Source organism: Haliaeetus leucocephalus, unplaced genomic scaffold (genome assembly GCF_000737465.1).
Source record: "Haliaeetus leucocephalus isolate CR32 unplaced genomic scaffold, Haliaeetus_leucocephalus-4.0 Scaffold317, whole genome shotgun sequence".
Taxonomy (NCBI): Eukaryota; Metazoa; Chordata; class Aves; order Accipitriformes; family Accipitridae; genus Haliaeetus; species Haliaeetus leucocephalus.
Window position 1 is genome coordinate 1,859,199 of NW_010972753.1, and position 72,089 is coordinate 1,931,287.

The 72,089-nt window shown below is 40.0% G+C and overlaps 2 protein-coding genes across 3 annotated transcripts in view; one reads left to right on the top strand and one right to left on the bottom strand.

Annotated features, from left to right (window-relative positions):
• The window catches only part of SMPX (small muscle protein, X-linked), an 8,825-nt gene extending 8,349 nt beyond the window's left edge, over positions 1-476 (bottom strand). Inside the window, exon 1 of the mRNA XM_010571271.1 lies at positions 438-476. Coding sequence (XP_010569573.1) covers positions 438-476 — 39 coding nt within the window. The remainder of the gene's footprint in view (positions 1-437) is intronic.
• Positions 477-14,662: 14,186 nt separating this feature from the next.
• On the top strand, positions 14,663-47,707 carry MBTPS2 (membrane-bound transcription factor peptidase, site 2). 2 transcript variants are annotated; one of them, XM_010571272.1, is made up of 11 exons: positions 14,663-14,825; positions 19,971-20,119; positions 21,845-21,983; positions 25,934-26,037; positions 28,488-28,615; positions 32,450-32,568; positions 33,529-33,709; positions 36,170-36,264; positions 38,224-38,419; positions 44,684-44,759; positions 46,127-47,707. In XM_010571272.1, exons 1-11 carry the CDS (start codon positions 14,751-14,753, stop codon positions 46,347-46,349), a joined length of 1,485 nt encoding a protein of 494 aa, XP_010569574.1. In that variant the 5' UTR covers positions 14,663-14,750; the 3' UTR covers positions 46,350-47,707. The 2 variants fall into 2 exon arrangements, with proteins under 2 accessions (XP_010569574.1, XP_010569575.1); XM_010571273.1 differs by lacking the exon at positions 46,127-47,707 and adding an exon at positions 38,552-38,616 and having other exon boundaries at positions 44,684-44,762.
• The last annotated feature ends 24,382 nt before the right edge of the window (positions 47,708-72,089 follow it).

The following is a 72,089-nucleotide window of genomic DNA, read 5'->3' on the forward strand; positions in this document are numbered from 1 at the left end:
AAGCAGTGCAGACATGAAAATCTTCAATACTTATGCCATCTTTTTAGCCTGGAATTCTTCCAGCATTATATTAACTCTGTGGAAAATCTAATAGTTGCAAGAGTTACTTTTACTCATAATGCTGATCAGTTATGCAGATCTATCACCGTGTTTTGCTTAGCTGATCCACCAACAGACATAACCTAACACTGGAAAGACCATGCAAGCAAGCAAGCAAGCAACATATCTGATCCAGTTTTTTATCAGCTCAGATCATAAGATGCTCTTCAGGTCAAACTTTTTCAGTGCTTTCATATCTACCAAGCTTTTCACTCTAAAAGAATAAACCCCAGTTATCACTTCTGTGGTGTTTTATATGAGCAAAATGCAGTTTGCCAAGCAGTGGAGGTTGAGATTTATTATTTTATTATATTAGAAACATAAATACTGTCTCTTACCTGAATGGCTTTGACATGTGACGCTGGCTGTTTTGACATTTTTAAGACAGAGGCTTATCCCTGCAAGCAAAATGGGAAAGTGTTACAGGCTCTGACATTCTGATAGCTCAGGGAGATAAGCTAGAACTTAACCCGCGCTGCCTCTTGACAGGCATCCATTTCATCTGCCCAGCTCCTGTTTCCATCTCAGTTTCAGAGTTGCTTAGTTATTCCTTCTGAGTATCATAAGCAGACAGAACACCTGAGCTCCTCCAATTAATCTTTCATAGCCACAAATGGAGCTATCTCTTTCACATTAAAAACAATAATGAGTAGAGATAAGGAATCTCTCAAACCTTAACGGCGTTGTATAATGAGTAAGAATTAAGGGAAGCATTTGAGGATAAACAATGTATGATTATCTCTGTCACAGTATGTACGCGGGATTTATTAAAATTCTCAGTTTAAACCTTCTTTCAAATAAAGCATAACTTGCCATAAAACATTGATAAATGCAGACAAAAGCATCTTCTGAATTACAAATCCTTGCAAATCTTTAATGCCTATAGACTGAAAATGATCAAGATGGTCAAACTCTAACGTTCTTTTTGACAATTGCTAGGGCACAAAGTAGCCTCTCTTCGAAGCTGTAGAACATATAGATTCATCAGTTTTCTTTAGCAGTAAGACTAAAAGGAAGAGTTTTCCATATAATTTTATGCAGGCGGAGAAATATGGACTGACATAGTACCAATATACAGTAACAAAGGGAAATACACCCAAGTCAAAAGATTCTACAAAGGTTTAAAAAAAAAAGCGAGACATTTTATTATCAGATTAATTGAAATATCATCTCAGCCTTTTATTCTTTCACTGAGAATTAAGATTTTAACTGGACTAGACCTTCATCAGAGTCTGGTCATTTAACCATTATAATACAAAATAAGAGTAATACTAAAAGGTGAGAAATGAGTTCAGCAGAGAACTCATTGATCCCAAACAAACTACAGCATATTTTTGCTACTATATTTAACCTGAGACTGGAAGGAAAATATTGAGAAAAGTAATAAATGACATAGGAGGGAATAGGAGAAATATACTGAGAAATCAAAAGTGGGTCCAAGCCTCTGGTACTCCAAAGAGTATAACTGCCACGTGGAGGCGGTACCAAAGAAAAGAATAGATGAGTTGTAGGTTGGTTTCAGCCTGGAATATCAGCCTGAAATTGTATCGCTGGAGCTGCCTGGAAGACTTGCTCTTGCATATCCTCACATCGGCTTTAAATCTGTGTATAATGCTGAGCAGAACTTAAAGTAAAAATGACCTGCCATTAGAGGTCTCCCTCTGATCGCATGCTCAGCTGTAAAGAGTGCTGTCCAAACCAACACGGCGTTAAGTCGGAGGACGTCATCTTCATAGGTTGCTTCAGGTTTAAACTGCTTCCACTAAATTAATCAATCAGAAAAAAATCCCGCTGTGCAAAATAAAAACAGCGTGCCTCCAGTGAGTTTTATATCGTTGTTTCACATTTACATTTATAATCTTAAAATCAGAGGTAGTTTTAAAAACTTTAGAATTCACTTTTGGGGATGAAATCTTGCCCACTGAAGTTCATGACAAAATTTGCACAGATTTCAAAAAGCCAAAAGGATTTACTGCACTCCCTCTCTTCCCTTTTTGAAAATCTTTACTATGCATAGAAATAACTGTGCTGTTAACCAGTGGTTGTATTCCAAACATAAACACAAAACAATCGCCCAGTTTATTGGAAAGATGGGACCCATAATATGGAAAAGTTTAATTAATTTTTCTTATCATTTTCTCCTCTTTCTAATCAGAATGAAAAATGGAAACAAAAGCACGGGGAATTAACATAAAGCATTTTAAACCACTGTGGATCTACTTTCTAAACACTGCCACAAAGAAATTCATGCTAAGATGTACTTCTCCATCTTGGGTGCCTGTGCATTGCAAAAACACCAATACCCATTTCTCGGGCCACCTAGAGCTAAAGAGGCAAGGATTTACATCGAATCTCAACTTTAAAACAAGCACAGCAACAGTGCTCCTCAGCGAGGTGCTCCGGGTTCACGAGAAGTCTGCGGTCAAAACGACTGCAATCAGACACCGGTTCCTAAAGACGGACGCATGATACAATTGTGTAGGACTGCTTTTGGAGGAGGTGATTTTCCTACCCGTTCATGTTGTCCTCATTACCGCCAGAGAAATCAGGACAACAGCACGCTACTGAGTAAAAATAGACAATCTTCTCTGGCTCTCTGCCATTCCCTCCCTTCCCTGAGTTTCCCTCCAGAGCAATGCTGACCATCAACCACAGGAAGATAAACCTTGGATTACAGATGCATTTATTACTGAAGTGATTAGTTCATTTTTATAAATCCCTTTGTTCTTTTGCCACGCATCTCAACGAGAGAGTCAAGAGCGCTGCACTGATTGTATTAAATTATTTCTGGCGTTCCAATCAGCTCTGCAAACTTGAAAAAATCACTCTTCGCCCGCATTTCCATGGCAGGATTTCACATGTATGCAGCCAGAGGAACGCAGACGCACGCAGCCTGTATTCCCCGGTGTCTTTTTTGGCCTCCCCGCACCTTCCCTCCTACCTTTTATGGGCTGCATGCTGAGCCAAACTTAGAAAGCAACGGCAATGTTAGTTCAGTTTGGAGCTGGTTTATGCCAGACTTCCCCTGAAAATTCCCTTGCTTCGCAGCGAAAGCACTCATGAAAAGTATTACTCGCGAAATACAGGACTACTACGGTGAAATAAAACAGCGTTTTGAAAAGAAACTTTGCGAAACAAAGGACCTATCTTCTGTCCCTCTGCTAAAAATAATTTCTGACGGGGCTGCAGCAAGATAATAAGCTGACTTATCCGATGCGCTTTAAATGCGATATCATAAAGCCACCGTTTGTAACCCGCACAAGAGATGCACAGTGGCACACAGACGACAGAAAGAGCCCTCCCCCCGCCCCGGCTGGAAGCCGTCCTTTCCCCACCGCGCTCACGGCATCCAGCACAACGGGTATTTTGGACACAGAACTGCAGGGTATTGTCTTATTAAAAGGCTTCGACGGGAACTACGCTACCGTGAGACCCAGCTCGTACAAAGAAAGAAGAGAAAGCCCTACTTTGCAGCTTCCAGCCTGTTACACAAAAACTTACTACACGCTCTAGGCAAATGCCACCGTATTTTCTGTAATGCAGTTGTCTCCGCTACAGTTACCTGTTCAGCTTACGGTGAAAGAACACCTCTCTCACCATCAAACCCCCCGGGTAATTTATCACTAGCCATAAGAAACATACAGAAAACAGTAAGCATGTACCTATGTACTACAGTATTCGAGCTAACACACAGTTAACGCTTCTTACCAGGATTTAAGTGACTTTCTGTTTTAAGGCTTTAAAGATCCCCACAGACTACGAAGCAAGAACTACAACAATCTGCTCTGAATACGCTGATACGCTGCACGAGACATTAAAATAAGCAGAAACCCACAACTACCGTAGTCACCTCGCAGCAGTTATTAAAGAGTTTTCGTAAGGGTCTTCCGAGTCTTTAATCGACCCCTTCAAGATCAGCTTACTTATTTACTTATATAAGAAAAGCTCCAAACCGTCAAGTGAGTATGTGCACCTCCTTTCGATGCTGAAAGAGGGACCTTCTTCTACCAGCTGAGGTAGTGACTGTGATCCTTTTAATGTGTCTGAAATAGCTCCGACGCTTTCAGCCCGGACGGCACTGAGAGCTGCTCCCGGCTGGAGTGGGACTCGGCCGAGAAGCGAAGTGTAAAAGGGAATTCCTGTCATAGCTTCCAGTTGTTCTTCCTAAATATAGCGTTCGATTCACCCTGTAACTCGGTCCCCTGTGGCACTTGACCATCATAAAACCAGGGCTCAAGTGTCGAGCGGGAGGTGCTGAAGGAACACACCTTTGGGTCCTTTTCCATCCCTCCCTCTCCCTGTCCTTCGGGGCTTTTCGCAAACGCCCGGCACACGGCGGCAGAAGGCAACGCGCCGCTCCTCCCGCGGCGTTTGGGGCAGCTCCCTACCGCCCTGCCGGAGGAGGGAATCGTTACGGAGACGTAATTACGAAGAACTCGAGATACTCACGTATCTCAAGGAGGAAGATGACCGCGCGGACCGCTCCGTTAAGCCTGTGACTCATTCTCTGCTGCCCTCTTTCCCAAAAGTGCTGTCATCTGGAAGCAGCTGATGAAGCTGACGACGTGCTCGAGCAGCTTGCAGGCTGCTCCCCAAAACGATGGACACGCAACTAGGCATGCACCAAGCACGCGCATTTGTTTTTAGGTCCTGACTGATGGAGACACGTCCAGCGATCGCCTTGTTCCAAGGAGACCCCTTGGCCTATTCCTCGGGAAGGCCGAGCACGGCTCTTGTCAAATATTTTGAGGCACGAGACGAGTGTCGCACTTAAAACACGGCAGGGTTCACAAGAGGGCTCACAGACCTGTCTTTTGCCTAGAACGGAGGTGTTGGTCCTGCCTTCCAGGCGGCTGAGACCACGTTAAAGCAAAGCTAGAGTCAGATAAGTGACTTTAGAGACCTCCTTGCGAAGGTTCGCATTTACAACAAAAGTATTAGAAGGCAATGACAAGGCAATATATTTTTGTAAAACGTGGTCTTCTGCATGAATGTATTTCAGTTTATATTACAATAGTTATTTTACAAACCAGTTCTGGAATACAGAGTTCTTCTTCCATGTGTCATTACTTTAGCAAAGGTAGGCCATCGCTTACTTTTTATAATCCCAACACCCTGCAAATACGCCTAAGAAATGCCAGCTCAGCACTGTTTCCTTCAACAAATTTTCATAGCAGTGACAAGTAACTTAACAGCGATGCGTAAACAAGAAAAGAATCTACCTCTGTCACATACCCAACACCCATACGCTATCACACATAAACTGTATTAAACTGTGAGGATAAAAGGTGTAACCCCAAATTTCATCACTAACATCAGAAAATGTAGATCTGGTGGATTTTAAAGGGAAAAATAGACACTTTCACCATTACTTTGCAGAGTACCGTTACCTTCGAATAAGCACTGGGATGCACAGCCCCATGACTTGCAGATTCAGCTGGTGAATACGTGCAGCAGATGATTTAGTAGGTAAATAATGAGGCATATGTGCATTTCAGATGATGGATTCAATGCCTGGCAAGTTAGGGCCAGGTACATAGACACACACTGCATAAAATTATTACATCTCATGTGCAGAGATCCAAAAGACATAATAACAATGTATTTATTTGAAGTATGAAAATCCCAATATAGTTCAAAATACAATTTTGTTGCATTCCTAGAAGCTTGTCTAATTAACATGCTTCCTGGAACAGCTTATTAGTTTTGAAAGCGAAGTTGATGGTTAATAGAAACATATATGTATCTTACTTCTTGACTGAGATATTTCACTGTATAATGTCAGAATTGTTTCTTTAAGCTGTCACTACTTAATATGCTTACTTAAATGTTTTGCTTTTTGAGAAACCCCATGAGCACAGTTATAACTTCCATGAGGCTCCCAAAAGAAAAATATTTTTTCTATTATAGTCCAAAATGTTTTAGTGTAATGCAAACAATATAATACAATTGAGAATGCAAGTCAACAAAGGAGCAGTCGCAACCTCAGCTCACTTGAAATAAGACTTCTTTAAAGTAAAAAGTTAAAAACATACATTCCTGGAGTTCTGCTTCAAATTACCAAGTAGTAGCAACATATTATAGATCTTTGGCAATACAAAACTTTGCTTCCCTACCTTAATTTTAGCTCTATAAATCACAGTTTATTACCAGGTAAGAAAAGTGGGCCCAAGATATTAAGTATTTGGTTAATTAATTCCTATCACTACCTCCATTCGAATTGTTTGGAGAAGAATACGAAAACTAAAGTTGCAGTGCAACTAGTGCAACTATTCTCTTCATTCAATACACCTAAGTTATTGACTAAGGTTTAAAATAGCAAACCTGCTATCAGACAGATTTCTCAGAGGACTAACGTAGAGGATCCTGGACAAAAAAAAACCCACCATCCATTTTCTAACTCACACAGTTTTTATTTGTGCTTTTAGGCTCTTTTCCATTGCTAAAGATGTATCTACTGCATGTAACAATGATTTGGCACATAGGCTTGATGAAAGACAGAGACTTAGCAATAGCACCCAGTCATATGAGGTTAGACAGAACTACAAAAATTTAAAATACAGTGGAACTAGCAATTAGGAGGCATCAGAGCCCATTCTTACTCTTGCTTTAAATAGAAAAAAAATTTGAATCCTAGATTGCAGAAAGAATATCAGACCTCAGCTGCTTTGTCGAAAGAAAAGCTGTTTGAGAAAGTATCGTCTACTGTTCCATTGCTTCTCTCAGTTTCCCCCAATCCATATATTTCTTAATATCAAGAAAAAATCAAGCACTTTCTCTTGAGTTTCTACTTGTACAGCTATGTCAACAAGAATAACATCAGGCTATTTAAATAATGAATGACATAAAACAGCATGCAAAAATGTTTGCTATTATCTAGTGGACAAGAAGTCAACAAACATATCTAAATTAGCTGACACACAGCTGCTTCTGTGACATTTCTGAGCTGCTAAATATTAATTCAACTCCTGCATGCTCTCTTTCTTTTCCATATAAAAGCATGATGATTATTATCACAGGCTGTTCCATCAGGAAATAATTAGCCTTGTATTAAGAAGATGGTCTCACTAGAGGCTGCCAGTGACCTTGTTCTAAATTTCAGAGTTCCAGCATCTTTTAATAGCATTGTTAGCATCATCTAAAAATTTGTATTAAGTTCTAAAAACTGCATTATGAATATAACCCACACAAATGCTAGAACATCATAGCTTTGACCACTGAATTACCCAAAAGCCATATTCTCTGTCGCTTTGCATTCTATAAAATTCTTACTTACCAAAATGTTTTGAGTAACTGAAATGTGATGATGACGTGCAAGCAACAAATTTGTTTCCACTTTTCTCCTGGGAAATTTTAGCCACTATACCTGGCAAAGCTGATACCATAAGAAAGAGCAAGGGTACTGGCAGATTTTGAAGGCAATATGAATTTTAAACGACATGCTGATTTTGTAAACATCCTGTCTGCTATAATGATTCAGCACCATTTGGAAAAGAAACAAAAAACATGACATTGCACCATCAGATATTGTTCTGGGCAAACAAGCTTGACAAAATAGGAACTGACTGAATCATTGGTGAAATTTTGAACAGAAAGACTGCTCATCGTTTTCACAAATCAGGATAATTTGAATAGGCATCTATTATCTGTTTCAATCCTATAACAGACTTCTTTTGATGAAGGCCATCCCCGTCAGTTGATTACAGCTGCTGAACACTATTAGCTCTTGTCTTCAATGGTCAGATTAAGACCTCACCTGATGCACAGTAAGGAATTTTGCCATTGTACCCATCTGACCCAAAGATGTATGAGAACTAGGTACAGATATACCAGAGGACTTGGGGACTCAGCACCACACAAAGCAATGTGCTTATCTCTTGTAATAAAGCATGAAAAAAAAAAAATGCAGCTGTGCAGGTAATCAGCTCACACACAGCCACGTTTCCGCTGTGAGAGCAATCATCTGAAGTCTAACAAAGAGAACAAAGACTAATTTCTGATGATTCCTCATCTAAATGGCATATTAACAGGAATAAAGACATGGTTGAGACATGAAAAAGCTGCCTGGTAGAAAGATGCCCCCAGAAGAAGGGAGATGAGGCAATGGGCTGGAGGAATGTCATGAACATTATAAAGAAATGAATGCCTTTAGATAAAAAATTACCAAATTCAAGGACAACTGCACCAACCTGCTGAATCATATGTGATTTGGTTTGTATCTGCTGAACAGAAGATAAAAGATGAAGACTGATAAACTGTGGGTGTGAATATTTTTAAAGTTTGAATCAATATCAGGACACTTAACCTTAGTTCCCATGGGTCATAAGGAAAAAAATCCTTAGCTTCTCCTATCTCCAATGTTCTGAAAAATGAGAGAATTAAGAATGAATGCTTTCCATGGTGAAGATATGAATAAATCTACTAGTCATACCTATCTATCAAGTAGTCAAACATGATCTACATCAAACCTTACTTTTATTGAATCAGAACTGCTACGGGAACATTTTTCAATCATCTGTGGTCTCCTGCCATATAAATATTGTACCTGTTCAGAGAGAAATTGCCCAAAGAAATCAGCGTTGGCACAGAAAGACCAGTAAGTCCTCCAGCTCCTGATTTCTAAATGATGTTTCCCAATACAATATCAAATCTCAAGTATTAAAAACAGTATAAACAGTTTCTCTTAGGAAATTACACAAAGTAGTTTTTAAAATCTTCACATCTTACTCTACACCCGTATGAAGTAGGGTTGTGGGCTGGCAATATCTTCTATCCCAGGATAATAACAAACCCGAAAAAAGAAACTGTAAATATTAAGCTGCTTCATTCAGTCACATCAGGCTGTGCAACACAGGGGGTAGCCCTTTGAAGTACAGTTCAGTTCTCAAGATGTGCAGCGAAAAGTGGTGCTTGAAAATCATCTGTCCTGGAACTGACTTTCGAGAACTGCAGCCTGCTCTGTGCTCCCTCTGCCCACCACTATCGGTGAGGTGCCAGGCCATGATCTTTAGGCTCTGACGAGAGTATCCATGAAGATGTTCACAGCTTTATTGCAGCCAACTCTCAAACTGGTTATTTATTTTTATTAGGAAGAAAGGAAATGTTCTTAGCTCAGGTTCCTGACATAAACTGACCTACGTAAGGCAAACCCGCTGTTTTGTCATGGATAGCTCACAGGTGCCCTGGCTGACAAGGACCAGAGGGGATCTGTAGTACTGGGACACCAGTCAAGATTACCGTTTAGCCAGTGCGTGGAGGGCTATGTGATCATGAAGCAGCTCCTTACAGCCTGGTCCTTGAGGCAGAACAAAATCAGTGCTGGTTTAAGCGGGCGCTGTGCTGTATGATGAAGCAATTCAGGAGCTACTTCAACCATCTGCACAGTCCAGGCGGACAGTTATGGCGATATCCTCATCAGTTCATCCTGTGCAAGACTTTCCTATTATTCAGAACAGCTAAATACCTTATATGCATAGGTGACTAGAAATGCTACAGGCTTTAACAGTCTGTTAAAAGAACTACAAACTACTTCGTCTTCTCCAAAGCGTTATCTCACTTTGACTTACTCAAGCTAAGCGCACTCCTTTCTCTAGTGTTCAGGGCTGCCCTACAAGTTTTGGGGTTGCAACTTGATAGGTCTAATGCTATCCTGTGCATTTACTTCAGGTTACAGTAAACATGAAACAATTAGACCAAAATTATTCTATATTTGTTTTCCATTCTGCAGTAGAATAGGAGACCATGTACATAGGGACTTCACCGGTAATTTAAAGAAAAAAACAAAAAACAAACCATAACTGTTTGGCATTAGCTTCACTTGTGTGCTCTCTTCCTTCACTGACTGAGCCCTTTTTTCCCTGCAGCTTAGGTAAATCCATTTTCAAGGACAGACTTTTGAAGCTGTAAAGGGATCCCAACATAGGAGCTAATGCTGAATAGCTACTCAACAGTAGATATTCCACGCTTTTTCTCACATACAACTTCCAAACGATTGCAGAGGATGCAAAGCCTGACAGGTGAGCAAGCAAGACTATCAGCTAAAATGAGTAGCTGAAGCCCCAAACTAAAATTCTTACAGAACTGTATTCTAGAATAATATGCGAGCCACATCTCTCAAGTTTCTCCTTTTCCTTTGTTTTTCTTTAGAGTCTGACACTCATTTCCCCTTGGAGTGCAACAGCTTTGGAGGAGCTTCTTTTAGATGTAATTCCAGTCACGATGTGCCTAACAGAATTACGACGGATGGGTAAATGCTGCAAACTGATAGCAATTAAGAAAAACCTGTCATTTGTTTTGCTATAGATCAGCACTAGCAATTAACAAATAGTGAAAAAGCATGTAAACTACTCCTTGTAGCAGATGAACCAAGTAAAGGCATGTTTCTGTGAACGCTTGTGCTTTTCCTTTACTTACATGGTTCACATGAACAGTGACTTAAGAACAAATTTCATTTGTTTTAAGAGTCAAAATCCCACCTTTCCTGCATGTATTTTTGGTAACCAGGTTAAATACTGCAAACAAATCCTGAACCTTAACAGAATATTTTGACCTCATTTCTATTTAAATAAAGCAAGACTGTTTAGTACTGTAATTGGAACACACAAAAAAACCTATCAAGAAAATTGTGTAACATTCTGCTCTTTTCTTTTCTAGGCACAGCAAGGATGAAAGGTTTTTTTCTTTTCTTGTTTGGGTTTCAGTTTAAAAGATCACACGTATTACATGTCGCCATAATTCCCATTACCTGGATTTCTCCCATATACTGAGAGTTTTACATAATAATATTAGTAAGGTAAATGAAGACACGGTTGTCCTTCAAACATTTACAACCAATGCTATACACATCTCTGTAGTGTGCCAGTCTCTGTATCTCTCCTCTTGGGTCTCAGATTTCTTCTTTCCTCTGATCTTTTTATTCCCTCCAGAAGCAATCTCCTAACCTGTGTAAGTGCTTAATGGACCATCTATTTCATCTTTACCCATCTATTTCTTCTTTCATGCATCCTTGTCTGTACTTTAAATCCTCAGCTAGACTTGAGTGCTCATTCTGCAAACATTCACCTACTCCATGGAGGCAACCCTTCAAGTTACGCTGGCACATAAACGTTTGCAGAATCATGTTTTATTCCAGCCTTCCTTTCCTCTGTTTAGCTCATCTCAATGCCCAACAATCCAGTGACGAATACTACTCAGAACGTATCTAGAAACCCATTTGCTCTCCTCAAAGCTCAAACACTTACCCAACCAGGTCATGTTCTGATTGTATGGTCTTTAAACTGGCAAAATTTACTACCTCTCCATGCCCAAATCCCCATCTTAGCTGATTTTAGGTCTGAGCCTGCAATGAACTGTGATCAGGTACAATTTCTCTGAAGCCCTGCAAATCCCTCTAACATCAGAGCTTTTGAAAGTATTGTTAAGACTGGTTATACTTTTATTTTGCAATGTGTCTTCTATGGTGGTATCTGAATAATCACGTATCTACTTCAATTATAGATCAAAGTTGAAGAGAGATTAATTATTAGATGTGTTGATAATTAATTTTAAGATAAATATATTTACTATGTCTAGAAAAAGATGGCTATGACATTAAGCTGCTAACTGAATTTGATAATATCTTAATGTATTATCAACACATTCTGTTTGGTATTTACTTGCCAAATTACATTTAATCGGTATTATTATGCTTATGAGATTTTTTTTTTCCTGTCTAAAGTTTTGCGTGAGCTTAGATACTCTTGCCTGATGACTGTTTTCTAGCATTCTTTGGTACTTGCCCTTTTGAGGTCCACCCATGCCATCCCACTAATGCACACCTCAGCTTCTAAAACTCTGTGACTTCTAAAACTCTGATAGTTACACTGCTTTGTAACAATGCATGGATACTGTGCACTAACCTGATTACTGCATGGCATTTTCCTTCAGTCACTACTTTTGCTTAATATGTGGCTGTAAGGAAAAACAAGCAGTGGTAAAGTGTATCAGTATCTGTACTACCTCCTGAACCATTTTGAAGTGGAGATCTTTAATCCTGAACACCTTAATTTTCAAAATGCAAGATGCAATCTCTCCCTGTAACACTTCACAGCCTGCAACGGTCTCATTCCACAGGAACAAGGATTAACTTTGCCTTTCTGCCAGGGGCAAAATGCGCACTGAAGTTAAGCAAGTAAAAAAAGCGGGGCTGGCAGTTCACCCAGAATATCTATCTATCTTTGCATTCTAGAAAATTCTCATTTTTGTTTGTTTTCTTGTGATAAACTTTCTAGCAATAAAACGCAGACTGCATATTTTAGTTGCATTCTTTTTTATTTGCACTGCCAATTTCTACGCCAACTCAATAAAATTCAGGTCCTTACTTTATGCAGTATACTGAATGAACTTAGAGAAAAATACAATAGTGTAACAAAAGCTGTTTACTGACTGGATCATTTAAACATGTCCATTTTACTACGCTTGATTTCCGTGAGGCTATGTCACTAGTAGTGCTTGTGTTCTTAACTGTTTGAATACAATTCCCCTCCATTGCTTCCAAAGACCACCACTAGAATAAGTTTTGTATATTTATATTAAATGCATGTTGGTCTATGGAACAACTTGAGTTTTCAACAAATAAGGTATAGAATTAACCACATCTGCACCGTTTCTCAAAGATTTGCAATTGCACTTGCTAGATTGGGAACCACTGCAGAAAAGTCATAATCAGATCTGACTATTCTGGGACTCTTTATAATTGCTTTGAGATGCTGGGGACACCCCAAAGTTGTCTATGTTGGTGCACAGACTCCACTTTGATTGCATGGAGGGCTAGATATCCTTCCCGTAATTCTTCAGCTTTTACGTTGGAATGAAATTCTTTCAAAAGTTCTCATAAGGCATCAGTTAACATGAACAGCTCCCACCAAAGGGCAGGGGTTTAAGGAGGATGGAAAATCTAAACTTGGAGGAAAACCATCCCTGACTTGAGATGAAAGACATTCACCAAAGAGAGAACAAGTGAAAGCAGGCATGCTAATGCCAGTTCTCACTTCCCCCTCTGCCCCCACAATGGCCAGCGATGAGAGATTGGCCAGGGCTGTCTCCCCTTTCTTGCTTGCTGATCTAACCATCTCCCGAGGTATAGCCCCTTATTCCCCCTCAGCAACGCCATGTTATCAGTGAAAAGCAAGGGAGCTGAAAAGAGTCAAGGAGATCAGAGCTGAGATGTTCTTCCTGCTGGGAGCATAAGGAAAGCTCGCAGCATCCATTTTGGGAAGGACAGGATGAAGAAGCATGTATAGAACAAAGAGTGAGCTGAAAAACCTAAAAATGTGACGGAAAAACAGCATTAAAAACACTTAAATTCCAGCAGGAGGGCTTGATGTATTTTTGGATTCAAAGGATAGACAACAGTACACCTCTTTTAATAACACAACTTTACAAAGCTTTCTGTGTAGAAAAGACAGGCTATGGTTGGTTTTATGAACCCTTCTCTTAATGGCAGTCCCAGCTCTTCCACAGAATGGTCCGTGAACCCACAGACTAACACATCAAGAGCTGAAGGATGGTTGGAATAAGCATTTTCAGGAGAAAGATGCCCTTCTGAGTAATTTCTCACCAACCAGGACCAAGGAAAGTTTGTCTGGAGCACAGAGGAAAAGGTGGACCTTTGAAAGCCTCAAACTGCAGAGGGCTCTCCCACTGCTGCTGTCTTGATGCCTAAAAAATCTTTAGAAATAAGGGGGAAGGGGAAAGGGGAAAGAGGGAAAAGGGAAAGGGAAGTTTGTGTAGGCAAATAAATTCCATTAACCTTTGCCAAATCTTGTACTTGTTTGCTTTTAGTGTTCAAGCTCTGAGTGAAAGTTTTTAAACTAAGAGAGGCCCTGAGAAATCAACTCTTAAGATCGGTGACCCCACAGCACGTCCCACTTCTAGTAACAGCAAAAAGCACACCCAACAGCAGTGAGAGAGATCAAGTGAGGCACACAATCAGAGAATTAGTGTGACAGTGGACTGGGAACGAAACACAATGTCCCAGAGAGCGTTTGCCTGAAAGTCACTTTTACAACAAGCCTCGTGAAACCATTTTGTTGCGTCATGAAGCCAGCGTTGCGTTTCTGGAAGAATATCCGTCGTTAAGGGGAACCCTATTCCTCGCTCACGCCCGAAGCGCTTCCGCAGTCTGCTTTAATCCCACCACCGTGAACTGACTGTTATTCTCCCTCACGTTTTCCTGACCACTTTCCACAGGGGTACGGCCTCTCCACAGAGCTCCCACCCGCAGCACCACAGGCACTGCCGGGGCCTAACGGGCAGCGGAGCCCCGCTAAGGGGAGGGTGGCTCGCCTCCGACTGCCTCCGTCATCCCACAAGTAACATAAAAAGACCGCGTTCCACCTCCTCGCGAGGCACGTAGACAGACACAGCTGAAGTAAATTTAGCAATAAGGAGGAGCAACGGCGGCGGCCCGCCGCGCGGGCGCAGTCCGCCCCGCCCGCCGCGGCGGCGGGAAAGGCGGCCGCCTCACTGCGCATGCGCACGGCGCGGCCGCGACCTGCCCGGCCGCTCCGGGCGTAGCCCGGAAGCGTCTCGACCGGGGAATATAAGCCGAGGGAGAAAGGTTCCGGGAGAGGTTTGGTTCCGGGGGCTCCTCCGTAGGAACGGCCGCCGCCATGATCCCGATCCCGGTGGTGGTGTGTGTGCTGGGGGGCTGGTGCGCCGTCTACCTGGCGGATACGCTGCTCAAGGTGAGGGCTGCGGGCGCAGGAGCCCGGCGGGAGCCCCCGGCCCCCCGCGCAGGCCGCTTCAGTCCCCCGTCCCCCTCTTCCGCCTCCCCGGGCGGGGTCTGGAGCCCTCAGAGGGGAGAGGCCTCCCCGCCTCCCCCGACCCTCCGAAACAGCGGAGGAGGTGGTGCTGGTGGTGGTGCTGGTGGTGGTGCTGGTGGTGCCGGTGGTGGTGGCCAGGCGGCTGCGGGGGTCTCGGGCCTGTACTCCGGGACTAAATCTGTGAAGACGGTAGGGAATCCGGCCTTTAGCCTGGTGGTTAAACGGTTCTGTGGCACCTCAGGGTGCTTTCTGGGCTTTAAAGTATTAGTAACTTTAAAAAGAAAAACCCCAAAACCCAGCCTTAATTGAGAAGTTTGCTGTGCTTTATAGTTAACCATGATTCCTCTACAGTGACTGTATGAAAAACCATAACTAATGCACATTTTTTTTCTACTGAACTTCCTTAGTTTTATTTAAAGAAAAAATGTTGAGACAGAGCTCAGTACAAATACTTTTTAAGTAAATAACTAAAGAGAGTATTCTAAGGCTCATCTTTTTCCTCCTGACGGAGAGGGGAAGGCTTCAAAAGAAAATACACCAACAAGACATCACTCATTGTATCTAGGGATGTGTTTGTGCATTACACGAGTCTCATGAAGTGTTTTCTTTTAAAGGTCGAGAGGTATGATTTCTAAGAGGTGACTGAAGTATGTACACAAACTAGGATGTATGCTGGTTAAATATGAGGAAAAATGAAATGAAAGGTTTCATCTCTAACTTTCTCTTATTTTTTTTAATGTTAAAGTTTTTACAGTCCAGGAGCTGCATCTGTTTCTCCCAAGCACAGATAGGGCCTAGCGATTTCAGAGTAAAAAACGTTCATTTTGTCACTCCTGTAAAATATGGGAAGAAGTATGAGGTTTTAGGTGATGAGAAAACTTGGAAAAATAAGTGGCTCCCCCTGCTGCTAATTGTTGGAGAGCAAGCGTAGCTCAGTAAGTGATGAGAGCTATTAATTGCCAAATAATGGCAATAAAAAATACAGTAATCTAGCTGAAGATTTTTCAGGTTTTATCACATCAAGTCTATATTAGGTATTTGGAAACAAATGTGGCACTGTTTTGAAACACATTAGAAGATTGGCAGGATACCAGAAAAAAGTGCTCCTGACTGTAGTGAGACACACCAAAAACCACCAGAAAGGTCAGCCAACAGGCTGGTTTTCTTTTGACAGTAACTTTGTGTCTGATGAAGAATCTTAGCATGTGAAGCAAGAGCTGACTTCAGGTAGTGGACCTGTTGTGCCACAGTGCTGAGACCCATTTGTATCTCTGAGATTCTGAAGATCTCTTTCAGCATGAGACGTTAAAATCATTCTCTGTCATTGATAAGAATAGCCACTGTTTTTCTTGTTACAACCTCTGGTAGAGGTTAGCAGCAGCAAGGGAGAAAAAAAAACAACCACATTGTTTGGAGCCAACTTAGTCCCTGATTTATGTTGAAAAAGAAGGGGGAATGCCTGGAATGCTATAGCAAGCAAGAGAGTCCAGGAGTTACATTTTAACTTTGATCTTTTAACGAAAAGTTGATAAAGGTTATTAATCGTCTAGAAGTATGTGGGAGCTGTTGGGTTTTAGTGAACTGCCTGGTAGATCTCATGTGCTTACATCTCAATGATAAGTTTCACTGAGCACCACAGCCAAAATAGAATTTGGATTAAATAACCAGATTTATATTATTAGGAAACTCAGGGTTGCTTGTTTTATTGCTGGTACTGTAAATCTCCCACCACATTCATAACCCGAGGCTGTTAGCAACTCTAGCAAAAGGCAGTCCCTGCTAAAACCTCAAATTACTTACAATTTAATTACACCAAGAGGATGTACAGAGCATGAGTGAAAAAATAATACAGGAGTACTTTTCCATGCGTGATCCTGTTGATATTTTTTGCAAGAGAGGGATGTGTGCTGTAACTCGATGTTTATTCTGTAAACTTGTTCAATGTGCAATGTCTCTTGCTCAGTTTGTTCCTTTACTGGTTTTGTTCAAACATTTTGTTAGGCAGTCTGACTCTTAGAAAGTCTACAATATAGAAGACATAACTGTGTGTATAAATGCATTTTTGCACCAACAAATTCACATATTATAATATTGCTAGAGTTACATTACAAGATTATGTTAGCAAACTGAAAATATGCTGAATCAAGCTGGGACTTGGAATTTTAGGTCCCTCTTGTTGCTCTTCATTGAACCACTGGCATGAAAGTTTCCATTGAAGCTTGGATCCTACAAAAGGGAATCACTCAGGCAGACCCCTAAATTCCTGCTCCCCGGCATCCTAAATCATTCCGTTTCATTCTGCCTGAAGGATCAGGAATGAGCAAAGGCTAGAAGGTTGTCTCTCCTTCTGCTATGAGAAATAAAGGGTGCATTAGATGCATTCAGTCAAGGTTAGCCTTCGGCTTTTAAGGTCAGGAAGCTGAAATGGTTCAGAGCTCTTGAACAGATTTTGTCAGCAAAGAAGAATGTTAAGGACTCCCACTTGCTGGCAGATATTTATGGAGCTCTTGGAGTATTTAGCAGACCTTCATTATTTTGAAGGCTTGCATAAATAAAAAAGGCATTGCTTTTATAGTAAAATTAATATAACAAAGATCACTTAGAACTCAAGAGCTACGGTCTGTGTGGAGGAAGTTTGAAATGAAACATAGGATACTGTCACACATCATACTGGGGCCTGAGGGTGCATGTGGTAATGTGGTGATGCTACTGGGCTCAGGACAGGAGGAGCAAAAGTTTGCAGAGAGCTTTTTAATATTTTGCAAAGGGATGCCGTCATTTAGTGATCATGAATACCATTTACACACCTTGTGAGGAAAATGCAAAAGGAAAATGAATTTGGGTGCCTTTTCTTTTTTTTTTTTCCCCATTTGGCAAATGTGTGGTCAGTAATCCCTTATTTCTCATGAAAAACTTCATGTTTATTTATGCCTTGCTAGTACAGTGGGGCTGTGGTATGGTTGGAATGAATTTGTGGCATTTCTAGGGAAAAAGTGGGTTTTGCATGTGATAAAAGGAACACATTTTTAAAGTGCCAAATCAATATATCCAATTAGCTTTATTATAATAATATGTGATTGGTTGGGGTTTTTTTGGACTCTATGTGAATGAATGGGATGCACTTAATTCCCAAAAGGCAGTTTCTCTGTCAGAGGTACTTAATGTCATACGTATTTTTGATCTTAATTATCTGGTAGATCATGTGAGGACGTCTTTTTCTTTCTTTGGTTTACGTATTATTAATTGTACAAGTGTAATCATCTTTGTGATCTGTTAAAGTTAGCAAATGCTGGGTCAGCAAATGCTGATCTAGTTGTGGACACTAAACCGAGTGGTGTCATAGGGAGTGACTGGTGTTGATGAGGGAATACATCACGATGAAAACTTCTGTCATTGCCCTCAGCTGACTGAACAAAAATGTGGCTGAAATCAGTAGGGTGAAGAAGAAGGAAATGGCAGACAAATATACAGGCAGAAAGGATAAGTGGTGTAATAGGTGATACATGAACAATGACCTGAGTAAATGGGTCTTGTGTCCTAGGAAAATTGTTACTTGAAATAAATTTTTAGTGTTCACATTTTAATTAATTCAACAAAATGAGAAAAGCTATGAATATAGTTGTGCCAGATGAGATCCTCACTCCCCACCACTACCGCAGCAGGACGGGAGGAATGCAAGGAACTTGGCAAGTTCTAAATTTGTTAAAAGAACCATGGAGGACAGCCAGAAACTGGTGAAGTTCCTCTTGGGGGTGGAGGAGGGAGCCTCTTGTGCACTACGCATTCCCCATGTCTTCAGTAGGTGAAACTGTTCCCCACTCTGAACATCTTTTTTCCCAAATAAAAACAACATTTAATAAGCAATTTCCCATATAAATTAACATCCCATTTTTCGCGCCTTTCAAGAATCTGTCTAATTAATCAGATTTAACTTTCCTTGAAAATGTAAATGCTGAGAGTTAAGTTGAAGATGTTTTAAGTGCATGCCTATTTCTATATTGATGTTTTATCTCTATAAATACCATTTACTTCTCAGGTTAGAACTCATAGGGAAACTGGGGAACAATGCTCCAGTTCAGACAGCTCCAAAGACTTGTCTGGATTATGTCAAGAGACACTCCTGCCTTGGGAACTGCTCAAAGTCGGAAGGCTCAAAGCTCTGGTGTGCTTTTCCTGAGCTATGAGCTCCTTTTTCACCTCCAAGGAAAGCATTCCTTCAGTTGAGTTTCTGATACTAGCTTCCATGAAACAGGCTGAGTAAAGCCTATTGAGAAGACAAGTGCCATGTACTATAAAGTAGCGATTGCAAAACTATGTCTCTCGGTCTATAATATCAGATAATACTGCAGATAAGTATTAATCATATAGCTTATAGGTTGCTTTTCTCATAAAGAGAAATCTTTGCAACTAGTAGCAAGGCATTCTAGCAGTAGTATCTTGAAATGCTGGGAAGTTATCATAGTGAAATCGCTGTTGCTCTAGAGGTTGATAATTTTAAATTCCTTCTGCTTTTTGTTAGTATGATCAAATATTTCAGAGTCTTTTTAGACATAGTCTTTGTGTTTGAAAAATAGACCTTATTTTTACCCTCACTAAAGGGTGTCCACAGTACTGATCCATATCTCACCGATATTAGAAAGTTTTTTCAACTGAAACCAAAAGAAGCCTTTTTCTCTATTGTAGTTTTTAAAATGTTTACTGGAATATAATTTCACGTTGAAAAAATACCATAAACAGTTCAGTCCTTAGCCTTCTAACCAGACAGTTAAAACCTACTGAAAGTGATTTTAACACTAGGAAAGATGATACAAGATCTTCTTTGTCAAATTGGATACCCGATCTCTCTTGCAATCCTAGAACTGTTGCAATTTACATCAAAACAGTGGCATAACGTTTTCATATTACACCCCATACCTACCTATATGTCAAAATATAAATAAAGTGCAGGACATTTACCTGAAGTTATACATCCATTTATATACAAAAAGATCACGTTTACTGCTTGGTCACGTAACACAAAATCATCCTAGACGTTTTTGGCTAAACTAATTTTCCATTCTTTTGCAGTCATCCAACTCTCTGAAGGCATCTTATGAAGACTGGCTGCTGACATACGGCTTGAGCGTCTCTCCTTTTCACATGCGATGGCAAACAGCTCTCTTCAACCGCCAGTTCTACAACTGGGGGAGATGGAAACCCAGATTTCTGTATTTATGGTATAAATTCAGGATTTTTTTTCCTCTGTCAAATACAGAGTCAACAACTTAACCACATCTGTGCCTTTCAGCCTTAAAAGTGCAATGGATAGACATGGTTATTCCACCAGGCTAATGATAAAACCAAACCAGTGTGGTTGCTGTAATTGTACTGTGCCAGTTCAAGTCTTTCTCCTCTGCTAAAAAATACATAGCTGTAATATAGATTGCATATTGAAATGCTATAAAACTAGAAATCTGTAAACTATTGTTACCTATGGTTTGAACTATACACAATTCTGAAGAGTACAGCTATCACATGTAATGCTGCATACAGAAGTAGGTCTGAAAGCAGCTTCTCATGTCCTAGATCTGTCCATCACTGTACACTGAGCTCTCCCCTGATCACTAGAGTTTACAAAGTATTCAAAGACAGTTGCATCTCTGTTGTCAGTTGTTGCCCAAACATTCAGAAGCTGTCCCTGCTTGAGAGCACATTGCTTACCTTCTGTCTTTTATATGCCTGTACCTTTCCCTGCTAAGATTGCACAGACTGGTTGCTGGGCATGGGTAAGTAAGCAGGGTGGTTGGTATGGGTGCTCCTGGACTGGTTTAGAAAACTATTGCCTCAGTTGCCTTCCTAGCATTACTTTATATCTGCTCTGAAAATATAAAATTAGTAAGGTTTGAATTTCTTTTCATTTCCTATATTGCTACGCTCAGTGAGATAGTAATAAGAGAGGTCTGTTTCACATGTGTTTCTCTTGTATGTAGTGCTTTTATTATTTCAGTCTGAAATAGTTCTATATCAATCACAATTTTTTAATGCGTATAATTTATTACAGTATAACGTTTCCACCAGTCTCTTTAATTAACATTACAAGTACATGTTGCTTAAAATAAATCTACTAATTCCCAGTGGGCTTTAAGGGTGGTAAGAGAACAGTTATGGTATTGTGAGAGGAAGAAGGACTGGTAGTGAATTGAAGTGTTTTAGCTAGAAAATAAACTTTTTCACATCCTTCAACTATTGGACATTGTAAAATAATAATAACAACACTGAATAAAAATTCACCACTAGGTGGACTGATGTAAATTGAATGATTTTCAACACAGATTTTAATGAAAAATAAATTGGTGAGAAGGACAATGTTTTTTAAGTAATTGATTTTAATCTGGTCTTGTAGTTGTACCTTTTAGTTGTTGTTCTTTAAAAAAGGCTGAGTCTCATTTATTGGTCTTTAGCTCTTTTTATTGTTTGTAAGGAAGATGCAAAATTTATTGAAAAAGGTTATATAAATAAATATGTATCATTTGATCCAGGTCTTTAGCTATCTGATGGTGTGGTGCAACATGGTACATTGTACATTGTTAGTGAAGTTTTTATATTCATAGCTAAAGGCAAGTTACATGTATTGGGTAACTGAATAAAATTTAGAACGTGTAAGAACAACATAAAAATATTTGAAAATTAATCAGGATGTAGTTTAGATGCAAAACATTTATTAAACAAGGAAAATATTATGTGTTATTAGTCAATGTTATTAGTATATCTTATTATTGTTACTAGTTTCCTTTAGCTAATATTTTGTACTGGATTGTTGATACATGAATGGTAGTAGCATCAGATAAGTTTTGCCCTATGAGTTTGGTGTGCTAAGTTGTGCTGAAGCAGTTACATGCTCGGAGAATATACCCTATCTTCTTGCGGCTATGCACTGCTAAACTATTTGCTTCTCTTTATAGGTTCAGCATAGGAATGGTGTTTGGTATCGTTGCCATGTTTGGCTCTGTTATTCTTCTCGGAAAGACACTGATGCAAACACTGACACAGATGCTCACCGAAGCACCGAAAGCCCAGAATGATCGTATGCTGCAAGTTGTGGTAAGTGTTCTCTCCTCAGGTCTTTATTTGAGAGTTGTGAACTGATCTTAACCAGCCTCCTAATGGAGTATGTGATGCTTAAATTCTCCCATGCAAGAATAACCTAACTCCTGACATTCATCTACATAAAAATTTGCTGGTTTGTTTTCAGCCTTAAAAATGGGGAGCGGAGGTAGTAAAACAGGGGAAGGCAAATGAAGACAAACATGTGGAAGAGTTTATATTAAAAATTCTCAGGAGTGAGAGCTGGTTAGTAATTTTGAAAAGCCCTAAATTATTATAGTACTAAGAATACAAAATGGAGCTAAGAATTTGCCTGCTCTGAGCTGTGCAATGTAGCAGCACTGGTGGCCTTAAAGTTTGCAGAGCACATGCATAATCCACAAGAAGAGAGTTGTTCTATTTCATTTATTACAATAAAAAACATCAGTGGAAAAGGAAAGAAGTGTAAAGAGCTTTGTGTGATAGTGGAAGCAAAGATTCATCAGTGAAGAGATGGCATATTTTTTGATTGTTCAAGGACTTACGCCCTAATTTACAGTGTGAAATTGAAAGTGCTGTTTCTGGCAGTATCTAGTCAAAGGCCTAATAACAATGTATTTAATTGTTTTATGGATTTCTGATGCTGGACAATATATTGTGTGGTTTTAGAAAGGAATGTATTTCACAGAATGGGAGAGATTGCACATACTCTCTGTTTTATCTCTGCGCAAGGCAGCAGTGGAAGAACTGACATTGCCTTACAACACTTTTAACCTGGAGGGATTCCTAGCCACCCTTATTTCCCCAAGAGTGCTATCTGGCCAGAATGTATGGTCATTTTCCAGAAATGCAGAAAGTCCTCTGAGATTGCTCTGCCTTCTGCTGCATGGCCTAAAGCCGGGGTGCCCAACCATTTTCCTCTATTTAAATACTCAGCTCGTCTAGCGAACAGAAATTGGGAATTGTGTGCTGCCGTGGTAGGCCTTCCTCTAAGCGCTAAACTGACTGCGTGCAGCTAGACTTAAATTGCATGAGTGCAGGAAGCCTGATCATTGGCAGGTGCCATAAACTCGGTGCCTTTGGGACGGTTTGGGTCTGTCTCACACATGCAGGGTGAACGCAGCAAAGGCGGTATGTGTTGGCAAAAGCAGGCAACAAGACCTGGGAGAGAACTGCTGATACTGCCAGGGCAGTCCCCTGCTCCACAGCCTGCTCCTGAATGATCTCCAGAAGCAGACAGGAGCAGGCAGTCTCTGCGTCCAGTAGAGCACTGGTTAGGCATGAGACAGAAAATTGTTAATTTACATGCCAACAGAGTCTATCCTAAGCATGTATGTCTGCCTTCCATCTTCATTTCCTGAGATCGTTATATGGATCGATCCACTTCTGTGACACCAAAGCGGTCAATTGCAATATATTGCTCTTTGGAGAAAATAACATAGAGGCAACCAAAGTAAAGGTGAGCCTTTGGAATTAATCTGGTGTGAATTGGAACTGTGAAAGCAGAAATCTAGGATAATGTTCACAGTTTCAATGTGGAATTGATTCCTCAGTGACTGCCTGCTGGCAGTATCACTGCACTCAAACAAAGGACAGACTGGTACTGAAAAAGATGTAATGTATGGGGATAATGTGATGTATGGGGAGAAGGTTACTTCTCCTAAGATGACTCGTGGTTCTCTTTCTTTCCTACCTCATTCTTTCATTTCTGAATGGTCACAGTTGTATAATTCTGCCTTTAAAAGTGTTTCAGTATTCTTTTTGAGGGGAATGTGCTAGCATAAGTTGACACAAAAACGTGACCCATGTGTGATTGCAAAGAGGTGCAGAACAAGTCAGGAGGACCTTCTCCTCATTTAAATTAGTTATTTGTATTTGACTGCCTGGAGGAGAGCAAGTTGGGGTTTTTTTAACTGAACTTTAGCCTGTGGCATGAATCTGTTTAGCCTTTAGCCTTTGGCTATGGAGAGAGGGAGATACTGTTCTGCTTATGTTTTATTGATTAAGATTTTTGTACCCTTCCTTTTTTGTTCAGTCATGTACTTTATATAAAACACCCATCTGTAGGCAACTGGGCTGTTTTTCTTCAGCTGCCCCCTCTTGTGTTGGTTGCCTGTTGACAAAAGTGGGAAAGAGGCAGATCAGTTACTAGCAAAGGATCCTCTTTTACTAAAGGCATTTCCAGAAGGCCATAAAATATAAGATGACAATGCTTATTAGCAAAATACAGCTATTTATTTCAGAACCCTTCATAAGAGTTAGCTTCCCTTTTAGGTGAATCTTAAACTAGCTTCTTGGACGTGAAGTCTGGAAGCGTCCAGGGCTGTGTTCTAACGGGCTATCGTGATGGTGGTGTTAAGACAACTCTTGCTATTGCTGTCTGTCCTCCTGCATGCCTGGAGCAGAGGGCCACTGGCAAGGCCAGTTAACTGATGCACTAGTGCCACCAGCTGATGCTGTAATACATTTGGTGGATGCTTAATGAATGAAGAGCCGCTGTCTTCCTACAGCGAGGTACGATAGTCGTGCCCGTTAAGATAAATAGCTCGGTCATGATCACGCTGTGGACAGAATTTGTGAAATTATTCAGCTTAACATTAATGAAAACAGTCTTTTGAAGGATTTCTTTTAGCTAGGTTGTCTCACCGACCTATCGTAGAGTTCTGCTGCACGGGTAGGTGCATGCATACAGTTGAGGAATGTGCGGGACCGCATGAAGGTAGAATCGAATGGGGCCTGCTCACTTGGATCTGCATCCTTTTGTGTCCCACAAGGGCAGCTTTTAGAGAGTCCTATAGGCAGGCCGGGAATTTTTACCCCTCGCATCTCTCTTCTGCCACTGGACTGCAATGGAAGTTGTGCTCACGTCAGGTGTTAGTGACTGCAGCGGAGCGTGCCCTGCGGCGAGCGGGGAGAGCTGCGGAGCAGATGGGAGACCTGTCGCAGAGCAAGTGGCAGAAGTGGCCTTATCATCCCGCTGCAGCACGGTGGCTGAGCGGGGATGGGAACCGAGCAGGAGAAAGGTCCCTCAGGAGGAAAGAGAAGGATGGTTCCTCCTTCTCTGACTCGTGACTGCTTTGAAGCCCGTCTGGAAGCAGCCGGTGTCTCATGACTAGTACAGGGAAGGACTTGGGGAGTGCTGGGAATCCACAGCAACAGGAGGAATGCGAGGGGACTGCATATTATGTCTTATGTAAATCAAAATAGTACACTCATTTCAAGTGCTTTTTTTAAAGGTTAAATTGCCGTATGTAGACTGCCAAAACTTGAACAATAGACAAAAGTTACCCTTTTTTTGGCCTTGTAAATTTGGGATAGTCTCATGATTTGGATAGCAAGAGAGAAGGGAGACTGACAGTTCCAGTTGTAGGCTCATTTTTTGAACTTTTAGGGCTCATAGCGTTTGAGCCCTAAATTTTTTGTTGTGCATGTGTGTACCTTTTTAAAAATAGTTAGTTTTTATTTTGGTACATGTGCACACCCTCTCTTCTACATTCCACCAACTTGAACTTTTAGGGCTCAAGTCTTTTTAGGGTTTTTTTGAAGGGTGGATCTTCTCCATAGCTACATGACTGGCTGCAGGAAATGTCAACTAATGCTCACAGTTGCCAAGCCTGTTTCATTTGAGTGGAAGTCTGTGTACATTTTTATAAACTTGTTGAGCTTAATATAGAGTAGGACACATTCTGTCAGGGCTGTGGGGAATAAGTAGGGCGGGGAGAAGGCTTTTGTGCCTGGAGAGCTTTTCAGCCTTCAACAAAAGAATATATATTTAATATATTTTAAAATACATTGAATAAATTGGGAGAAGAGGTACAAGCTGATAGAGCTGCATGAGAACAGCCCCTATTCTGTTGCGGGTCTGAAGAAGCTGAGTGAGAGCAGCAAGTTTAGGGGCAGAATGATTTGTCTTTGTACCCCTTGGTTTCCTCCTGTGTTTTGTTTTGTTGTCATGCCCACATCAACAGGTGCCTGGTGTAAACTTGCCTGTCAGCCAGCTGACCTATTTCTTCTCTGCAATCCTCATCAGCGGTGTGATACATGAAGTCGGCCATGGGGTGGCAGCTATTCGGTAATACAAATTACTTTTCTCTTTCTATGTGCCAACAAAGCCTAATATTCCAGAGCATGTGCTTACAGGTGAATGTTGTTTGCACTGCTTCAGTTTATCTACAGAGTCTGTTTATTCTGTGTTTCATAGTTTCCTTAGATTTTAGGTTTGGAAGGGCGTACAATTAAGGATAGAGTTTTAATGTAGTGTCTATTCTACAGATCATGAGAAAGGACTTCTGCTTTGCAAATAAACCATGCTGCCTCAGGTTTAAAATAATACTTCTTTAAAGTGGTCATGTTTTTCACACAACAATTGCATTTCTGCAGCTGTGGCACTTGAAGAGGACCTGTGCGCTATTGCACAATGGTACTTTAAAATAGATTTTAAATTGATTTGTTTAAACATAGCTTGTGAAGTAGCATACAAACAGGCTGAAGCAGTAACTCAGTCAAATGTGATTTGCCCCTATTAGTCTCAGTGATGTGTTAGTTTTCATCAAAGATGATACTTTTAATGTCACTTAACTAGGATGATTACTTCACAAAGAAGTTATCTGACATGCTTAGTTGTTACTGTTAAATGACACTCTAGCATAAGAAGGTTAAGTGGTGGTTACTGGGACTGATACTCAGGTGTCCTCTGCATTTCTCCTGGACATTGTCATTATGTGTCCCATGAGCGTGAAGCCCTAAGCTGTTTCTCTGATTTTCATGAGTGTAGGGAGTCATGACTGCATCTTAACCCATTACTACCTTTTTTTATAACCCCAAAGGTTCTCAATTAAAGGGCTGGTTTGGGACCCTCTGTGTTTCATATGCTCTGTTTGTCTCTCAGCTTTTTTCCCCTAATATCCACAGGGATTTTTCTGTGGAGGATGAAGCTCTTGCTCAACCCACCACAAGAAGAAGCAACAAAATTTCCATTCTCTTGCAGTGCCTTCACATGTTGCTGGCTAACTGCAGAGAAGCCAGGAGTAACTACAGAGCTCTTTTTAAGCAGAATGAATAATTCTTACACCTTAGTGGTGTGATATCTTCATTCAAGATCTGGAGCAAATGCTCTGAATATTCAAGCTTGGATTATATTTTTGTCAAAAAATTGATTCCTGGCTATTCCAGGGGAGAAATTAGTTTGTCCAATATACATTGCTGTTGCTCTTTTCGGCTTGACTTTTTTTTTTTCTTCCTCCTAGCACAGGTTGGGTCTATAGTGCTGTTGTGGTCAATCCTCAGGGTTTAGGCTTTACTAAATAGCTGTGCTGTGTGCAAGTTTTACTATTCTGGCAAATCACTTTGACTCCCTGAAATCTAATACACTTTCGCCAACTTCAGTTCAAGATAGGATTGGCTGTGAACTACAAGAGCTTAAAATAGTTGAGCCTTAGCTTAGTCAAGGCTTGTGCCAAAAAAGCCTTTTTCTTCTTTCCTCTGTACCTCCTACCCAAGTCATGAAATCATGTATAGGCATTAGACTGCCTATTACTAATTGGTAGCATGGGTGTGTCTGATGACTTTACTCTGGGGAATTGATGTATTACTTCATTCTGATTAGTTTTGCATAATTCTGTGTCGTCTTTAATGTATATGCACAATAAATAAATAAATGTGAATAAATAAAATACTATGCCCAGTGTACTGTCTCAGTAAAGATATGGGATTAGCTGATCCATGCCTGGTCTGTCTTGGAATAATAATTGGAATGTAATTGTCTTGGAACATGGTTGTCATGCCCCTATAAGTCCCTTATGAAATTTCTAGCTTCATAAAACCTTTACATAGTTATTCCAAAAAGTGCCATTTAAAGGCAATTGTAAAACCTCTGAAATGTATATATATTATCTGTACGACAGTGTCAGCTACTAATATATTTTAAATAGCATTTGTCCTTTTAACTTCTTGACTTGTTTTCATTTTTTCAGAACACATGTCATTTTTGTTATGACATCTCATTTTTGTTAGTTTACAGTTTAGTCTAAATTTCACTTAGGAGAAACAGAGAAATTACAAATTCCAGAAATCTGTAAGTGTTTCTTTAAAAGGAAAGTGATTGCTTCTTCCAGATAATTTTTCATAGATTAGTTTGACACTGCATCCTACAGGCTGCCATTTTTTTACTTAAAAGAAAAAAATCCCCCAAATGTTAAAAAATATGTTGACTTGAAAGTAGTTTGGGGTTTTTAAGTATTTTATGAGTTGCTGCTACCAGGAGACAGAAAAGAAGTTGAACTTATCCTTTGTTTTTTACCAGGCTTACAAATGTGTGCTGCTTAAAAGTGATGACTACTGCAGAAAACATCCTTTAGTTTAATTATCTTTCAATTATTCGTATTGTGAAAAATTAGGTTTGTTTTATAATTATAATTTTAATTATTGTCATTGTCAAAAATATGTGCACTATGTAGAATCTCTCAGTTTTTCTTTTGTTTGTTTACAGTAACACCACTTCATTTTTCTTTTCTTCTTTTTAAGAGAACAAGTACGATTTAATGGATTTGGGATTTTTATCTTCATTGTCTATCCTGGAGCATTTGTTGACCTGTTCACAACCCACTTGCAACTGATATCTCCAGTCCAGCAATTAAGGATATTCTGTGCAGGTAATAGTTTGTGCTTTTTTATTAAGTCTTTGCTTAGCACAGTTACTTATTCTACGGGCATCATTTGTGAATCCTTGATGGAGGATTGAAGGTTTAAAATGAAGAAGTACAAAAGCTTCCCTTTACCTAAAGGTGATCCTTCTGTTCTGAATCTAAATTGTGATTTCAGAAAATCACTTGATCATTATTGTCCATATTGTGCTGTTTACTGGAGGAGACACAGTTTCCAGGAGCTTAAATGAGTACCAATTTCCTGTCATGAAAAATGTTACTATGTCCTAGATCTGATTCAAAATAGTTGTGCATAAGAAATTCCAGTTGTGTGCTTGGGGAAGAAGTGTGGTTTGTGACCTTCCTCTCTCTCATTAGAATAAGCTCTTACACCAGCTCAGGTGAGGAAGCTTTTTTGTTTTGTTTTATGATGCGTACTGCCTAAGTAGCAAAACCTTGGAGCACACAAGCTGGAAAATACTCAGCCAGAAGACTGGTAGTATGAGAACATCACTTGCTGTCACAGGTGAACACCCCTGAGCAATTCACTACCGTTTTCTGCAACAAGACCAATCTATTATGTGATTTTTCAATAGTATTGTGAGTGATTTTCAGTGACAAGTGAGTTATGTTATTATACAGGTCACTGTGTTTTGATGTTGCCATCAGGAGAAAATAAAAGCTAAAACACAAACATCCAAAGAGAATCACAGCTTTTGGCTCCAAATAACCGCCAAATGTTTTTGATTTGATGTTTTTTGAAGTCTCTGGCTACTGGGAAGTAGAGCCCTGTTGCTGTGGAAAGTTAGACTGAGACTGTGTTACGCTACTGAATCACTTGTATTACTGATTTCTAGAGACAAAGGTGGTTCCCAAACCACTGAAATAAAGATAGAAAAGTTAGCATCTTGGTTTGGATCTTGATACTGATGATTTTCTATTGCAGGAGACAGTAGGACGGCAGCCAGCCTGTTGTAATGTTTAGATACTAACATTGTTTCTTGAATATTAAAACTAAAACATTATATAGAGGGGTTTAGGCTGGGAGTCCAGAAGCCTTTAGCAAAGCATATTTTCAAGCTTTCATAAGTCAAGTAAATTATGATAAATGTTAGGTAAGTAAATATATCTATATTCCAAATACCCTAATGAACCAAAATCATTTACTGCAGTAGGCTAACTTTTATGAAGCCCTCTTTCTCAAACAAATCAATTTCCATTTTCAGCTACTGTGAACAGAACTGAAAGAGAAGACATACCACTTTTCAAAATGGGTTGCTTACATACATTCCTGAGAAATCATCTAGAAAAAAAAGATTATAAGCCATAATAGAAAATAACTGCTTGCATGTTTCTGATGACAAGCAAACACCTATAATTTTCAGGTTTCTTGGGAAACCTGAAATAGGGGAATACAATAGGAACAAGCATGTTGCAAGAGTGGTTAGCATCAATGGCTTGTTATCAGTTAGGTATAATAAATATATGCATTTTTTTACAGCTAATGATAGGTATGTTTCGTAATTAGGATGTCTGATAATGATAAAATGTGATATGCAGTAAACTTGACTCAGTTTTTCTTAATTGTCAGAGCTGTTGAATGAACCTATTCTCAGTGTTCTGAAGATCTGACTTTACAGAGATATGCTTTCAGATTTTTGTGTGGCAGCTAAGTAAAAGAGCTAGAGTAGAGAACGACACCAAATATTCCTTTTATATCCCACCTATACTCTGGAGATTAAAGAGTATATTCGTTGTACAGCAGATGGCATCATGAGTTCAAGAATAGTGAATGAGCGTTCTTGTAAGACTTGATTCTTTTTGCATTAATTCTATGCCTAGTACATGAAAAGTGTGTCCGTGCAGCACTTTCTTATAATTAGTTCAAATATTCGTATTACTTTTTGAGATCCTTTTTAATACGTTTTGTCTTTAACAGAAAAAGGAGTTAAAGATTTTTAAAACATTATTTTAAGGGCTTTTAAGGGTTGTGTAAAGTGTTCCTTTTTAAATATAAGGACTTAGGTATCCAGGGATGAGGCTGTTTTAGCAAAATGAAATTGATGGCATACTCAGCAGTGTGCCTTTACAAGTATTCTATTTTGAGCCAGTTTATTTTTCTGTGGATTGCCTGGGATGGATTTGAAGCATTTCTATTTTAGACTTTCCTGCTGTATTCCACACAGCAAACTGTGTAGATTATGGTATGAAGGCCCATGTTTTCCTAGCTGTTTGGAAGTATTCCTTGTCACCCTCCAGCAGTTCCGTCACCTCTTTTTTTTAATTTATTTTATTTTAATTTTTTTTTCAGTTTACTCTTTCTAGCAGCCACACTGTTACAATGGAATTTTGTTTCCGTCTTAGATTTTGATGATTTCTTAAGCTGGAAAAAATAAAGTTTATTCTTAAGATAAAAAGGTTAAAACAATTAAGTTAAAATGTTTACCTAACACTTTGGGGTTTGTTGCACTTGTGTGTGTGTGTGTACATGTATATGTATATGTGTGAGATAGAGAACTGCATGCTGAAACATTTTATCTATCTGATTGCCTTTCAATGAGATGAATAAAAACTTAGATGCTTCTTAAAGCGATTTCTCTTTTCTCTACTAGGCTTCTTCTAATGGCAACAAACCCTTAGTTGAAGTACTCCAAAAATGTCTTTCATTTCTGCAGCATCAGAAACATTGTAAAAGAAGACCAGGCAACATGTAGAGATAGCCAGGGGAAGTAGGAGTTATGTTATGATTCCTGTGTTATATACAGTGGAAGAAAGATAGGTTCAATATGTTTTTAAATATATTTACTTCAGTTCCTGTCCTGTAACTGTACTGTAAATATAGAACTGAATCAAACCCCTCTTAACAAGATGAAGCACTGTAAGAAGGAAATAAGGAGTCCTCAACATTCCAGAGTTTTCCTGCATTGGTCATACAAAAATGTTTGTCCAAGAACACAAATGAAATGAGAAAATTTGTGTAGCACTGGATGTTGAAGGAAGCCAAGTGTGTCTTATGACAGCAATTCATTTCTTCCTATGGAGAACAGCATACTGTAAAGATTGCAAATGAAAATACGTTGTCCAAAATAATGTGTCAGGAAATGCTGATTGCACAACTTAGTTTCCTGATGTGGTTTTACGTCCAGATTTTCTTGTAAAAGGAGCCTTTTTTCAAATAATTTTCTAATCTTGTTTGACACATATACATGTAATTATTTTCATGGATATAATGGAGATGACCATGAAGAATACTGAGTTGCAACTAAATTTCATCCATCTTGCTGACTAGGACAAACAGTGTTTATTCACATATAAGCCCATTGATTAAGATTATTAAATTCAACAGTTCATTGTGGTAGAAGGTGAAAACTAATACATTTCATTCCACTAGTTTTTTAATATTTATGATTGATGACAGCTCTGTAGATAGAAACTGTAGTTTAAGAATTGATTCAGAAGCCCAGTTTTTTTTCTGGATATTCTGCCCACTGCATACTACATGGAAAAGTAGTGTTATGTGATGAAATATCAATATGGTAGAATAACACGTTAAAAATGTATTTACCACTTCTCTGTCTTTTCTGATAGTATAATTCTCAGGGTTTCAGAGGCTTCTCTAAAACTCCCCTACAAAGTCACACCATAGAAACTTAAGTTTGTGAAGTAATACACATATACTTCTTTCCTGCCTATGTTCACAAATTAACTTTTCATCCATTCTTACAGTAATTATTTCAGGGAGGTTAATTAGAAGGTAACTGTAGAATCTTGCATTTCAAAAACCCCTTTTTGTTACTAGTGTTTATTTAGAAACATGATTTTTTTTTTTTTCCTTCTTTTTAGGAGTGTGGCATAATTTTGTTCTTGGTGTTGCAAGTTTCATGGGTTTGTTTCTGCTGCCAGCCATTCTTTTCCCTTTCTATTACACGGGTGTCGGGGCACTTGTCACTGAGGTCGCGGAGGTAAGAAAAGATCTTTACTGGTGTCATATTATATGCTTTGTGACCTGAAATGTACCTGTGTCTCTTATTATCACAGCCAAATTTGGTCAGTGCAGCACTCTGCAGAATCTGATACATGGCACTTTTTGTCTGCTTAAAGCTTCCTTCTCAGTCTCAGGTTTTCTAGTATTAGTAAATGAAGGAACATGGCATGAATAATGGTAGACTATTGAGCATACTATAGAACTGTTTAGACATTTGAGATGAGTTTGCAGGCTTATTTCTGGGTGGGTTTTTTTAACTTCTTTTCAATATTGGCACCAAGTAAATCTAATGAAAACTGCATTATCACTCCAGTTATTGCTATCTGTTTTTAATGTTAAAGATTATTTTGAGCTGATTTCCTTGCTTGTTTGGTCAGCTGGAAGCAAACTAAAGATAGACTGCTGAGTTTCTGGGAAGGACTGATTTTTTTCTGACTTAATCAAATACAGCACAGTTGAACAGCAGAGCTGAAAGGATTCAGTCTTTCTTGGATATGAAAGTGAACTGATAGAACTTGGAGAGTGACATTTATTATGCTTTATACCTTTGAAAGTATATGTACACCCTGCTTTGTTGAAAGATTCAGGGTATTAGTTTAAGATTCTTCAACTTAAAATGGTGGGAAAAACCACAACATATTAGCTTGCATGAAAAAAAAAAATTACTCAAATATGAAGAGGTCCCCCGAAACACTTGGAGACTTGCCCTATTCTTTTCTTTCTCTTTGCAATAAATAAGTTATTCTTTTTGCAGGATGTCATCTTTGTAATGCTCTATCATAAGTTGAAATAATCAATTCTAGTGGAGCCTGAGATTTTCTATTTCTGTGGAAATAGCGTCTTAACCTAAATATTTCATTGCTATTTGGCAGAACTGTAAACAAATCCTTGTAGTTTTAGCTATAATAATATGACTGACTTCACTGTTTCTTCTCAGGATTCTCCTGCCAATGGACCAAGAGGTCTTTTTGTGGGAGACCTTGTCACTAACCTACAAGACTGCCCAGTTTATAGTGTGGAAGACTGGAATTCCTGTCTGGGAGACATTTCAGAGAAGTCACAGGTTGGCTACTGTATAAGTGCAGCCACCCTACAGCAATTAAGCTTTCCAGCTAGAGGTATGACTTTAGGTGCTCTCTTCATTATTTTATATTTTATCATGTCTTAAAGACTATTTTGGATTTAGGATTTGTTGTGGGGACAGATTTCTCATGAGTCAACTCTGCTATCCTGTCTTAAGCAGTGACCAATATGCCATTCATTTTTGTGGAATCTGAAAGTGAGGGAGAGGTAGATAGAATTTCTCTGGTCTTCCAGTCATCCTATACAAATATCCTGTATGATCTGAATAATGAAATTTGCCTCTTCAGGTTATTGCATAACTTGGTTACTAGATAATACAATTGTCTCCTCTATCTTTAGTTCAGCTATATGGATCAACTCAGTGATCTTTTGCAGATGTAAATTCCACACGTTACCTTACTGCTTTGATCAGCATGACATTACAAATTGTATGGCTTAACCCAATGATGTGCTTTATTACGGCCACTTCTTCTGACGTGTCTCACTATACGGGTTTTATGTTTCATTTGCTTCTTCAACCACACAATGTCATTGCCCATAAACTCAGTTTTGTCTGGATTGCACGTATTGCTTCTACAACTCAGTCTATTTCCTTCTGTTTTCATTTATACATTAGAGTGCTTGTTGCTGTAACAGCTTACCCCTGAGAAAGAGGGAAAAAAAAAGTTGACTGAACTAAACTAGAACAATAAACAAAAATTAAGTAGAACAAAAAAGAACAGTCAAGTTAAATTGGCTGAATGTCTTGTGACATGCCCTAAAGCTCTCCTAGAGTTTGTTTCATGCAAGCATCCATGGAGACTGAATTCCAAAGGTAAGGGACTGCTGCTGAGCAAAGCCTGTATGATGTTATTCAGAGCTTTAAAATTGTCACTGCATTTTTCCATCATACTGGAAGTAAACAGGAGGTCAGCCAGCTCGACTACCCGTGTTTTATGATGCATTATAGTTCTCTTGTGAGACTGAAAAGGTAATTTATTTTTTTTGATGTGTAAGGAAAGTAATCTTACAGCTGGAACTAATATAAATATTTAAACTGGAAACTAGCGGAGTATGTGTAAGATCCTGCTTTTAGAGACCTAACAGTTTGGACTATCCCTCTGAAGAGGAGGGCAACTTTGGCACATGCTTTCAGCTGGGCAGGGATGGCAAGTAAGAACCAATTCTTAGATGCTCTAGGTATATATGCTCAGCTTCTGCTGATTTCTGAAATGCAGTTTCAGAGTCATGGATAATAAAACTGCATATTCTGCAATTGGACCAGTCCTATTTAGATTGAAATACTAGAGACTTAATACTAGAGACTCAATATTGCTTCCAAGCTTGGTTGCTGTATTGTGTTAGCAGCCCATTGTCCCACTGCTGCATTCTAATCAGACCAGTCTGTCTGCATTTTCATAGCCATAAGCCTCCAGCAGTGAGGAATATTCCGCTGAAATTAAATGAACTCTGTTCGGTCACTCGCAGCTGTTATTTGTCAAAATTTTGACAGTTCACAACTTGACATAAATACAGATATCAATAAAAATGTATCAAGCAAATGGACCCTATCTACTTGAACATAAAACGAATGGAGAGTAAACTATCTGAGTATGAAGCTAGACAGAAAACAATGCCCCAAGGACCTTCTTGAAATTAAGAAAAAAAAAAAGTGTTTTCAGTGTAGTTTATAAGGAAACTAATTTCATGGTCATTCACTATTCAAAAATATATGTGGTTGGTTAGCCTCAGGGTACTTGAAAAAAGGATTGTACGGTACAGTGCTTGCACCTGTAAGCCCCAGGCATAAAGCTCCATGTTAGCGGACTGCAGGTTATGCAGTGATAAATCAGCAACCAGTATGGCAGGCTTGATCTACCTAAGGAAGGTACTGCTGTGTTGCTGTGACACAGATTCTTACAGTTACTATTCTTTTGTGGGTTTTCTTTAAAAGCTGTTGTTGTAGAGTAAGTTAGATTGAATTCATTTAAAGAACAGTCATACAAAGATTCTGTACCAGACTAAATCACGGTTTAAAACATAATTTATTCACTGCTGCAGCCTTCAAGGCTTCAAAACCTTTCAAATCTTGAATCTTGTAAAGGCTTTCACATTTTAAAGAGGACTTTTTGAGTCTTTGTCATTTCCAGAGCCACCCAGTGAAATCAGTACAGTAGCAGGTAACAAATTTCTATGCCAAACCTTAATGCAAATTGGGGGCAACAGATAAAAGTATTTTATAACTCATAATGCTCAGAACACGGCAGTGGTAGATCCCCAGTATCTCAAGGAGATTTACTGAGATGAAAAAATCAGTGTGTGACATGATTGAAATCAGGTGACACTGTTAAAGTGGTGAAGCTTATTTTTAATTGTGACTGAAGCACAGCTAGCCTCTGTGAATTACTATAATTCTTGAAGGCTACAGAATGATTGTCTTACTTTATTCAGAGACTGATTTCTTTTCAGGAAGTTACTGTAATATTGATCATTTGCTCTATGCCTATGTTCTTTAGTCTATAGGAGACTCGATGGCACAGTTGAATGTTGTAGTAACAACAGCCTCACAGACATTTGCTTTTCATATAGCAATAACTTGGACAGCCACCTGGTAAGTTACTTAAACTGCTAATTCTGTTTGGTAAATCTGAAATTATTTAAATTAAATTAGTAATATTTACCAACATTTATGCAGCGGACTCAAGTGCTTAAGAATACCTGCAGTTTGTAATAAAGGTATATGTGTTACGTTATTCTCCCCATTTACAGCTTAAAACCCCAAAGCATTAGCCATGATTTTTCCCATGATCAATCAGTCTCTGGAAGAACCAGAAAAGATCTTATACCCCTCATTCCTTTAGGCAGAAGCACACCTCCCCCATTTTCACCAGTGGATGAGAATACTGGTGAGAAGAAACAACTTTTGAGAACAAGATGAAATTCCTTATTTTGGTGCTTCAGCCTTTAAAGGTACTGAGCACTACAGGCAAAGCCAAGCCCTGGACTATCTGTTCAGTTATTTTGTCTGAAGCCAGCAGTGCTGCTTGGTAGGTTAAACTAAAAACATGCAAGAGAACGTCCTAGAGATTGCCCAGTTTCTCAAAAAGGGGGCCTCCATTTGATTCTTTTTCACCATGTTGATTTTCTTGTAACATGGAAACATAACCTTTCTCAGTAGGATTTTGACTTACTCTCTTCAAAGTACAGCAATGTTTGTTAAAGTACCTGATCCTTATTGACAATGATGTATATTTCTGACAGTTCTCTTTACAAGAAAAAGAGCACAAGTACAGACTCTGTAAACTTTTCTACCCATACCACTTTGTTATTGTTTTGACCTCTAGTGATAAATACCCAAAGAAATGGAAATAAGTCTGTTCCTACATCTGCTATATTTATAGTTTCTGTGATGGTAAACTTCCCACTTCCGGGTGTTTTTGTGATATTTAACCATTGAGAATTGAGCACAGACCAGCAGTTCGTTTGAAATGTGACAGTGGCTGGTAACATCCTGGAGTTCAGCAAGATTTGATAAATCACTGTCCCACTGAGCTTTGACATTCTTAAGTTCATAGCTGCTACTTAGGAACACAGGAGAAATAAAAGCATCCAGAAGCCTGTGACCTTCAAGCGTCCTTAGACTGACTGTGAGATTTGAACAATTATTTTAAATAGTTTTTGCAGTGCTCTGCAGCAGTATTTGAAAGTGTGCCCTCTTTCCTTCATTAGAATAGAAAGAGCTTGTATTGAGGTTAATGGAGAGTGTCTGACATTCATGCATCTATGGGGAGTGTAACTATCAGGGTAAGAAGCAAGAAATCCTTTTTTTTTTTTTTTTTTTTTTTGCCTAAGGCAAACAGTAGATGAAGAACTTTCCTTACTTGTGTTTAAGAATAAAAGGAAGATTATCACTGAGCTTTTGCGAGAGACATGAGCGTGAAAAACAATTTCCTGTTCCTTTCTGCTACACTCTTTGGCGTATGGGGAGCAAGAAAGATCTGGTCTTTCAGACTGCAGAGTGAAAGAGTGTTATAAGTAGCACTTGGGACACAGCACTGCATTAAGTAAGTCCTGTGTTCATCTTAGTTGAGAGTGGTTTCTTTAGCTACCACACAGCCGGTAGGTTTGTTGGTTTATTTGCTGAGCATAAGGTTTTGTTCAGCCAAATGAGGTTTTAGATGAATGAATACTAAAACTCCTTACACAGGTAAGTCACTAGTATGTTGATGCAGGCTCTTTTCATTAGAAATTGCTGACTTACGTTAAGATGTCTTGATTTTTTTGTTGTGCATGTGTGTACCTTTTTAAAAATAGTTTTTATTTTGGTACATGTGCACACCCTCTCTTCCACATTCCACCAAAAATGGAATTACAGGTTGAATATGTATCAGGTAGAGGTTCTGCAGGATTTGACAAAACAACCCAAAAAACCAGATTTCAGCTCTTCTTGGGCTGGTAGTACATCAGTGAGTCACTTCCTTTGCTTTAAAAAGGAATATGTAGTACCTTTTATTCTGATCTGTTGGAAAATACCTTTAAATTTGATAATCATTTTAAATGCCCTTTGCAGTATGCCTGTCTGCCAGCACGAAAAGTTATTGAGGCCAGCAAAGTTTGTCGAACCAACATGGACTGCCAGAAAGACTTTGTTTCAAGCTTTTGTGTGACTCCTTCTTTAGAGAACCAAACAAGGCTAATCAGGGTAAAACATCCACCCCATATTGACATGCTGTATGTAGGACACCCCATGCATCTTCAGTACACAGGTTGGTATTATTTATTAAAACAGTTTAACAAAAAAGATTTCTAATATGGTTTACTTTGCCTGGCTGCTTGAACAAGGTCTTGGAGCACTTGTCAGTTAACTTGTTTAATGCAGAATCCATTTCTTGTTACAGCCAGTGGAGAGACATGGACTACTCAGGCCTAAAATGAAATGTGCACAGTGCAATGAGTTACGAAGGTAATAGAAACCATATGTGATACGAGATGGTTGTTTTTTTCAGAAAAGTATGAAAGGGCTATTTCTGTAATAGATCTCACTCAGGTTAGTCATGGGAACCAGGCGCCTGCATTTTCCTAACACATGAACTTCTCAAAATGCTTGTGTAAAAATTCTAGGGCATCTTGCTCTAACACCTTGCCTGGAATATTAGCATGACTGAATCACACCTAATATCCAAGTATCTGTGACAGATTCCCATGACTACTGAGCCACAAGTACAATCACAACATAGTTTTTTCCTGATTATTTTTTTATTTATTTGAGTGCCCTAAATTAAGTAACGTATAACAGTTTAGTTCCTTACTTTGAAATGTGTTATGATTCTTCTTTAGGCAAGCTTAGATCCTTGAGCCAGGTATGCAAATAAAAAGTAATTCTGCTTTTGGAGCAGGTCTGGAAAGAATGAACAAACTCACCAACATCCCTACTTAGTAGCTTGAGCAGCATGGTGAAAATTAGCTTCAGATGGGCTTAAAAAAGGATGAAGTGTTAAACTACTGTCCCTTCCTGTGAGGAACCTGCCTGTTCCTCACAGACAGCTGTACTTTGCAGGGGGAGATTTTACTTCAGACATCTTGAACTGCCTCCTTAGCAAGGCATTGTACTTGTCTGAATAAGCACGGAAATTAGGTACAAGAGACCTTTAGAAACAGTGATGAAATCTGGTAGTGTAAATAGATTAGCATTCCTGCATAAACATATTTTTAATTAATCTGTCAGTCTTTATCTTTCTGTGCTGCTCATATTTTGATACTGTGACAAATTATTTCTACTTGTTTACAATATGCCCTCATTTAAGCCCAAAATATGATCTCTTCACTTGTTATTTCTGCCCTCTGGCCATTTAGGAGGAAAACATTGTTTACCTGTGTGATAGCAACACACAGTTCTATATTTGATGACATCTATTCCAAATGCAGCAACAAATTTTAAGACTAGAGTTTGATAATTATTTTAAGTTCCCTTTCTTGGTCACTAACAATACAAACTGTAGATACTCTAGAACGCTTGATATTGTTTTCTTTTCCAGTATGTTGGAGCAATGGAGTTTCAGTCAGTGTTTCCTATTGAACAGTAATTCTGCAAAATAATCAAACCTGTCAGTCTTTCAGAAGTCAGAAAAGAATGTTACTGCATCTAAAGAAGTAGTTCTACTTTAAGAAGTTCCTGTGTGAAAATACAGTTTACAGTGTATTTACAGGAATATAATTCTAAAGTGATTTACTGTACCCTGGGAATTGCACATTGAATGTGTTAATTTGAAAGCTAAAAGCTTGACTTTATTACAAACTTTGCTGCATATGCAATCTATGCTCTATGTTCCCCTTGGAGAAACACCGGAGCTAAAATTACAGGATCCTGGCTTGGGCAGCAGGTAGTCTACTGTACTATCGTAGAGTTCCGTGCATTCCTGTGAAACAACTTCTGAATATTTCAGACTTAACTTTGCACTGTTCAATACTGGCTTGGGGCCAACAGGTTTGATCCCCCCCCGAGTGTGGTAACCATTTTTTTACAGTTAAGAAAGGAAAATAGTTTCTTCCTCTACTGTGTGAATTTTGAAATAGGAATATGTTTTAGTGAAATGTCTTATTCTTTAGTGTGATCTTTCTGCCTGCAGGAAACATTACTTTTTAGAGTGGTGCTACATTTAACACACAGTTAATTGCACTAGTTGCACTAGTGTGTACTATGACTTTACTTTCCCTAGAAATGTCACTAAAGTAATGTTTGAAAAACATTCTAAGATTATGCATGTATTATTTTCTACTTAGGCTTATATTGTTGTCATGATAGTCCTGATTTATGGAGAAGCAGTAATTATTTCACAGTTTTATTTGAAGCTAACTTCCAGATACAATACTTTTAAAAATTTATATCCATATTAGCTATTTACAAAGAAATAGGCTATACAGCTTACTTCTATAAAATGTTTCTGTTTCCTTAAAGTAAAATATCCTAGCAAAAATATTATAAAGAATCATAATCCTAAATGAACTTACAGTGCTGGAGATTTGGCCAAAACTAAACCAGAAGGAATGATTAGGAATGCATGTTGTTTAGGATGGACACATTGATTAATCCTTTTAATGAGCATTCTCTCTGTAAAAAATATCTAATGTAATTCAATATAAATTCATACTGTGGGTTTAATTCATATGGTATTACTCAAGACTTTTAGACTTTTCTTATTACAGGCCGGTTATGCTCTAGAGGCTCTCCCTGTGTTGGACAGATGGTAATGTAAGGTTGAAAGGGAGGGCCCTGTCATTATTGCCATGCAACTTTGCAGTGTTTCTTTTTATTCCTTCATGGCATTTCTGGTATTGCAAAATCTTGGCTTCCTTCTCTGGCCCTCGTTGGTTGGGAAGAATCTGGTGACTAACGTTTGAATTTGGAATTCACACTGCTTGAAGGAAGATCGTTGCCCTGAATGTTACTGTGTCTGCATCACCCATCAGGGATCAAAAACTGCAAGATTTCCTTCACGAAAAGAAGATGGAAACATACTGTTAAGGGAGAAGCTGCTGCCCACACACACACACTTGTCCTACCTCTGGTGCACAGATTCAGACAGCCTGAGCTGGATGCCTCCGGAGAGGGACCCCAAACACTAAACTCCCTGGGCAATTATACCCTTGCAGTCTAAGTTCCTGCCCCTCACACCATAGTCTGGTCCAACAGTAATATTTGGGTCTGGGGTTGTCCCCTCTCTCATTGGGTCCTTTTTCCCATCCCTAGGCGGGCTTTTTCTTTCCTGTTTTTAGGCTAGTGGTTACTACATCTCCTTTTCCTGGCTCAAACTGGCTCCAGATCTTCTTATTCCTCCAGTCAGAGGATAGGTCAACGTTAAGCAAAAGCATTAAGCAAGCTGCAAGTTCTGCTTTATCATGAACAACTACTTTTAAGCAGCTAAACAAAGTCCTTAAAGCCCTCCAAGACATAATAACGGCCTCTAATTTATATACATTACCATGCTATTATAGCCTCACAATCTTGTCCTATTATCGCCACGTGCTGTTTATGTCTCATTCAGGTGTGGTCTGCATGCTCATGTAGCTCAGCTCTGCCACCTTCCACGACACTTACCTGGAAGATAATTTCCCCCAACTGGACCAGTCTTATACTTCTTCTGTATCCACGTTTTCTAAAAAAAAAAGCCACTACCTAGCTTTGTGGCAGTTTTTTGGGCAACAACAGCCATAATCCCTGATGAAGGTCTATCTAGTACAGTCTGGTTTCTCAGTATTTCCATGCTTGTTTCTGCATTACTGCTGAGGATGATCCTTCTTTGCTTTCAACCCATGTTGAAAGGGTTACATGTATAGTTCTTCTGGAGACCACACAGAAATGTCTCATGCCGTACTGTCCCTCTCCTCCATAGCATACATGCCCTTTCCCCCATGAAGAGGTTTTGAAAAGCTCTTTGGTCAACCTAGTCTCCAAATCACTTCTAATTAAAATTGTGTCCGTTGTGCATTCTTCTCAATATTTGCCAACACCATCTAGCATTAGCCAACAAAAGAAATGTTAATTCCAGGTCAAAGAATTGTTTAATTAGAGTGGGAAAACAATGACTGTTTTCTCTCACCCAGCCTCATTGCTGTTCACCTCTTCCCAGCAGTGTCTTTTGAAGACAAGCCTGGAGAACATAATTTCTGTAATTCTTTTGTTATTCCTTGAAGGACAGATCTGCCTGCTGCCATTAGGTTTGATCCATTACAGCCACTAAATTCATTGCCTCATATTACAGCGTCTAGAGCTCAGTCCAGCAACTTCCTGAGGAGTTTCTTTGTGTTTTGGAGATTGCTTCAGCTGCAAGGTTTGGAGTTTAAATCCATGTCTAGTGGCTGTCAGGGATGACAGTTTGTTGTAACAAAGAGGGAGGGAGATTAGTGATCCGTTCTCAATGTAGGCACAACTTCAGGTTCAGGATGGTGACTTGTTAGTGGCCATTAGGTGTTTGTCAAGAGGCAGTCAAGCTTTGAAATTACAGTACATTGCAGTGTGTGTCTTTTGAAACCTTCTTGAATACACTGCCTCAGCCATTTTGCTATCTTGGCTCATGAACAAGAGGTCTGATCAGATGTTCTGATACCAGCCTTCAGCTTGACGAGTTGTTTGCTTTGGATATCACTTGACTTGGATGTTTCTGACTTTCTGAGCTGGGTGGTGTCCAGGATTTCCATCTGTTTTGTTCTTCACTCTGTAGTCTAACAGACTTACTTATTTTCTTTCAGTTCTCCTAAATCAAAGGTCTTTCTTAAGCTAAGGTAAAGGAGAACGTGATTTTCAAGCTGTCTTGGCACAGCTGCGGCAGCTTTGGTACTGGAAAGTTCTCTGCTTGTTGCCACACCAAACCCGTTCTTTTTTTCGGGACTCCTTGCTATCCAAATCTCTCCATCCCATGGTATGCTTGCTGGTTGGACTAATTAGCACTTCTGACTCATCAGAAGGGCCTCTATTTGCAGGAGAAAATGTGTTTATGTGACTGAGTGGACCAGTTCTCTGCCTCATGTGCCTTTGGAACTACTTTCCCCTCACCTTTGTTCCAGGGTCCTTGAATTGTTTATTGAACCTGAAGAAATCTGATCTTGCTCTTAACTAGATATAGTTAGCAGTGCTTTTGCTATGTTACGTACTAGTGCTGTGAGGCTCCCAGCATTCTCTTGGCCTATGGTTTTAAAATTTCTCAAAGGGTGGGTTAAATTGTTCCTTTCCCAAGGGATGTTTGTATTGAGTGGGATTTGAATTCTTGCTTTCACATAGCTCTGTGGAGATGTCATTTCTTATGGCAATGACTTTTTCCCATGGTGGTAGGGAAAACTCAGGCCATTGTGGCTGACCTCAACTCGTGTCCAAAGTTGTTCTTAAAGGACAGAGTGACCGTTGTTGGTACTCTGCAAGCTCATTCTTAAGGTGATTTTCTAATTCTGCCTTTATTTATGTAAACCTCTTCCTTCTGGGCTTAAGACTCTGCTATGCTGTGAGTGGAGCCTTCTAGTAGGAAAGGTGACTTTCTTCCAGCTGTCACAGAGCTAAGGCTTTCAAACGGTCCCTGAGGCTGGCAGACGGAGACTGCTGGTTACTGACTTTTGATGAGACAACCCAGGTGGAGCATCCCTGCGCTAACAGCGTGCGCTCTGGGAGGTCTCAAGCTACCTCAGTTTTCCTTGAGGAGTCTCGCATAAACGTTTGACATGCAGTCAGCTGCAGCTTCACGTGCACCTTCAGAGAAGTTACAGCACTAAAGAAGTGTTTCAAGGTCATGTGGTGCTTGACACTGCAATTTTCCAGCCACTGTTTATAGGAAGGATGCAGAGTCCCACCTCCCAGGTTTTTAAGCTGCACTAGGTTGCATCTTGGAGTCACTTGCGGTGTCATCTGAAGACAGAAAAAGAAGCTACCTAGGTACTGGCTAACTGGTGTTGAGATGTGTAATGCAGCTGTGCATCATCTCCTAGCCTCTGCTTTCTCAGAGTGACTCCAGAACTCTGGTCCCTATCTGCCCCGCTCCTACACACCAGGAGCTCAGCCTCAAGTCGGGGGGATCTTCTGCAGGTACTGCAAGAGAAGAGTTTTCTGGCCTTCAGAGAAAGTGCGTGTGTGCACCCACAGTATGAATGTATACATGTGGACTGCATATGTTGAAAAAGTCTGGTAACTATAATCTCTCTTTATATGTTTTGCTTTGAAAAGGACTTAAATTACACAATCTGGTCTTTATGACTACAGATGTCCAGTTGCCTCTGAAAATACGTATCTTAGATCTCGTTTTGCTGAAATCATGCTAATTGTATTTTGTGGAGTGACTTTACTATGACAGTGATCATCTTTAAGAAAGACTTAACAGCTGCACTCTTAAAAAGAAAAACCAAGCAAAACCATATTTAGATTGGTTATTCATCCTTGAAGAAATGTCATTTCAGATCTGATTTTTCTGCAAAATTACAATCTAAAATTCATAATGTTATAATCCTGGAATGAGTGTTCATGTTTTGTGTCTCTTTTATTTTCATTTCAGTAAGTCTCAGCAGTTTTGTACCACGACAAAACTTTCTAAGCATCGATCTGCCTGTGGTGATAGAGACATTTTGCAAGTATCCTTTGAAGTATCTTTGGGGGGTTTTTTGTTTGCTTTTAAGGCAAGAAGGGAACTGTTTAGAATTTGGTGACCCAGCAAAATTTCAGTTGGATATCATTTTAGACAGGATGCTCTGAAATATTTCTGTAGAGTTTTGACATCTTTATCCCATTTCTGCATTGATTATTGTCCATGTGCCAAGCTCAAAGCGCAGTTTCTCTTGTGCTTAGCAGGATGGTTTTGGTCAGTGCTTTTTTTAACTCTTTCTTGAGGGTGAGTCTCAACAGCTCCAATGAGGAAGTCAAAGTAATCCTGAATTTAGGGCAGGACAAATGAGATGTTACTGCTAGCTTTGGTATGTCAGTTTTATCATTTCTGAGTCATTATACCATTATACTGAACTAAATAACAGGGTATGGTTCTTTTTTTTCCTTTTTTTTTTTCCCTTCAACAGAAAAGAAAACAGCCTATTCAAAAAGCAGGATGTTAATTCAGTTAAAACATGCTTATTAATGAATGAGGTGATACATATACACATACATAAAGGTTAGTAGGCTTGAATATGGCTAATCTAAGAACCCTTAGCCTTAGAAACGGAAATGTTTATGCGTGGCTATAGAACAAACAAACAGTGTAGTTCAGTGTACCCCATAAAACTAGAGTAAAGATGCTACATAAGCTCCCCTTTTCTGGGAACACACCAAGGTTCACACTGACCCAGCTGCTTTCTGAGTCATATGCCTTCTTGTCCGGCCATTATAGGATGGAGGTAGGCATTACAGTTAGCAAGCCTTTACCAACAATAAAAATGATCTATCCTTGCCTCATTCTCACATGCACATGCATGTACAGAAATCCACTCAAATTTTCTGGCTAACAGGTACGTAGGAGAGAGAAGCCAGATTTCCTATTATATTCTAGCCATTTACTTACTCCAGCAAGGGAGTGTTTTGGAAAATATTCCTAATCGTTATTTCATACTTAGGTCATAGGTCTAGAATACCTTCTTACTTCAGGCATGGTGTCAGAGCTATAATCTTCCTCCAAAACCACACAAAGCAAGGGAGGAAGATGGGCAGTTTTAAGGACAATTTTGCTGTCTCCTTCTTTCATCTGAGTTGTGAACAGTGCAGGTTGTTTAAGGATCCAAACCTAGTGCTTAAAAGCAAATGAATCTGTACAGGCAGTTCTCTTGAGCTGGTGTATTATGGTGTAAAAATCATTGTACTCCTATAATTTCTGTGAAACAGAATGGCAGCTAAAAAAAATAACCCTCATATGTTTGTCTCTGCATACTAGATATAAAAAATATGTTTTGTTTTAAATATTTTTTTTTTACATTTTCTTGGATATTATTCACAAACCTTAACTAATGTCAACCAGGTACCTAATTTCACTGTCAGGAGCACTGGCAGTTATCAATGCTGTACCCTGCTTCGCTTTGGATGGTCAGTGGATATTAAATTCATTCCTGGAAGCCACTCTGAGCTCCCTGATTGTAGAAAAACAAAACAGAGAGCTTGTTGGCTTTTTAATTTTGCTTGCTGGTAGTGCACTTTTGGCTGCCAATGTTGCACTGGGACTTTGGATGGTGACAGCACGATAGAACATTGGATACACTTCCATCAGTTCTCAGAGTACACAGAAAGAACGAATCCATTGCCTTTTAAAACTTGTCCAGTACTGAGACTGAAATAATTCCCTTAAAATGACACTGAAAGAAAAATCACTGGTGGCTGCTGTTTTAATTTAAAACTGTACAACATTGTGCCTGTGGTCATGGGAAATCTAATTGAAGTAGGAACCTTTTTATATAGTCTTTAAGCACTGTACTAATTTTGGAGAAACTGCATTGTAAAGTTTCACAGTAAAAAGCCTAAGACTTCATTAATTTGGCTCTCAACATAAGGGAATTATTTGGCCTCAAACAGTTGTAAAGGGGGAGAAAATAACACTTAGGTTTTATTTTATAATTTGAATAATTGTCAGAAAATATGTGTGGGTTCTGATCGTTTCTCAGTCAGCATAGTCTTGAGTGTCTTGTTTTGTTTTTTTTTTTAATCTGGTATTCTACCAGACTGGACTCTTAAGAAGCCCTAACATCTGATCTCAAAATGGTGAAAAGCTAAGTAAATGCTTACCATGTGTTAATGAGCAGAGAGAGGCCATATGGGTTAGTATCTTTCCTTTTCAGCTGGCCAAAATGACTGAAAGCATGTTGTCCTCAGGACGTAGATGAGAAGTGCCAATGTCTGGTGAGATGAGGAGTGTGGGAGGATAACAAAGCCCACATGTCTGTGTTTCTTACACATTCAGTTGTATATTACCATACGCAGCTGAAGATTTTTTAAAGGCAATATTTGTCAGCAATAGCTACAAGATAACTGAAATTTAGTTTCTGAGTGCTGAAGTATGCTGTGCCCAATTATTCCTAAGTGATAAATAATGTTTGTGTTGTTTTACTCAGAAAAGAATACTGTGTTATACCTGTTTACAGTTAAAAGTGAAACCTGTTGTTTTTATGGTGTCTGTCTTCCGATGCTACGCATTAATGTGTACAGTAACTCACTGATGGTTTTCTGTCTTTCAAAGGGTCGGTTTCCTTTGCTAGGATTCATTCTGCTCAAAGATAGCTAAGGAAGATGTTTAGCTGAAGCTGGTCTTGAATCAGAATTGTTTAGAGGAAGAACGTGGTTGTGAATTGAACTATTTAAATGTTTGGCTTTGTTTTCTGAGGGGAATACAGACCATATCCTTGTTCTTAAATGAACAGTGGAAGAACAGTCAGTGTTTTGCTGACTGAAGTGTGTCTGACACACTTTGAAGCTCTTTAAGTCTGTAATATTCTGTACCTAATAGGATTATATATGGACTGTCATGTCCTCCAGTGATATATTGCTGTGTTTATATAAATGGGGTTCAGTCAGAGCCTTGCCTCAATACAGGCTGATGTTTTAAAAAAAAAAAAAAAGCTCCAGTTTGGGAGCCTAGATATTTGATATAGGAAAATTTTGAAAAACACCCTGCAACTTCTGGCTGGTACAGTGCTTGTACAGCTCATACAGAGCTGCTGCAGCTCCGAGTTCCTCTACAGAAACGCCCTTTCTACCCAGAACTGAAGTGGAAGCTGAGCTCATGGATGCTGGCCTGCAGGGAGTACTGAAGCATTCGTGACCAGCCAACAGAGATTCTCTTGGCTCTAGCGGTAAAAGCCTGGGTAACTTTAAAACTGGGGTTGAGCCCAACTCCTGGTGCTACTGCATGGATTTGTAGCGATGGTGTTTGCATTCGCCCACTGATGTGTTACTGTATTTTTGCACAGTAGCCTTCACGCTTACTGACGATGTGTTCTTAAGGTGATGCAAGCAGTAATGAGAAAGCACGTCTGTTTATTTGTTGTTGTGTTAGTTTACTTACCTCTCCAGTGCTGTCATGGGCTGGGTGGGTCTCTTGAAGCTCACCTCTTCAGGCAGAAGGTGCCTCTCATTTTCCATCATTTTGACCCAGGCATGTCAGCACAGATCCTGTCTTACTATCTAAAGCAACAACATCAACAATTCACCAATCTATGGTGATTTCAAAAATATTCTGTGAAAAACATTTCAAGTTTGAGACTTTATATATTCATGTTGACTACAAATGCTTAGGACAATCTTTCAGCATAGTACGTACCCCTCCTGGAGATGCAGGCAAGAGATTCAAAAAAACAAAGTTTCTGAATTGGCATACAAAAATTACATCTGCTGTAATGAGGCTGACAGGTTGTTCCTTGTTAGTTAATGTGCTACCAAAACATCATGTTTTATCAAAGGAAACTAAATCCAGTTTATTTTGCTTTACACAATCACTGAAAGCCACAGTTATACTAAGTAGAACTTCAGTCTGTGTTTGACTTCATAATCAAAAAGAGGGTGGAGAAGACATCGGTTATTGTTTTAGCAAAGCAGACACACTAGTACGCTGTAAAGACCCTGGTTCTCTTATATGGGAGAGACAGAAGTGTTTAAAAATAATTCATGGGTCCATTTTTCTGTGTGCTGGCATTCTACTGAATAAGGGTTGATTTAGGTATGTGCAAGTGCTTTGAATCAAGACTTAAAGCAAACCGGGTATGAATGGTGACCCAGCACATCTTAGATTACCTGTGGACAAAGGTAGTAGTTAAGTTGGACCACTCTCTGCAGAAAAGTTGTTAAATGGATCCATTTCATTCTCCTATAATCCTAACATATGGATTACATTCCGATAAGCAAGTGCCATGCATGTAGTTACTGGGAGGGGTTTTGCTGGGGTTTTGCTTGGTTAGTAAGAGAACACAGAAGGACACAGAATGGTTTTTGTGTGTCAGATTTTTACTCTGGAGTATTTGTGATGCTGCTTCTATTTCTGTTTTTGTAAAAATTAAAAGGAAGCCTTTCCTTAAAATGAAATCTTTCCACTTCTCATTCCAATTAGCCCCTCAGAATGTAATGTATTCTTTAATGCAGAATCCATCAATATAATTACAGGGCATATTGACTGGAGTATAAAACAGAACACTCCTAAAGATTGGATGAATACTGCTATTTATGTACATACTATGCATTTTAAATCTGTATCAGATGGAAAAAATAATGTCTAACATTGGGATGTGTTATACATAGCTTTTTACTTGAAAATTGCCAGAAGAATTCTGTAATTATAATCATTGTTCTGATTTGGTTTTTTTATGAGAATTTTTTTTATATCAGCAAAGACTTCCATAGCATGTTCTGATAATGCATGCTGTGACATGAAAATGGCTAACTTCTTAGCAAGTGGGATGTTACACACTCTTTGCTAACCTCGGAAATCAAAACCAGCTTGCTTCCGTACAAGTTAAATGAAAGAGACTTCACTAGAAAATGTATAGACAAACCTGCAGATTAGTCAGCCCAAATTTATGAGCCACAGTGGAAAATCTGTTAACTCATCCTTTTTATTTAGAATGAAACGACCAACTGCATTGACAGTTATTTTTTTCGGTGATGGTGATTCTGCGTTTGTGTATATGTGTGTCTATACATGCATACATACATGTAATAGATACATACACAGCCACTGTCGGTACTGCTGCTTTTTTAGGGATAATTTACAGCAGTCCTCCATACTCTGCAATGTAGGCTTTTTTTTTCTTTTTCCTTCCCTGTATGAATTCCATGGCTTTCTCTGGATTTTAAAATTGCAACTATGTTTTTCTCCTGTAACTGATCAAACTTCTTTATTAACAGAAGACAAGGGATGGCTGTAGTGCAACCACAGCTGCATGAGTTTTGTTCAGCTGATGTTGAAAACTTGTTTCTTGCTTTCTGTGATGCCTCAGCTACAAGCACGGTAAACAGATTTTTCAGGGCAGCTAAAAGAGGCCGGCCTAAGAATCCATTGCTCTCTAAATGCTGCTCTTTGTGCTGTTCTGAATGATAACTGGGATGAGTGAGACTGTGTAGGGTATACTAAAGAAATAATGTTTTCAGGACAGACCTCCCCACGGCAGTGAGGTTGTTTCAGCTTTCTTGAAATAAGGATATATTTTTGTTCAGTTTAGAACATCAACAATCCAAGTTTTTCCAATAGTTTCCTATACATTTTAAACGATGGCAAAGGGTGACCTTTTAGCAAATATTTTTTTAAATAAATTCTGTATGTCTTCTATCCGAAAGGTCTGAATTTGTATCTGGATATCATTTATGACGGATGAAGAAGGGTTGTAAAGGTTTATGTAGCCTAGTCTGTATTTAATTGTTTTAAAAAGATGCGAGTTAAACTCTAGAAATAAATAGTTGTGTATAAAATGCGTATTTTACAAATGTGCATTCAGACCAATTCCCACAACCAGTCTTGCCACAGCTTTGTTCTTGTGACCTTGTGAGTAAGGAAGCTGAATCTAACTCAGGTAAGATCCAGTATTAGCAGTTATTTTATACCCTCTTTATCCTGAATTTCATGTAACGCTATATAGAGAGTAGTTATTTAATGTGGCTGAGTTATCTGGGGTACATATCCTGTATTAATGCAGCGTTTGGGAAGCCCTGTACTAGGGAGTGCCAGAAAACGGCAGCCCTGTGAGTCGTGTTCCTGGGACTCATCCGCCACGATCGTGTGAAGAGCAGATGGCAGCGACGGAGGGCGGTGAAGAACCTCCGTTTATGGCAGCTTTATGAAACCTTCACACTGCTGACCCAGTGTGAAAGGCCGGGAACAAAGAGCAGGATATGACACTGCAATTCCATTCATTCCATTTACATTAGCATGGCACGTGAAAAGAACTTGTAATTAACATTTCAGAGCATGCAGATATGTTTTCCAGCCCTTCACTGAATCATTCAGTGACTGGTGACCAAACTTTTTTTTTTAAACACTTACTTTGTCGTTCCACTGATAAATACGTGCCGAATAAGTGGTATGGGTAGTTGTAGTTTAGTAAAATGGACTTGGATATTTCTCACCTCTAGATGTTCATCTTGGGTTGGTTTTTGCAGCATCGTAGTGTAACTGACCTTCACTTGACACTAGTTTGAAAGTTTGGAGGCTATTTCCAAGCCATGACTGGAGAAGTCTAGTTTCTTCCTTCCCAAGTTGTTTATTAATATTTTAAATTCCTCCCTTCCTTATGTAACTTTGCTTTTAGATTTCATATGCTCAGATGATCTTATCTGAAGCTTGTCAATGGAATATGTATTGTTTTGAAATTCACTCTGGGTTTTTTTTCCTCTACATAGCCTTATTTTTCACACTGACTCACAGCTGTGGAATGTTAGATTTCTAGACCCTTTGTTCCCACTATGCATTGTTCACGATCATGTTTTTTAAAAAAGAAAAACAAAAAAAAAAACCAAGAAAGCTTCATTTTGAAAATGTCAGCTAACAAATATATGGAACGCTTTGAATAATGTATTGTGTTTTTGTTTTGCTTTTTTTCTCTATTTAATCAAGCAAACAATAAGTATTGTTTTCTATGTATGATAAATGTATCCTGCAAATAAATTCATTGTTTGATTGTTAATGTGCTTAAATCTGTTTTAAAAATAAGGTAAGAGCAACATAACTCCTTGTTTGTGGCAATTACCGTATTCTCTCATATATTCTCATACTCTTAATATGCAGTTTTTATTCTCTCTCTGGGTACCAACAAGGTACCACGAGGTTCCACTATCCTTTTCAGCACCTGACCACCTCCTAAAATTAATACTGACTGTCCCTTTACTTTCCCTTATTTACCAGCCTACACAGTAATAGTTTGAGTTATCACAGAAGTACGTCCAGGCGGACACCTACACGTTGTTCTGGAGCGAAGCTAGCTTCATCTTAATGCCACCAAGGTACACAGCGACTGCCTTACGGGAGCAAACGCCTCTCTCTTTTGGCTTCATTCCCGTGTAATTCTTCTCTTACGCAGTTGCAGAATTCCCTTAGCTTGGGTTGTGGTGAAATATTGGACAGAGAATGCCGTAGTCGCGGTAAGAGTAACCACCTCTGGGCGTTAAGGCCAGTCCCTGCATGAAGAACTTAAACCTCAGATCTTCGAACGACGTTAAGGTGACGTTCGGTACCGCAACCTTCGATTTGTCCGTATGGGCCAGCCCAGAGCTGGGCTCGCGTCCCGGCTCCTCCCGGACGAGTTTGCTTCGGTACCCAGACGCTCTCGGGGGCTGCGTCGGCGCGGGGTGACCGGTGGGTTAGTGATCCCTGAGAAGGGAGCTTTATCCCTCGGGTTCTCGAGCAAACTCGTCTGGAGTTAGCCGGGTTGTTTGTACCGAGAACTAAATTGTCCTTTGCTGCTTATTGGACAAGCTGTTACTTTATACGAGCAGAGCTGTTTCAGCAAGTGTCGTGGCTTTGTTCCCAGAGAAGAGATTACCATGAGAAATGGGCAGAAAGCACAGAGGGGACATGTGGGTAGGATTTCCCAGACAGGTCACTGTGCAATTTTCTGAATCCTTGCATGAGGAGATGGCTTTTTTTTTTTCCCTCTTTTTCTTACCTGTGTTATAGGTAGAGACAATAGTTTATTTTTTCTGAAGCCTTTAAGCTTCTAGGAGGATCCTGAGGCTTCTCAGTTGATTTTGAAAATGTTATCCCTTACTCTGATTAGGTATGTTCTGTAGTCCAGAATAAAATCAGTGATGTCTTTATGTCATCTTGAAGAATGTTGCCTTAATCACTAATACAATTTCAGGATGAGACTTGAAATACTGTATCTATGAGTCTTACTGCTGGTAACTTTATAAAGATGGCTTAATACAATTCTTCCTCTGATCGTACCAGTTTGAATCACCAAGCAGAAGCATTCCTAAACATCTTTAGTAGATCTGTATGCATTGAACTCGCTCACTTCAATCTTTTTTAAGATTTTTATGAGCTTTTGATGTGAACTACCTAATGAGACACAATTTAAGGTTTGCTTCTAACCTTCCAGTGGTAAGCTGGGAGAATCCACAACACTCCTGAGGTCTAAGCAGCAGTCACCCAGACTAACTTTTTTCCCCTTTTTTAACCTCAGACAGATGTGGGTCTGGCGTTTACTTCAATGCTTTTAAGGCTCCAGTGTTGTTGAAATAGAATTGGATGTTCTTACCAATTTTGTATCTTATTCTCTATGTTTCTTGTTCATTCTATGGCTTTTTAGTTCCTTGCAAATATAGTAGTGGCTGAATACTATGTAACTGCTGCTTCTGGCAGTCTTGAAAACACATGGTGGTACATCCTTTTTCGTTTCCCCTGAAAGGAATCTTTCAAACCAAGAAGAAATACTTTTCTTTCTTTCTTTGTCAAATGTCATCCTTTTTACTCGCTATCATATTATAAAGTCTCTGTATCTTTTTCCCTTTCACAGCGCTGTGAGGATCTCTATTAAAATATTACCAGGTACTTTTAAAAACATACATTCCTCTGCATTTGATTCGGTTACCCGCATAGGCATCTGGTGTGGTCTGAGATATCCTAAGGTGTTCTTGGGTTAATAACCTGACTTGGAACGACGTTTTGAAACTCATCCCTCACGTGTCTCCTTTTGTCTCCTGTTGGTTTAGGTCTTGGGCTTTCCAAGACCTCCGCATGGGGCTGGCAGATGGGGGTGAGACCCTGCGGGAGATCAAAGACATCCTGGACCAGCAGCTGGATCCCGGGGGGTACCTGCGGGCATCCTGTAGCGCGCCAGATGCTTGGATGTGGGCAACAATTCAAGCCAGACTGACTCCTTTTCCTTCCTTGCATTTCTTTTCGACTCGTGAATTAAAGTGGCATATGAGGCTTTCTGAGTGAGTTTTATTTGACATAAAAATACATCTAGGCTTTTCCCTTTGGGCGTAATAGTGCTATACAAAGTTAGTGCTGGCAGAATACATGCGTCCTCCTCCTGCTCTGGACGCAGAAGTGAGTATTGCTGCCTTATCTACAGCAAGAAAAAAGCAGCCTTATTTTATAAGGAAAATACCATCTGTCTCCAGATGTGGAGTGGCGGTAGCAGCAGCGCACAGATTACAGGACGGACGGGCTGAAGAGGCACCAGGTGGAGACAAGGCTGCGTGAGGGGACTTGATCGTCTTGGCCAACTGCCACAATTGTGTACTTGACTCTTTTCCTTGCAGGAGAAAAGATGTGGTGAGACTTACAGTCAGGAATCGGATAAAACCAGGGAAGGGGCATGATAGAGACAGGCGGTTTGATTTGATTCATTTACAGGATCTAAATCAGATAGAGAGCATGTATACTTCATGAGTAGGGATGTAAGTGCTGTTTTGTAACCCCACGATAAGCGTTTTTGCTACTTTTTTTCTTTTCCTTGAAGCATCTAGAGAGCTGACCTGCAAATGAAACTAACAGACTTCCATCGTTGGTAGAAACATCCCACGCGGTCAGATCAGAGCGGCACTAAAAGCCTGTCCTAGTTAGCAGCTCAGGGCTTTCGGAGTCGTGTCCCTCTCCCTGTTTCAGGATTGGGCTTGATCCTACTCTCCGTTAGTCTGGATGCAAAGTCAGAACTTTTCTCCTGTTTCCACATTCCCTCTTCTGCACGAGTTGACCTCACAGATGCAATTATTAAGAAAAAATTAATCAATCCATTTTTCTAATGTTTTGCCCCTTGGCTTTGTTTTCATTCCCGCAGCTATTTGAATAACTAGCAGCAACTAGGCCAAACCACCCGTATCTCTATCATCGCTGCAAAATCAGCAAAGCCAGATTATGAACGTGCATTATAAACCACAAATTCTTGGGTACTTACCACCAGTTACATGAACAAACTTCCCCTCCCACTGCAACTGCTTGCCACTCTTTAGTAGATGATTAAATTTATGCCCTGGAAGTGTTCTGTGAGGTGCTTGCAACGTTCAACATGCTGCAGAGCTGGAGGAAAAAATGGGCAAAACAAAACTTGCATAGTGCTCTTTTTACAACTAGGCAAAATTCACTGTTTCATTTAGTGGACCAGTGCAGATAAGTTATTATTTTGTCATGTTTGAAGGCCCTGGTTATTCTTCCAGCATTTCTTTTCAAAGTTACTCCTGAGGAGAACACTTTGGCAGTTAACCTAACTGGCCTCCGCATACCACTTTAACTGCAATTAAATGGAACTCAACCACAAGTTAAAATATTACTGAAATAGCTGTGAAAACTTTAGCATATTTTCAAGCAGTGTTTTTTCATAAACCTGCAGAAACCTATTGTTCACTTGAGATTTTACCTAACTGGGAACTGCACAATTTTGTTAACCTTTATTTTTTATCTTGACATGAAAATACCAAAAGCAATTCTGGAGAAAACATCTCAGCTTTCACTTAAGGGTTAGTTAGAGGGACTTGCTCTTAGCATGTGCAAATGATGGTGTAAAAATTAAACTGTATCGTTTAACAATGTGATATTGAATGTGATAATCACTCTGTTCTCATATATATGATTCTCCACCTCGTTTCTCATGCTCTATACTAAGTCAAATGCAAGTGCAATGCAGATTATTTGCATGAGCTTTTGTAGCTGTACAGTGTACCTGAAGACGTTAAGGTTGCTGCCAAACTGGGAGTCCAGCCTTGGTGAACTTTGCTCATGATAGTAACAAGGAGAAAAAAAAATCGAGGTAGTGAATGTAGCTGATTAAGGAGTCATGAAACCAAACTTGTCATAGTCTGATGTAAAATAGCAAAAAGAATCCAGAAAAAGAATGGTCATGTGGGTTTAAAAAAGAATTAGTTTTAATATTAATTACAAACAAATAAGCAAATAACTTGAAAAAATGCCCCTTAAATGAAGGCACTCTTCTAGATCGAAAGGGTGCTTTGAAATGCAAAACAAACTTCTTTTCTTCTGCCAGGGGTTTGTGTATACACAGAGATGCTAATTTGATAAGCGCTTGGTTAACTTCCGCTGACCTGAACTATCATCAGTTTAGATAAAAATAATGTTTGTTAGCGGCCTTCAAAAGCCGTGAAACATACAGGCTGTAGCCGCAGCACGGGAAACCGAAACGGCGTCGTCAGATCCGTAAACGGGAGCTCGCAGTGAGGAAAAGCGGTTCGGCGGCTGTGGGACTGGTACCGGTACCGGGACTGGTACCGGCACCGGCCGCGCTGCGCCGTCCGGGTGACCTGCGGCAGTCCCAAGCGGGGACTTGAGCTCTGCAGTCAGGACCTCGCTGACCCTGAGGTCAACAGGCCTCCGGAATTAGCTCGGATTTTGACTCAAAACAGCCCTGAAGTCGCCTTCTGCGCGTCCCCAGCCCTGCCGCGGCAGAAGAGCTGGTGACCCGTGCCGTCCCTCCTGCCCCGGGGGTTCGGTCGAGCGCCGGGTCCCGGCGTGGGAGCTTTAAATCGAGCATCCCAGAAAACGCAGCAGGGGTCACTTCTGCCTTTGAGAATGCCGGGTGCGGGGGTGGGAAACGGTCCGGACACAATCCGGTGGCTGTTTAGTGAACCACGGTCCGGACTGTTCATAAAATAGTGCAGGTGAACTCCAGGTCTTGGCCAGGACCTACTTACGGTCTCCAGGACAGAGCCACCGTGTTTCCAGGCATGCTTTAAATTGTGACTTTGGGTTGTTGGGGTTTTTGTGAATCTTTGCTGTATTTGTTCTGGAGCATGAGGAGTTTGGTATCCGGGGCCATTAGCATCGGGCAGCAGTCTGTGTGGGGAGGCTTCCTCCACAGATGCATGGCAAACCGTGTCAGAACGAGGTGTTGCCTTGCTGGAGAGGAAGGTTAAAGAGATACTGTCAATTTTAAGCTTTGGGGAAAACCCGACTATTATTTTAAAGAATAAAAGTGCTTTCATATTTGAATAGCTGTTCTGCTTTTCTACAGTATTTGCTGAAATAAATACCTTTTCTGTGTTTAAAAACCCATAACTCTCACTTTCTTCGCAGCCTAGGAAGCGTACGGCTTTGGCCATGGAAGCTTGGGAACAAAGGAGCTTTGAAATGGGCTGTCCTCTCCTCTTCAGCTGCTCCAAATGTTTGTCCTTGGTGTATCATTGAGAAGAAACTGTGGCAAGCTTGCTGCTGATAAAAGCTCGCTGTTCTCCAGCTGTAAGGAAAGTCATCTGCCTTAAGAGCAGCTTAAATGATTAGCCAGTCAGGCATCTGAAATCAGAAGTTTCTCCTGCTGCATCCCAGGTTTTGGAATGCTGTCCTGTGAAATCTAACACTGCAGCAAGGCAATTAGACCTGACACCAGAAAATTGCAGGTCCACATTAAATGGAGTCCATGAAGTAAGCCCTGAGTATGATATTCATATGAAAACAGAGCCAAACTATGCATAAGACTGTTATCAATCTGAAAATATAAAGGACTCCTCTCTTCCATCCGTATTCACCCCAGACATGATCTGGCTACACTGGTGTTACTGGGAAACATCCTGCCCCGTATGGTCAGAACATCAAGTATTCAAGTCATAGTAGAATAAGGTGGCATAGCGTAAAGAGGAGTGACAGAACTGGACCTGCCGAGGTGGGAACACAGTTTCCTCGCCCCAGTTTCTTCAGTCTATAGAACGAAGCAAGGGGTTTCCCTTGTCACAGCTGATGCCTTTTGCAAAGCTCCTTACTTGCGTAGCGTAAGACGTAGCCCTATTCTTCTCAGCACATCTTGTAAAAGTTATTTTTGTCTTGAAGCGCAAGGATGTAGCAATCAAATGGAGTTTGGAAGTTTTCTCTGCTTTGGACTGTAACAAGCTTTCAAGGCTGCTGGTCGATTGAACGGGGTGCTGCTGTGAGGGGAGGAATTCAGGGATTCAACCCCACCTAGCTTGAGTCAGTCGCTTTAGGCATTTGGATAGTCATCTTTTCCTCTCTCTGCAGTCCATGAAGAAAGAGATACCACCACAGATAGCCTTCGGAGGAGCCATCACGCTGTGGGGCTGCTTCTCACCCAACACACTGCAGACACAGCCTCGGTACAGCCTGCTCCAGCCACGCTGGAGAATGAATACTTTCATAAATAGGGTTGCTCAGAGCACCCAGACAGGCAGTATATAGTCTAACGGGATAAAACAGTACCCCACAAAACCCGCAGAAGTAACTTGAAACCGAGTATGACAACTGCCTTATTTCGTCTGTCTTTCTTTGGTCCATAGCACATTAATGAATAAAAAGCTTTTCATGAATAAACATTGGTTTGTGGTGAATTACCTCACTCAAGAGGTCTTTATTCATGCACACCGCAGTCCTCTAAAGAATGCTTTAGAACAGGTTCTAAAAATCATAAGCATTGGTCTGAAACATTCCAAATTTTAAAATACTTTGGTCTAGTAACAGAATATCACTTCTTATATATGCATGTGTCGTTGAGATCACTGAAAGACAGTGATGAACAACTTGTGATTGCTAGGTACCTGGCGTTATCACTCTCTTCTTATTTTTAAAGCAGAAATTAGAATAAAATGAGTCAGAAAAGTAGACAATAATGCTTAAAACATTGACGATGAAGATAGTGGTTTAGAAATCAACCTTGCTAGGATAGGCTTAGAGATCAGCCAAATGTATGCTTAAAGACAGGGATTCCCAGTTAGATGTGTGGCCTCAGACAGCCCCTTCCCACCTTCCAGACTGGCCATCTCTGCTGTAGTTGTCAAGAATTACGTTTTTACCTACAGAGTTGTTCACTAGCTACCTCTCTGTCTTTCTGCCAAGATCAAGACTGAAGACTGGAAAGCCAGTCAGAAATACACCTGCCCTGTCAGCGCCCATTACCACCTCCAGGACCAGTCTGACACTGAATTCACAACCTGTATTTCTTCTACCTCCTGCCTTTCCCAGCACCTCTCCCACCTCCCCATCTTGACTTCACCTTCTCCCTAACAAATCCGGAACCACTTTGCAGAGTTACCAGTATCTGCCTGCCTTTGTTTTGTCAGTAAAAACATGGTTTTTAAATGAAAAAGTGAGAATTTCTCAGCAAGCCTTTCCTCTGCAGTCAGGAGGAAGGAAAGGAGGAGGAAGGCATCTGTGTGTTTTACTCCTGATCTAGCTGAGGACTTAATTAGCAGATATCTTTGTCAACCTTTCTGTTCTTTATGTCTCTCTAAAGGAAATGACTGCGGTGATACGATTGGGAAGGACTGTTTGTAGAATTATGACTCCCTACGTAATTAGGTTCAGTTTGCCAGCTGTGGCATCTGTTTGAAGGGCTGCACTTCTGGCCGGGGATTATTAGCAGCTTATATATACCGGGTTATATACTTTCATCCACTGCTTAATGCTTTATCTCCCTTGAGGGCATTGGAGATGTTAGGGTAAAACCTGGATTCGCATCGAAGGGTAATTTGCTTTAGGAAGAAAGAGGGGTTTACAGTGAATAAGCATTACATGCATCATACAAAGACATGGCCAAGATTCTGGAAAGTGACTGCTGAATCTGGGTATGTTTTTAAGATTCCCGTTCTAAAGGATTTACTTTTCCAATGCAACAGAGCAGAAAATCAAGTCCTTTAAAAAAAGCCAACTTGCACACCAGAAACATTACTTACTACACATTAATGTTTGTTTTTATATCTGTGAGGGTTTGTGATTTACTTCTCAGAGAAAGAAAAAAAGAAAAAAAGGTTGGAAAAAACTGGAGACAGTTGCCAGTAAGGACACTGACCATATTGTTACGTACAATCCCACTGGTTTCCTGGACAGCTGAAATAATAGCAGCCTGTTTCACTGCCCTTGAACCAGTTTCTACTGGTTGATTGCATTTCACAGTGAAGTCTGCAACACAACTGCCACCAAAATCGGCAGCACCTTAATTGTGAGACCGAGTAGCTACGGAGAAAATCTCCACATCTGCCCAGGCTTGGTTCAGCTTCTAGGAGAACCAGGGAGATGAGGGTCCAAGTCGCAGAATATTTCCACCATTAACAAATCGGACGCAGTTTTACAAGGTCTGAATTAAACTCCCAGCTCAGCCACTGTGAAACTGGAGTGATAACATTTTGATGTTTTGCTGATCCCTTCTATTTTTCAGTATTTGGATCATAAATTCTCTGTGTGGAAACTCCCTTTTCTGAGTGCAGTGTGTGAAGATGTAACTCAGTTTGGAGGGGGGGGGCTCCAGGTATTGGTGCAAAGATGGTTTCAGAATAGCGTGCACTGGAAAGACTGGCTTCCAGAGAAGAGATACTAGCTATTAAACATGATCTCTGTCGCACAGTCCAGACCCAAACAGCAGTACGCATTTTGAAAATTAATTCAGTCAAGAAGTCAGCAACAGATGAAGGCAGAGCAAGAAAAAGAGGTTGTAAACAGCAGAGAAATCAGAAACTGACGGAATGAACGTCCTACAAAGGACTCACAGCAGGAGGGGATGCAAATGACTAGTATCAAACAGAATGAAGTATGGCTTAGGAGTAGAAGAGGAAAGGAAGGAAGAAAGGTCTGAGAACAAACAGTGCTTTATTCAGAACAGGTTCGGCAAGTGATGGTGCAGTTTGAATGGGAAGACAGAGAAATCTCCACTGATTTCTAAATAACAGATAAAGATGCCAAGATGAATGAAAGATAATAAGGTGAATTAGGTATCAAAGAGCTATAGACAGAAGCAGGGCTGGAGTAGCACGGGGCAAATGAAAAACCAAGCTGACAGAGGGGAAAAAATCAGGAGAGCATTAAAGGAGGAGGCCTCCGGTCAGCAAAGATGTTAAGTGATGATCACACAAAAGAAGGAAGAGAGAATGGAACTGAGAAGTTGGGATGCTCAGAGGGGGAATGGGAGAGATGACTGGGGCTTGAAACTGAAAAGGGATGTAAGGATTAAGGAAAGGTCATACACATAGCCATTGCTTCTCCTTCATTTAGAGGAACCCCACCTTTTTTGCCTTTTTATCTCCCTGTCTTGTTAGTTAGACAGCACTCTTGTATTTACACCACAGTTGCATTACTTGTTCTTAACATTTGTTATTTCAAGCAGCTTGCAGTATGACCTTAGGGGAGGTTTAAGGTTTTATAGCAACCTTTTACCTACCCACCACCTCTTCTCAAGCAACTTCCAGTTCATTCCTGCCATGACTGAAATGCTGCATGATAGCATCTTCGCGAAGCCTACAGAAGCAGCGTGGGGCCAAAAGCATCTTATTGCTTTTCAGCTTGCGTTTTCTTAAAGTCAGTTTAATCCCACGTATTTAATGCTGTAAGCAAGCAATTTCAGAAAATTAAATAGGAATTTCCCTATGTGTTTATGACATAGCAGTGATGATAGATTTTTGTTTGTAGTTAAATATTTCCCTGCAGTGTTTACCACTTAAACATTCAAGGCACACAGAGAAAGTGATTGTGGGCTTGACTGAAAGCCAGCTGAAGAGATAAAATTTCATTGACTCAGCTGGGTTTTAGAATTGATAAAACTAGTCCAGAGACTGATTTGCAAATAAATGTGCGCATTTCACTAAGAAGTGGGAACTCTTGCTTTTATGAATGGGAACATTTACAAGACATTTAACTCCCAAACAGTTTATAAACAGAGCTCTGAACGGTTGTGCTCTACAGAAGGATTTTCTGTAAATATGTTACTTGGGGTCACCACTCAGACAGAGTGCATATAATGCAGGCAACGAAATATGCCATGCATGTCATACGAATAGGACTAGTCTGCCAATAACACATGCACTATCCCTTCAAGTGAGGCTCCATGAATTATGACAAAGGTAGAAGTGAGGCTCACTAACAGAAGTATGCCTAAAGGTAATGCTACTGACAACATACAATTTGACTAGAAATATTACCTACAAGCAGAAAACTATGGTCTCTTTCCCAACAAAAAGCACCATTTTTGTTTTGAGCAAAACATATGCAAAAAAAAAAAATTAATGTATATTTAGCTTGGTATTATCCATGAATGAGAAAGAAAAATAATAGGAAAATAAAACTCATTGAAAGGAACGCCAATTTGTTGCCAAGTTGTCAGCTGTCTAAACGGTCCTATATGTGTAGTAATAATAGACTTGCTCTTTTTCTCAAGAAATTTAATAAACTTTTAAAAGAGTCCCTTAGGTTTGCCCTGCAAAATCATAATCGTGTGTTCCTATAACTGGAAGGAGGGACCCAACAGTAGGAAAGGAGCACATTTTCAGGGAAGCTGAATACTTGGAGAGTAAGGTGCTTACTAGTGCTTCCTCCGACCACCTCGCCTTCCTCCCGCAACTCCATCGCGGCTGCTCCCAGCGCGATCCAAGGCAGCTTGTTTCAATACCAGCAGAAAGCGCTGCCGAAAACGACGTTTTTCTGCAGCTCAGATAGGCGTGAGGCGCTCCGACATCATCACTGGTGTCTGGTTTAGGACAGGGTAAGCTTTTATCTCTCAGGGCCAGGTCTTTTCAGCCAGCTGAATAGTTTCGACGCCGGACAGCGTGTGGGAAAGCGGAGCTGTGCGCTGCTTCTGCACTCCTACAGTGCTGGAGCCAGCGAAGGCTCCGTGGTCAGTCCGGCTGCACGTAACTGCCCATAACACAAAGGACAATCGGCGTCATCTGCCAGGAAAGCCCCGGGCTCCTTGCGTCAGCGGCTCTCAGTGGAATAGCGTAACCATGTCAGAGTGTAACAAAATCTGCGGAAAAGATTTCTGAAAGAATGGAGTCAGGCAACGGCACAATTTTGTTCCAAAAAGTCTGCATGACATATTGGCTAAGGTGAAGTTTTACGGCTTTCTTTGACATAGTCAAAAGTGGCTGTCACGCAGAAAATGTATCTTGTCTTTTCCTGAACCATTTTTATTGAAAAAAATCTGTTATTCGTCATACGTTGGTCAAAAACATGAATTAGTATGCTTTCACACTAGCTCTCGCACACTTCCTAAGCAAACAGTAGAAGTTACAGGCTGGCAGTTCAGTATTGTTTATTGCTACATGGGGCTGTGTCAGTTTGAGAATGTGATGAAGAGAAATACAACAGTGTATACTTTAAAAGAGGAATCAAGATGAAAATATAATCCAGAAGTTTCATTTCAGCATTCTCAAATGTCTTTTTGAGTCAATGTCTTTCGGCATTGGCAAGGCACCAACTTTTTGGCACAACGAGACACAGTATTGTAGGCTATGAGAGATGCAGGCCTTGAAAACAGAGCAAAACAGAAAAAGAAGGAAGAAGCGAGCGCTCAGAACAGAGCAGCCTGTTGCTTGAATTCCTCAGAGTACAAACTCGATGCCACCATATCACTGCCTAGATCAGAAGAGAAACCTAACCGTGATTTCTAATACCCCGCAGGTATGACAACACATTCTTTTCTTCTTACAGCTGAACCCCTGCATAGTAGCGATTCCAACAAAACACTGAAAGCATAGGAGCCAGACCAACCTAAATTACCCACCATTCGCTTTAGGTCATAAAAGCAACCTTTCTATCAACATTTAATTGAAAAATTAAAATATTCCCACACCAGAAATTCTAAGGAGACTACCTATTTGTGGACATTTTTAATCTTGCATGTCATGCTTGTAAAGTTGGGATTGGGGAATTATAGGAAATAAAATAGCTACTTGCTCTTTTTAGGTTTCATACACTCACAAAAGTAAGGCTCTGAATTAATAAACTTTAAAAAAGAAAATACAATTGCATGTTATTGCATAAGATACTTGAGGTCCTTAAATTACAGAACCCCGTATGAAGAACCTTCCTTGAAGTAGCCGAGCAATCTTACACCTTTGTTTATCGAAGCAACTGGTGTCTTCATTGCCTATGCTTTGACATAACTCTCATCAAGGGAGTTTTTTTTCTTCTAATTGTGTCCGGAGAGAGGAAATGGGTGATGTTTTGATTTTTGTATAAGAAATTCTTTTGCTCTGTCTCTTTCTGGAAGTCTGTGTTTCTCTCACCATTTTCAGCCTGTAAGTAAAAATAGAAATGGTACTCAAAAGTCTTGCCTTTGAAAAATATACTCAGGTGTTACCAGTACACTGTAGCTGCAGTTTCTATCGGAAATCCCTTTATTTGAAAGTCTTGCCTCTCAAGAGTCTCACCTCTCACCTCTTTGAAGAAACACTTTCAGAATTCTGATGCTGGGAAGAAAAAAAAGAAAAGTTGCATTTGAACTCCACATATGGTAAGTATTCCTATCTATCTGATTAATTTTCTGATTTTCTTGTATTCTAGGTTAATGTTGCTGGCACTACTAGTCATTCTATAAGTGTTGCAGCCAAAACCTCTAAGCAAACTACTTGTTATCTTTTGAACAACTGCTCAGTCATTAACAATAGCTACACGTATCATTTTGTGTTCATCAGAAGATCTTTCAGTTCAAAATTAACTATCAGAGTAATGAAGAAAAGCTAAAAAAAAAAAAATAAAAATTTCTTAACCTAATAATTTCTTAACCTAATGGTTAAATAACTGGAGAATATAATAAAGACTGTCTGAGGAATTGTTCAGATAATGTAAGGCAAGCAATTAAGAAGCATAATGGAAAATTTATGTAGAATATCAAATACATTGTTCACAAGAGAAATTTACAGTTAGCTGTTGAATTTGTATTTTTAAAAATGTCATAGCTGAAACAGTTTCTGTCCTCATGGGTTTACAAACTAATAGAGAAAGAAAGTACTGTTACCACCGCTTTTCCAATAGGTTCTAATTTATCCAGGGTGGAATAATCAGTAGCAGCTGAAGAATTAAAACACTGATCTCCTGACTCCCGATCTACTGCTCTAATTAGAAGACATTCCTTTCTCTTAAAGTATCAACTGAGACATTTTAGTAAAGGCTGAGCTGGCACCAGTGAGGACCAAACTCCACAATCAAGTATATGATATTTGATAAACTTCTGGGTTGCAAGGACACATAAGTTTTCTGATATTTATGACAACAGGCTGGTTTAGGCTGAAAATTTTTATGTCAATTCCAAAAGTCACTTTGCTGCAATTAGTGCCAACTATTACTTTATTGAGTTCTGGTGAAGTTTTGGTGTCAGACTACAATACATTAATATTTTACCTTATCAATAGGTTTAGTCTTTTGGAGGGCTAACTACATTTTTGTCTGTTTCTCCAAATTTAGTCTACTCATTGTAGCTCCAGTTGTGACAGTATTTAGGTGAGCTATAGATCAATCACTTTGGATTATATTCTTGACTCTATGTTTTGATTTAATTACCTTGCGTTTAAAACGCCACAGATTTATAATCAGATGTTACCTGACAACTTCTTAGAGGAACTGCCTGTGAATAACCACAAAGTCCTTCCAACTTTTTCCTGTGATGCCTTTAATAAACTCAGAAATGGTCTGGCAGCCAATAAAAAGAGGTCATGGCCTGCTGAGTTGATCAGTATTATCTTACTGTATTGTTTTTTCCCTTGGAAAACTCATCTCTCTTTCCTAGGCACTTGCTGTTTCTTATTTACGATAGAAAATGAATGGAGAAGTTTGCTCAAAAGTTTCTGCTAAGGAGAAAACATTTAAAAAGTAATCACGGCTCTAACTCCCCACACGGCAGCCCTTATTTCACGTTGAGAGTATCTCTGAATAGAATAAAATTAATTTAATCTGTGCAAAGCACTCCACTGATGTGGAATTCACCTGGACTGTTCACAGTCAACAGACAGAAGCAGAGCACGTTTTATCTGATCTGTTTTAGGCATCTACTGCAGGGTAAGATTAATCGCATCTTAAAAATGGCTCTCTGCTGGTTGTGAACACAGTCAAGACCAAACCAGATCAAATACAGGCTTCTGGACCGTAGACGTCTGAAGTGAGACGAGGTGAGTGAGCCTCACGCACAGGGCTCGCAGGAGGGCCTGATGCAGAACAGCTGCTCTGCACTGACACTTTGGCCTTTTAGACAGGCACCTTTATTTAATCTGGAAATCCCTTTGAGGAAGAGACCATCTTTTCACTTGGAATTTGTATTGCGTTTGCAACCGAAAGGTTCACTCTTGACAGGCAAGATGGTAATACCTCATCTCATAACAAAAAAGCCGAACCAGTGAAAGTGAACTAATACCCCTTACAGAGTTAGGACAGCATGTTTATGGCTTAATTGTAGCTAGTCTGATTTATCGGCGTGTATTTACGCATTTTGTTCATTCTCCCTCGTTTTATATTTTGAATGCAGTTACCTACAATTCTGCCTGGGAAGTCAAATGACCATGTAACAAAAAGAGTATTAGTCTAATCTTGGCTGTGGTGCACCAGGCAAGGACTGAAATTCTGGCTCCCTTGAAGCCAGCAGTAAGTCTGTCTTTGACTTTGGTGGCAACAGCATTTCACATAAGGAGCCCTGAATCCAGTGCATAATACAGGTATGAGAAAAAAATGCACACTGTCATCCACCAGCATTTCTCACAGACTGCATGCTGAGGCATCATCACTCAAAAACGATTTAGAAAAGATAACTAAGAGGAACAACTTCATGAGAACCAGTATTGCACAACATGCCTATAAAGTAAGGTAAGTATTACTGGTTTCTACTTCAGGTAAAACATCTTTTCCACTGCCTCTCTTTTGGCCATCTGTTTTACTGCCTCTTCATGCTGCCCGGATGAATTAATAACTCCAATTTTAACCAATTTACCATCCATTCTCTGTGCGGGACTTCCTCCCTCCCTATAAACACTTTGATCAGAAATAATAGTATTTCCTTCATGTTATGCAAGGCTAGGGCTACAAATTATTAACCCATATATACTTTCCTCTAATTTACAGAGTTTTAAAAGGTATAAAAAGAAATCCTCTCTCCCTGACCAGTTTGGGGTTTTTTTTAAGATTTAATTGCTCTGATTTCATTTTGACATTATTTCAACCATAACTGCTAATCTTGATCAACAGAAAGGAGAATGCTGTCCACTGGATACAGAGTGCTGTGATGAAAAACATAGGGGATTTACCTCTTCAGTGCAGTTTTTTGATATCCATGGGCTAAGCTCTTCCTGAAGTCAGTTGCATAACATGGGAAACATTCGATCAATAGACAAGATGTGACTTGACTGGATCGGGGAAACCTGTGCATTACTGGGTTTGTGACTGTAATTATTAGGGAATAAAACAGAAGGAGCACAGAAAAAAACTAGCTTATGGTAATAGAAAAATGACTCTGTTCTGTTGCTGATGGAAACGAGGAAAGGGCTATGCTGAAGCCCCAACCATATTGCACATAGCCACCCCCAGTGCTGGTTTTCTGACCTCACCTGAGCTTGCCATTGTTCTGCTTTGCATACAAGGAAAACGAGGCATCTGAATCCAATTTTTTTTCTGTTACGTTCTTTTTGACTGTGAACCACAGGTCCTGTCCTGTAGCTGGGTCTGTAAGTCACCGCTTGGGAGTGGTTGAGATATTCTAACAAGCTGATGCAGCTATGAAACCTAACTTCTATAGCTTAGGTCATAAAGGAAGACTAGTACCAGCAGGCCCCATCGATGTCTGAAGCGGTGTATCTGGACTACGTGACAGGCATGGCAAAGACGGTGGACAAGCCAGGCAAGCCCTTTGGTTGCTATCCAAGCTAATGATCATCTGATGTGGGACCGGGAATCGCCTGATGAGCTGGCCATGGGATCAGATGATAACTGGGGATGAAGAGGGAGTGGGGAAGGTCATCTGATGGTAGAAGCTATAAAAAGGTTTCTCAGGGGCTATTTTCAAACACCAAAGGGGACTGCATATAAGATGTAGCTGTTCTGAGAGATGACACAGAAGTTAAGTAGAAGCTTGAACCCCATTTTGCCACATCATGTGATGGGTTCACGGGCAAGACTGTGGTTGGGGTGGAAAAGCAGTGTTCATCTAGCTTTTCCTTGTATTTGGGTGGGGGGGGGTGAGGAAATATTAGTTGGGACTCTGGGGAACTCTGTTGTATGGTCAAACATCTATAGAGAAACATAGAAAGAAAGTCTGTCAGGCCAGTGGCATTTTGGCAGTTAGTTAGGAAAAAACCCCAACCCAACCCCCAGAGCCCCCACTATGTGCAGGTTAGAGGTACGACCCTGGGCTAGGCTTAGAGGATGCTGGTGGGGAGGCAAAAGTAAGGAATGGTCTGTCACTGCTTTCCATGGCTACTTCTCAGCGTTATCAGAATAATTTGTTAGTTTCTGTCGAGCTTGAAACCCGATTAGTGAGCGTGTTAACACGAGTAGGGTGTCCCTGAAGAAGGTGGCCAGGATCCTGGGGCCACGGGACCTGAGGTCTCACCGCCGTGGTAAATAAGCTCTGCCCAAAAGAGACAGACTGGAGTCCATGGTAAGGGTTCAAACGCAGCACTCTGGCTGAAATCCAGTGGAGGGCTCTCAAAAAGCAGAGTATAATAGCTGCTATAATTTATGGTAGCACTTATTTAAGCAATTACCTCTTATCTGAGTTTGCTAAAACTTCCTGAAATTGTTCTCTTGTTCTGTGAGAAGTCTTACATCCTATGATATAATTCGACTCTCCAGGGTCCTTGTTTGCAGAACTTCACGCGCGCGCACACACACACACACACACACAATCTTTACTCATCTTGCAGCCTACTTGAATGTGTTTCCTTGTTCAACTCCATATGCTTGTTTTTAAGGTTAGAGATTTTTTTCATAGTTTCCAGTAAGGTGTAGGCTCCACACTGCCTAAATTTAATTTGAAAGAGACAGTTTGCTATCTTTTTTTTTAAGTCTCCAGAGCAATGCCCCAGCAGGCCTACATATTTGATTGTGAGCATCCAAGAAGGGGGAGATAAATTGTATTTGTTTTAGTAAACAGTAACATGCTCAGACACAAAAGCAGAAATAAGAGTGAAAGAAGTAAATTCATTAGAATACTGAGTTCCAGTTTTCTTAGCTCTATTACACAGATGTTCACCTCTAGACAACATTAATTTGTCTTATACAGCAAAATAACACTGTTTTGCAAAGAGGTGAACTTCATCTTTGGTAATAATTGTGGTACCACATTCTTACCTCAGACCAGCTTCTAAGAACACCCATTAGCTTACAAGACCCTTTGTTTCCCCTATAATACTGTTCTAAAATGAAGTATTATCGTCCCTCTCCTACCCCCCAAAATTTACCATGACTTCTACCAATTATAAGCAAATAGTAAAGGACTAGAGCTGCGTTTAAAAAAAAAAAAGAAATATATGCCTGGGGGAAGAAACTGACCCGGCATGATGCATAAAGAGTGAAGGTGATGAAAGTACTTCCAGGCATTTGCATCAAACTCTAACCCCCTTTTGTCTGCGGCCCCTGCTTTTCCCATTTTGGTACTATCTTCTAACAGTCGCTTCAGCATGGGGCTACATGTTTGCACGTGTTATGCTGCTTATTTAATTGTAGTGTATAAATGTCTCTGCTTAGCATAAATTGATTATGTTTAACAATACTTTGAATACACAGAATCAGGCGTGGGGAGAGAACCTGTGTGTGTGCGTACATTTTAAATAGGTATGTTTGATTTCAAGGTTTTAATTAGCATTGCGAGATGACCACATTATTCATGAGTGACAAAGCCATGAGATACACAGGTATTCCTAAACAAGTGCTAACACAACCTTTGTGAACTCCTGTCTCAAATGTGTCATCACTTTAGAAACTTGTTTAGCCATTCAGGGAAAAAAAGTCTACTAACGTCAAGCCATCCTCGTGCACCCCACGCAGGCCTCAGAAGGACCTGAAGTTAATGAATTTCTGAACGGGTCATAAACACAAGGGAAAAATCTTTTTGTTAAAGGATATTTCTTAGCTGTCTATGAGAAAAAGCTGGTTTTAACTTTAATTCCTGAGGTGAACTTTGGATTGTGGCAGTTGTAGGTGAAATATTTTCAGACCAATGAACACAGGGGGATGTAGATGAACTGGGAGCCTGTGGTTAAAAATGCTATTACACTCTGCTTAAAAAAACCTTGAGACTTGAAACACTTGGTATTTCAGCCCACCATGGTCCTGCACAGAGAACAGAGGTGATGCAGGCTAAAACGCACCTCTAGTGCAGGTTACTGCATACCACACAAGGCCCACATCCCAACTATTTTCCAGTGCAAGATTGTTCCCGTCAGCCCCGTGTCTTTTATCTAATCTGTGCAATCTGCCTGCAGAGGGTAGGGCCTCTGCCCTTGCTTTTCAGCACAAAGCTTTCCATAAATCGGCAAACACCGGTGTCTCAACGTTTTTTTTCCCGTTGCACCCACTTTTGCAGTCTCTACTGGTTTCAAAATATGCACGTAATCTTACACTGAATAAACTCTTTCCATACAGCCTGTGCTAATCTTAACAATATGATGTCATCCGAACTCCACAGCATTTGTGAAACATGTTTTAATATTCCAGATCTTTTGATCTTGTCTCATAAATCAATCCCTCCATCTCTTTAATTATTTTAATTGCTCTTTAAATTCCCTTCAGTGTAATTTTCTAACAGGAAGATTCCCAAAAATATCCTAGGCATGACCTAGTTAAGTAGTATGCACAGGGTAGTCGTGCCAAAGAAGCGGAAGAGAAAGTCTATTAGTTCCTTCCTCAGCGATGGGATCCTTCACGTGCAGGCTTAAATTCCGTGGGCTTTGTTATTGTGCTGTTCTGTAAGACCACAGGTAATTTACTGCCCACTTTCACTCCTACATGTCAATATTGCAGACTTCTTCCTCTTGTTGAATGTTTTCCTACAGCTCTACCAAGGTTTCCCAGATGAACCTCTTCTTTCCCACCCATACTCCTTTTTTGAATTTGTTCATGCTGTTTTGCCAGCTTTCCCAGCTTCACCTAACCTAACGAACAGCTGTGAAAGCCATTTATGGCTAATAACTGTCCTTTAAGTCGAAGTTTAAGAAAGAAAGACTTCATACTGTTCTCTGAAATAATTCATTAGCCTTTTCAGCTCTTCAGTTGAAGTCCACTGCTAACCTGTAAAATTCCCATCCATATAAAAAAGGACATGGAAAGATGACTGTTCTGTTTCTTTTTTCTGTAGCAAGTTTTATTAAAGAGATGATGCTCCACCTTTCTTCAAGTGCCAGCCCGGAATGGTCGGCTTTAAGTAGCAAAATTAATGCTGGAAAAAGATTTGCGTGACAAATTGGTGGTCTTTTTTTTCCTGTAAACCCAGCAAAGCTGCTCATGTAGTATATAAGGGCATAACTTAGCTAGGCACCTGACGCGTATGAACAAATACATTTGAAAGTACTTAGGTGACAACATCACTATTACCTTCTTCCAACTATTCCACAATGGAAAGATAATGTAATAGGTTGAACAGAACAAAAGGCATTGCTTAGTTCCTTGCTGCCACTGAAGACAGCAAAAAACAATCCAGTAAGCTCCTTTATGTAATGAAGTAACTGAAACAACTGCAGCCGCCGCAAGGAAAGGTGAGAGGCGTAAGAGATCATAAAGTACCGAGATTTTCCTGGCTGTCTTATGGCAGCTGCATGTCTGAAGAAAACAGCAGAGAGATCAGAGATGGCAGCAAGGAAGCATTGATTTTGGTTTAAAAAAAAAAAAAAGGGCACGGCACTCAGAAAAAGCAGAATTCCTGGTGAGAGGGCAACAAGGATACCCAATCCACCCAAACAGGACTATGTAATCCCCTGTAACATCCAGGACTGGATCAAAGACGTTGAACAGGAATCTGCAAAGCCCTCTATTTTAGCTAGTTAATCATAAAAAAAACCCCAAAAGGCACCTCTGACGGATCGGCTGTGTCAAATGACCACCAGCTGACAAAAGCGCAGTTATTACAGACCTGCCGACGTCTGTGCCTCTTTCGATGCGTTTCTCCAGTGAATGGTTTTGCTTTGCTCAGGATGCATGCGTGGAGCTACGCTGTTCAAAACAAGGATACCCTCAGCTTGTGCTGAAAAAACGTTCTTGCAACTTACAGAAATAATCATGGCAGCCCGTCGGATTGCACAATAACGATTGCTTGTAGACCTTTTAATTGCAGAATCGGATGAAATCGCTGATGCCGCGGCACTGTGCA

Coding starts and splice junctions, on each gene's coding strand:
- MBTPS2 (XM_010571272.1), top strand. CDS start 14,751: ATGATCCCGATCCCGGTGGTGGTGTGTGTGCTGGGGGGCTGGTGCGCC. Junction 26,038..28,487: donor CATGGGGTGGCAGCTATTCG/GTAATACAAATT, acceptor CTTCTTTTTAAG/AGAACAAGTACGATTTAATG. Junction 38,420..44,683: donor CATGCATCTTCAGTACACAG/GTTGGTATTATT, acceptor TTTTCATTTCAG/TAAGTCTCAGCAGTTTTGTA.